Raw genomic sequence first — 71,611 nt, 5'->3', positions numbered from 1 at the left:
TCCCTCCGACACCAGGTTCCTCTGAAAGCATGATGAATATGGACAGGCGAGAGCAAGATCGGTTGAATTATGTGGGGTTAGGACAGATCAGAGGGAGTCGGAGGGACGGTCTCCTTCAGTTGTCCTTATGATGCATGAGCTTGACATTCAAAGGCCTCTGCAATTCCTCCGCCCCAGCCTGCCTTTCTGGGCTCATCTGCAAGTACGCCTGGCCCCACGGCCAGCTCTGCGGGCCAAGTGGCCCTTTCACCGCCTCCTCAGTCTGTCCAGCGTGATGTCACCTGCTCACCTTTCCTTCCCTCTCTCTCTCCTTTCAAGGCCCAGTTCTAAGTGCCCCAGATCCGAATATATCTTCTCCCATAACTCCTACTCTCCCTGTTCTTCCACCTGGGACCCCTCACGGCATTTATTATGCAGTTAACCGTATCCTTTCACGGGCCACTAATCGCCAGTTACGTGCATAACTGTGGTCGGATGCCTCACAGTTCTCCGCAAGGGCGCCGCTGGCTCCCCGAGAGCGCGGCCATGTCTTTTTACAACATCACTCATTACTGAGCACCCTCTAATTCCAGTTTGTTTATCAACATTGTTATCTCATGAACGGCTCACTGTAGAGCTCCAGGTGCAATGTTATTGCTCTCAGTGTACAGACTAGATCACGGAGGCTCAGCGAGGTTCCAAGACCTGCCCTGAGTCATCCAGCTAAGAAGTGGCAGAATCAGAATGGGAGATCAGGTGAGTTGGGCAGAAATCCTCTACTTTCCATGATGAGGCCATGGTATCGTTGCACCTTCCGGGAACCATCACCCAGATGATGCAGTACATAAAATAAAATATAGCTTAGAAATACAAAAGAGGCTCTCCGTGTCCATTTCAGTTACTGTACTTAATTTCCATGCAATTAAACAAATTATTGATTGATTTTGAGAGACACACACAGAGAGAGAAAGAGAGAGAGAGAGATGTGGATTTGTTACATTTATTTATGCATTTATTGGTTGCTTTCTTGTATGTGCCCTTGGCCAGGGATTAAACCCACAATCTTGGCAAATGAGGACAATGCTCTAACTAACTGAGCCACCTGGCTAAGGCTCTATGCAATTTTTATGGTTGCAGCAGAGGTATAGATGCCCCAAATTAAATCTAATGCCCAGACAGAATGCCTATTCATTCCTGCACGCCCCCCCCACACGTGCACACATATCCCTGGATACAAACAGGTGCACACATACATGGATGCACACACATACATGGGTGCACATACACACGGGTGCACAAACATGCACACATGCACACATACATGGGTGCACAGCCATGCACACACGCACACATGCACATACGTGCACACACATACATGCACACACACGCACACACATACATGAGTGCACATACACATGGGTGCACAAACATGCACACATCATGCATGCACACACGCACACGGGTACACACATACATGGATGCACAGACATGCACACATGCATGCACACACATATGTGCACACACATACATGGATGCACACAGATATCCGCACCATGGTAGATGCCCTCACAGGTCTGCCTGAGAGGAACGCCATCCGATGGCACAATGAATGGCCTCATTGGCAAGGACATAAAGAACTTTTAACCCCATTTAAGGCAGAAACGTGTGTCATCTTAGCAGGATGCTTCAAGGCTCCACTTCATTGCAAGGGTGCCCAGAGCTTGCTCATTAGGTTTACGGCAGCAGATAAACTTGAAGTAGAGCCCTGCTAGTTGTGAAATTAGCTTTGATTGAAAAGCGAGGTGTCGCTTCATCTGGTCGTCATGTTCCCAGAAAGCAGGACGAACGGGGGGAGCGCTCGGTGGGCGCGCCGTGTTGTTCGGGTTCTTTGTTCCCTGTCTGGGGGGAGAGACAAGGCAGCCCCGAAACCTGTTCGCTTTCAGAAGGCCGGCGGCTGGAGAGGGAGCTGCAGGGAGGAAACCTCATCCGACTGCGCCCAGGTTCCCCCGACACCTCGGCTTTGCCTCTGGGCGCGGGACATTAACCATGTGCGCAGTGGGAAGCGCAGCGTGTCCCTCTCGTGGGGCGGCCACACGAACACCCCCCGGGTGGCTCGTTAAAACAGAGTTCTGGCTCCACTCCTGGAGGCTGGGATGCACCAGGACTGCGGTGAGGCCCAGCAGTTTGCATTTTTATCAAATTCCCAGGTGATGCTGAAACTGCTGGTCCAGGGAACCCATTTCGAGAACCCCTCTCCTAACAGACATGCTATGTGTGATCACAGGACGTGGGAACTCCGGGTCCCTTCAACAAAATGAATCGTAATACGAGACATCAGCAACCCTGTCCTAGAATAAACCTTACGTAGTAGGGAATAGCTTAGCGCACCTGCCAGGCACACAGCCTCCTGCTAAGAGACTCAGTGTGCGTGGGTTGCTGTGTTTGTGCTCAGTGGCATCGTGACCCTCAACGCAATCGACGGGACTCCTGGCCCAGAAGGAGCCTGGTCGTTTACAGGCACCCCTCAGACCTAAGAAGTGACTCGGTGTGAAATCTGCCCCACAAGAGCACCCCCTGTGGGATGGTGACTTTCCAGATCGTTCACGTTTTTCTTTGTTGAAGAGTTTGACTGAGACACTTGCAGAATAATTGTGCAGAAGCAGAGGGAAGGGCTCGCCCGCTCCCCAAAGCCGTCGTGAGAAGGTCTGGGCGCCATGAGCACACCCCAGAAATTCAACGCACCCTCAGGGTGACCGTTGGGCTTCGGGAACGAGCGACTGGCGTGACCTGAGTCAAGTTTCACGCTCCGGGAAGCCCGGTTGTGTGTTATTATAACAAACTGTTGTGAGATAAACTAAGAATCTCTCTTCCTTAGGCCTCCGCGGACTTAATTTGCAAATAATAAGAAAAGTTATATTAGAGTAAGAGGTAGACAGAAAGCCCATAAATAGATGAAAGATCAGGATTATAATTCGGGATTGATCGTCATGATCGGTAGCAGCCACTGGAAAAAAAAAAAGTCCGTGTCCTGGTAGGAATTCCAGTCCCGGTGTCACCTGCTGTCGCAGACCTCTCGGGCGACTGCGTCTCTCAAAGCCACCGATGCAAAGAGAAACCTCGGCCGCAGCATCGTGTTATTACAGGGCCTCGCCTCCCACTGACCTCATGAGCCCCAAGGTGAGGGACCACTTCAAGGGCAGCAAATTCCAGTCCTCGATAGAGACGGAGACATAGAAACAGACATAGATGCATGTGTTAAGCGTCAAAGTTACCTAACTTTTGCCCTGGCTGGTGTGGCTCAGTGGGTTGAGTGTCGTCGCCTGCACTGAAACGTGTCTGGTTCATTCCTGGTCAGGGCCCACGCCCAGTGTGTGGGTTCAGTCCCCAGCTGGGGTGCGTGCAGGAGGCAATGAATCGATATTTTGCTCTCACATCAGTGTTTCTCTCCCTCTCCCTAAAAATCAATAAAAAAAATATATATTTTTAAAAAGGTACCTACTTTTTTCCATGCAGGTTACATCTCATAAAATAAAAACACATCCAAAGAACGAAAAAGCATACGCTGGACCAATCTGAGCCTTTTAAACTTGTTTCGCAGCATGGATGTCATCGCCCCGGGGAACAGAGGCTCTGAAAAGCCAAACGGCCAAACGGAAGCCGTGGAGGGGGGTCGGCAAAGCGAGGATATAAAGACGGGGCGCCCCCGAGCCGGCAGGATCTGTGGTGCCGAGGAAAGAAGGGTGGGCCGGAGGGGCCCGGAGGCAAAGACGGAGCCCGCGGCCCACCCTGGGGGGGGGAGCCTGGTCCCGGGGACGCCTTTTCTGTAGAGAGGTTTCTGGTCCAGTTCCAGCTCCGTCCTGTCCATTCCGCTGAGCACTTAGGCTCTTTCCTGATTTATTTTCATCTGTCGCCGCCCAGGGCCCTCAGAGCAGGCCTGGAACCATCTCTTTCACTAGGAAACGTGTGATTTAAATGTATCGGCGGGGAAACAGCGTCTGTCCTCTGTCCTGCTTGCTTGGCCCAGGAACCACACCACGAACCTTGCATGTGTCTTGCCCCGAATTCTGATACAGAAAGGGTGCGGGTAAAGGACAGAATAAACGACACAGCCCCTGGCTTATTCTTCCCCACGCCACAGGATACAGCGCACCCCCCCCTTGGGGTGGGAATTAGGACACATAGGTTCCTGTCCCAATTTAATTGCTGATGGTGTGGCTCTAGGCAAGTAATTAAATCCCTGAAAAACCCTCTGGGGTGAAAGTAAAAGCCCTGTCCTGCCGTGCGCGGGGCAGCTACGAGCAGGCGGGGTGGTGCTGGGGCAGGTGGCCGTCTGCGGAACCGGATTATGCAAGAACAGGGGACAGTCTGGGGGCGCCGGGGACAGAAAGAGGTCCGTTGTCCGGGGACACTGTTTCAGGAGATGTGTTTATTTTATAAATACTGTAAAGCAAAGGAGGCCTCCACATAGGACAGTGTTAGAGTCTTTCGTTAAAAAAATTAAAAAAAATATAACACAATGAATAGGTTTTTGTTTGTTTTTTTAATGTTTTTCTTCTGTGTTCTCTCCACGCGAACATGATTTTTTTCATTTTACACATTTCGAAACTTCCAGGCGCGTGTGTGTGTGTGGCCGGGGGTGGGGCGGGGGAAGAGTTTGGGGGGAAACACTTTGAATTCCATTAGGACGCGTTTCCCCGGCGCTGTTTCCTTCTTAAAACCAGCCAGGATCGTCGTGTGTAAGCGTAACCCTGAGGGCATCGCAGTCGCCCAAACATACAAACGAAACGGATGTACAATTTGCAGGATCTTTAGCTGAGTACGCTTTGAAAATCCGAATGGTTTGGGGGAAGACATACAAGCAGTAAAAAAAAAAAAAAATTAAAAAAAAATCGTAGGCAGGGACGCTCTCTAACGCAGTTTATTAAATGCCTGTTTGGGGCCGTGCTGGGCATTCTGGGCGAACAGGAGTCACTGCGGGGTTGCGGGATGGCAGAGCCCGAAGGGGTTTAAGATGCGTCGTGAGCGGCCGGTCCCCTTGCCGCTGGGGGCACCGGGGCTGAAGGGGGCTCGGGCCGCAGGGCCTCCGCCGCCAGGGAGCCAGGGCTCACCCGCGGTCCCCGAGGCCTGGCCCAGAGCCCCTTCCACACGCTCCCCGTAGGAGCTGTTTCATGTCAGCCACCGCCGGGGGCTCATGGAAAAGCCCCTAACGTGCATAGAAGCGATTAAGGAATTCTCTCTGTGCATGTGTTTCATTTATTTATTTTCAACGGCCAAGGTTCCTGTTATTTATGTATTTCTTTTTCATTTATTTTCCTATCACCATTTGTCCCCCTCTCCCCTCTTTTCCCTCCCCCTCGCCCTTCCCCCCACAGTCACCACACTGTTGCCGGCGACCGTGAATTCTTGCTCTCTCGTTTCCATTTTTGCTCAGTCCCTCCACTGCCACCACCGGCACCCACCCCGGCCCCTGTCGGCCTGCTCTCCAGCCATGAGTCCATGTCTATGTTGCTGGTAAGTTTACTCAATAAATGAGTGGATTAAAAAAAAACAGCTGTGGTACATCCACGCAATGGAATACTACTCGGCCGTAAAAAAGGAGAAGGGAATGTTACCCCTTTGCATGGCTGGGCCTGGAGAGCATGATGCTACGTGAAACGAGCGGTCAGAGGACAGAGCCGTATGATATCACCGTGCCTGGGGTCTCATGACAAAGCGAGCTATGTAATACTCTGAACAGGGTGTTGCAACAAGAATAGGCCTGGCCGTCGACTCGAGTCCCTGCCCACACATTTACACGTGGGGAGGGGACATCCAGCCCTCGCTCGAGTCACGTAATTAATAATACGCGCCGTCCAGGTCGCTCGGGCTCTAACGTGTTTGCCGTGGGGACAGGGAGCCCCTCGGACAGCGCAGAGCTTATGTGAAAAGGCTGTGTGGGCGCCTCCCTCCTCTCCTTGCTGTGCAGGTTTGCACGGGAGCCGAGGCCAGAAAATTGTTAGAAAGGAGAGTTGCCGAAAATGAGGCCAATCGCCTCATTCAGAGGAAAACAGTCAATTAGGTCCCGTGGAGTGAGCCCCGTGAGGCGGGGGCAGGATTGCTCTTCGTGGGCCGGCCCCGCGTGTTGCATTTTCTCCCGGAATCGCTTTGCAGCGACCTCAGCTGCGGCTTGCTCCCCACTGTCCCGTGCCACTGTTTCCACGTAATGGCCCATCATGAGGGTTTTGCTGAAGGCGGAAATTAACCTTTGGAAGAAATTTCATTCCATTAGGGCCTCGTTACATGAATCCAGACTGATTTTCTTTCTGATGGGAGGAATTTTAATTTATTTTTTTAACTAGGACTTAAATGCTCCGCAAAGTGTCGTGGGCTTGACTGCGAGAGCCTTCCTGGTGGGACTAGGATTGCGAGTCAGCCGTGGTCTCCATGGTGACTCGTTAAGGCCAAGTTTCAATCAAATCTTGTAAATATTGGGGTGTCCTTCGTGAATGCCATTGAACGGGTGATAATAGGATAATCAATACGGCATTACCGTTGAGCCTGGGATGTGAGGCTTTCCAAAGATGACTTCTTAACTGGCCTTCACACGGGCCTCCCCCCGTGCCCGTAAGGGGGCCCTTTCCCAGCCACGCCGTTCCAGCTGCCTGTCGGTGTTTGTCGCTCTGCCTGCTTTCTGCGTATCTGGCTCCTTTAAAGAGCCGCTCTGTTCCCCACGCTCCTGGGTCCTTCCCTCGGCACCGTCTCCTCGTAATTCCTAGAGCCTTACCCGATCCAGACACCTAGGCTCCCTTGACCAGGGCCTGCTACATTGGGAAGGACTCCGGGTTTCCGACCCTGGCCAGGAGCGAGCTCTGTGGACTGACTTGAGCTCCCTGATCTCTCCGCGTCCCGTCTGAGGACTGGCCCAAGTTGGACAAGGTCACTCCCAATATCCCTCGCCGGTGACGCGTCTCAGATTCAGAAACAAACTAAGACCGAGGGCAGACAGCACTGCTGCGCTCTGCTCTACATTTTTCATAGACTTTTCGTCCATTATCTTTTCAAACGTGTGTTCAGAGGTCACAATCACGAGACGGAGCTAAAAGCGGCTGCGAGCTAGTGAGAGGCAGAGGGGAGTCACCTCTCCGAGGAGACTCGGGTTCCGCCAAACCTCCCGAGTGTCTGCCGGGCGGGAGGCCTGGGATCCGAAGCTTCCAGGGACAAAAGAGGCGTCAGAGGATTCGTTCTGTGTGATCTCTCCCCTCTGTCTAGAAAGCTGTTACAACAGGAAAGGGCTCTAACAGCTTCTCGTTTTCTAAGAACAGCGAAGTCTTTGGGGGGGAGTATTTGTTTAGGACAATCGGCCAGAGTCTGAATCCTCAAAGGGACCGGGGGGGGGGGGCCCCACAGATAGAGCAGCCGCTGTTTCCTGTGCTTTTCACGCAGTTTCTTTCCTCCTGTGACAACCTGCTCCTGCTTTAAACTATACGTCGTAGGTCCAGAGAAAGTAACAGAGGAAGCAAACTCCCCCCAAAGCTCTTGGAATTCGCTCTAACTCATGCTCGGCTGAAATAAATACCCGTCGCGTGCCTGCTGTGTGGAGTCTCCAAGCTGGGAGGCTCCGTGTGCGAAGTGGTTACGCTGTAGGCCCCGCAGCCAGTCCGACGGCACCCAGGGCAGCGCCCGGCTCCGGGTGGGCACGCGGTCACTGCCAGCTCTGTGCCATTGTCAGCGGCCGTCGCTGCCGGGTACCGGATACAAGGCAGGGAAGCAACAAGGTTCCTGCCTTCACGGGCGACCACAGTGAAGTCTCTGTGCCTGAACCAATGCGTTTGAAGCCCTGGGCTGGGGGGAGCGTGGCTAGCAGGGTAACGTGCAGCCCGGGACTCTGGGCTGTTCTCCTGGACACAGCCTCGCCCGTCTCCCAAGCGCGTGTTATAACATCACACACGTGGGGTTTCGGTTAAAACATAAGAGGCCCAGAGCACACTCACGCCGCAGCCTGGGCGCATTGGTCCTGCCCTTTCATATAACCCCCCAGCCTGGGAAGGGTTTCTTCCTCTTGTGGGCACGACAGGGAACTCAGCTGGTTTCCTCACAGCCTCTCCAGACCCCTCCGTGCAACCCTCTCGTCCACGGAGCCCCCTCCTCGCGTCGGGCGTGACGCCTGAGATCCATTAGAGGGTCGGTCCGTGTGTGACGAGCAACTTGGCTGAGGCAATAAGGTGGGCACCGCGAGTTCCCCGGGGAGAGTGTGGTTTCACGTGTGACGTTAGCATCAATTGTTCGCTTGAATCTAAGACAGTAGATCCGCTCAGAGGCAGGGAGGTGCCCTAGCTGATGGGAGAAATTTCCTGGCTGCCACCCTCCGGGATGGCACAGAGACTAAATGCCTCCAGGGGTGATGCCGGGGCCCTGGGGGGGTCTCTCCCCTCTCCTCCCCATTCCCCTCCCCCCTCCCCCTTCCCTCCCCATTCCCCTCCCCTCCCTCCCCCTTCCCCTCCCCATTCCCCTCCCCCTTTCCCTCCCCCTCCTTCCCCTTTCCCTCCCCCTCCCTCCCCCTCCCCTCCCCCTCCCCTCCCCCTCCCTCCCCTCCCCCTCCCCTCCCCTCCCCCTCCCCTCCCCCTCCCTCCCCTCCCCCTCCCCTCCCCCTCCCTCCCCTTCCCCTCCCCCTCCCCCTCCCCCTCCCCTCCCCCTCCCCCTCCCCTCCCCCTCCCTCCCCTTCCCCTCCCCCTCCCCTCCCCCTCCCCCTCCCCTCCCCCTCCCCCTCCCCTCCCCCTCCCTCCCCTCCCTCCCCCTTCCCCTCCCCATTCCCCTCCCCCTCCCTCCCCCTCCCCTCCCCCTCCCCTCCCCCTCCCCCCCTTCCCCTCCCCCTCCCCCCCTTCCCCTCCCCCTCCCCTCCCCCTCCCCCTCCCCTCCCCCTCCCTCCCCTCCCCCTCCCTCCCCCTTCCCCTCCCCCTCCCCCTCCCCCTCCCCTCCCCCTCCCTCCCCTCCCTTCCCCTCCCGTCCCCCCTCCTGGAGATCTCAGCGCCCAGCGGGCCTCTAACAGGAACACGCGTCTGGCTCCGGGCGCAGACGGCTCTGTAAAGAGGGCGCTGATAGAAACATCAAGAGCCCGCGCGCGTGGTTGGCGGTGTCAGGCCTGACAGATAATGAGTCCTGCTCCTGTCATGTGGGATCTCGGAGAGCAGGCTGAGGGGGAGGCAGGGGGACCCGAAGGAGGGGGTTTCACGTGGGTTTTGAAGGGCGGTTCGGGTTAGAGCTGTGACACAGGAGGGCATTTCCACGTCCCCGACTTGTCCCAGCCCCGTGACTCCCGCGTCGCGCCCCCATCGTCTAGAGACACAAGCAGGAGGTTGGCCCCGCGGCCGCGGGCGGCTCGGGGAGGCTGCACGGGCCCGTTCCCTCCACAGCCTCCTGCACACGACGCCGAGGCCTCGGGGACCTCGGGGACATACCGCCAGACGCCCGACAGTAGAGCTAAGGGAAGCCGAGTGGGGTCCGATGTATGAAATTAACCGGGGGCTGAGGCCAATGCAGGCAAATGCACACCCAGTATTTATTTTTAATTTTTTTTAAACCATCACGAGAGGATGCTGTGAGAGCGACACATCGGTTGGCTCCCTCCTGCCTGCTCCCCGGCCAGGGCGGGAGATCGAGCCTGCAACCGAGGCACGTGCCCTTGGCCAGATTCGAACCCGGGACCCTTCAGTCTGCAGGCTGACGCTGTAACCACTGAGCCACACCAGCCAGGGCCCCACCAGCACTTAGCCTCCCCCTGTCCCTTTCTCTGAGAAACCGACTTTTTTGGGGTGAGGCATCGAACGGCCTTCTTTCTTTACGCTTCCCCAACACGCACACTTCAAGGTCAGAAAAAGTGTGTCGAAAAAGGGCTTCTCTGGGTAAAAAGCGGGGGCCAGCGTGTTCTAGGGTGACAGGCCAAGCACGCGCGGGGAAGCCGGGGCCGAGGGCCGAGGGCCTCCCTCCCAATCGCTCTCCACGGCGGAGAGATGTGTCCCAAGGCGTCTGTCCGTGGCCGGGACGCCTCTCCGCTCAGGCCTCAGCTGTGTGAGATCTTACAGAATTCAAGAAACGGGCGGGGGCAGAGACACAGTGTTTGAAATCTCCCCCAAATCTGTGCCTCCTACTCACGAGATCAGGGTGTCTGCAGCGCCTTTTTTCAAGAGACGGATCTATGTTTCCCGTGACTTAGGAACCAGGCGCCCCCCATCCTTACCTGTCACCTGGCAGCCGCACTTTCAGGGGTGTTTGGAAGGGTGGTGACTATGGATCACCAAGGCAGAGCGACATCGTCAATGATCCTCCGCCCCCCGACGGCAGTGTTGCGGGCGAGAGACGATGCCATCAGGAATCACGGCGGGCCAACGGGCTAAACTGGCTCTATCCCGGGCAAATCTGTGTCGAGATATTTCTACACAAGTATCTCGAAATGTGTCACATCACTCGTGACAGTGGGAAAGTTAGTAAACAAACAGGAGCAGTAAACAGACAGACAGGCGTTATGTGTCTCGTGTAAGATGATGCGTAGTAGGCAGCTGAAACAGTGATGTTTGTAAAGATTTAATGCAGTGGAGAGACTTCACCGTGTATCAGGGTGTGGGGAAAAAAAAATTAAAAATGTGTTTCCATTCGCAGTGTGGGGGAAAGACGGTAAGAAGTGGCCGCCGCTCATTAAAACTGTAGAGCTGTGTGTGTGTGTTCACTTACTGTTATTTCCCAGCTCGATTCGTTGTGACGAGTCAGCCGTCTAGGGAGCCTGTAGTTTAAAAAGTTACTTCTGTGCCTCACCCAGGTTTTTACAAAGTGGACTCAGCGTTATCTGACTGGATCCACTAGGAAATAGGCAGGTATTATAATTCTCATTTTACAGTTTCAGGATTTCCGAAAAAGTAACTTCATTGCCCAGAGTCAAACAGATTTTCTTTTTTTTAGATATGTTTTTATTGATTTCAGGGAGAGGGGGAGAGAGAGAAACATCAATGATGAGAGTCGTTGACCGGCTGCGTCCCGCACGCCCCCTGCTGGGGATCCAGGACCCTGCACCCCGGGCCTGTGCCCTGACCGGGAATCCAACCGCGAGCTCCTGGGTCCTAGGTGGGTCGATGCTCCACTGCTGAGCCGCACCGGCCGGGCTCAAACAGATATTTTGAGGTGACGTTTCTTAGACATACAACACACATCTCCCAACTCCAAGTTCAGATTTTTATTTTTTAAAGTAGCTTCTAACAGGGTCATCCGGGGTCACTAACTGTGACCCTGAATTTCACTGTGGGCAGGGCCAAGGGTCGGCTGTTTGGTTGGAAGTGGGGGGGGCGTCCCCTGGCAAATCTGCCTTGAAACACTGAATGCATAAGGAGGCTGGGTCCTGCCTGGTCACCAGAAAGTTAAAACACTGAAATGAATAAAAATCCGAATCCCGTTCCCATGATTCGGGGACGTCACTGACCTTGTAACATTTAGGGTTTTCTTTTTCTCCAAAAGAGGATTTATTCTGAGGCTGGTTTGTACAGTTTAAAGCATTAACTTAAGTTTCTCTTTTCCGCAAATTGAGACATGAGACCATAAGGCTTCCCTTCGTTTATTAATAGGTTTACGATGATTACTGTTGATGTATCTGGGGCTCTGCTCATAAAGATTCTGCAGGGGGCTGGGTGAAGGGAGCTTGGCATTAATTTAACATCTGGCCTGCCCTCTGCCTCTGCCTCAGAAAGCAGGATGGCATCTCCTCATTTCGGCTTCCCAGGCTTTCAGGGACCTCATCCCCTGCCAGGGCTCGGGCCCAGCCGGGGAATGCCCACTCAGTCGGCTGGAAGCGCAGGGATCCCCCAGGGCTGTGTCTTTGGGAATTAAATGCCAAGTTTGGGAAGTGCCATGGGAAAGACTGGCGGGGAAATACCCGCAGGCCCGTGTTTGCCTTTGCTCCCTGGAGCGGCCGCCTCATTGTACAGTTTAGTGACTGCTCCGGGGGGCCCCAGGGTGGAGGGCGGCCCCTCCCACCCGCGACATTTCCAGCCCTGAAGCCCGGTGGCCTTTCCTGTAGGCCCGGACCTTCCCCCTGCCCGCTGTGGACTCACGGGCCCGGGGGCGTGGATTCTCTCTCTGTCTCTCTCTCTCTGTCTCTCTCTCTGTCTCTCTGTCTCTCTCTCTGTCTATCTCTGTCTCTCTCTCTGTCTCTGTCTCTCTCTCTCTCTGCCTCTCTCTCTGTCTCTCTGTCTCTGTCTCTCTGTCTCTGTCTCTCTCTGTCTCTGTCTCTCTCTAACTTTCTCTCTCTCTGCCTCTCTCTGCCTCTCTCTCTGTCTCTCTGTCTCTCTGTCTCTCTCTCTGTCTCTGTCTCTGTCTCTCTCTGTCTCTCTGTCTCTCTCTAACTTTCTTTCTCTCTGTCTCTCTCTGTCTCTCTGTCTCTGTCTTTCTCTCTGTCTCTGTCTCTCTCTCTGTCTCTCTCTGTCTCTCTGTCTCTGTCTCCCTGTCTCTCTCTGTGTCTCTCTCTCTGTCTCTCTCTGTCTCTTTCTCTCTCTCTGTCTCTCTGTCTCTGTCTCTCTGTCTCTCTCTGTCTCTCTCTGTCTCTCTCTGTCTCTCTGTCTCTCTCTGTGTCTCTCTCTGTCTCTCTGTCTCTCTCTGTGTGTCTCTCTCTCTCTGTCTCTCTTCTAGCACCTCAGCCCATTCACCCCCGCTCCCCTTTGCTGGGCACGTGGTCAGGACCCCAAGTTGCAAAGGCAAACGAATGACGTGCAGTTTTCCTGTCTGGCTCTCTCCTCACTTCTCTGCACGGCGCGCGGGTCTCCCCCGGCCGCCATCGATGGGGCGTTTCCCCCCCCCGCCGGCCCCGCCCCCCCCATCTGTCTCACTCGGGGGGCGCGGCATTAATCCTGCTTCCGTTGTGTCATCTCCAGAGGTACACATGAAGTCTTTCAAAGTTTCATAGACACGTGCAGTGGACAGTATATCAAAAATATATTTTTAAAATAATTCGAAAGGAGGCCTCCTACTTTGTCTTTCTATGATGAACGGAAAACCAAAGCAGCCAAGTGAAAACAAAATTTAAAATACAGGGGGCTCTCCTGTCTGGCGTTCCTCCGAGTCTGACTGAAGACCTCCCGAGTCATCACGCGGGTGTAGACGCGGGACGCAGCGACGCCTCGTGTTTGAGGGTTTTCGGTCCCGGGGCCTCTCCTGGGTCCCTCATCCGACAGGCTACTTACAGGCACGAATCACTGTAATGAAATGAGCTGAAGTCACCTCTCTCTCGGGGAACGAGAGAAGCTTTATTTGCAAAGGGCACCAGTTAGGTCCACGGTGGGTTGACGCGGAGATAGCGTGGCCGTGACCCCCGAGGGAGCGGTCATCCATCCACCCGCACCCGGGCCTCCCTTGTGTCTCTGAGAAGCAAAGTGGAGCCGACGGGTGTCAATGCTCAGCTGTAAAACTGGGCAGTAGGAAGACAGCTCTGTCGCCACAGAGACCAAGGAGACGGCCGCCGAGGTCACAGGGCAGCCACAGCCGTTGGAGGGACCCGACGCCACCCTTCCAAGGGACTGTCCAGAAAGCCCGAGCGTGAGCATCTCTCCCCTTGAAGCACTGGGTGGACCTCTTGGGGTGCGTTGGCGAGTCCTCATTTGCAGTCATAGGATGTTACCGTGTTTCTATTACAAATTCCAAATTCAATTCTCAGATTCAATTACCCTGGGCTCGGCCAGCCAATGAGCTTAGCAGTTTCCAAAAAGACAGGCAAGCAGCATTCAAGTTTATAGACGCACGCAGATATGAAACCCTTAATCATAAGCCTCGGCAAGGCTGAAAATGCAGAGTTTCCCGCTCTGGACCCGGGCAGGGTGGGGGGAGGACTTTTGATGGTCAGACGTGAGACAGGCTTTGGATTTCTGCGTTCTCCGAAACAGCGATCCAAAACGGCCCTCGGCGAGGGACACTTTTCTTTTAATGTTTTTTTTTAAGTTTTTAAAATTTATTTATTTTATATCTTTATTGCTTTCAGAGAGAGGAAAGGAGAGGGAGAGAGAGAGATAGAAACATCAATGATGAGAGAGTCATTGATCGAGCCCACAACCCGGGCCTGTGCCCTGACCGGGAATCGAACCCCGATCGCCTGGATCCCAGGTCGATGCTCAACCGCTGAGCCACGCCCGGCCGGGTGGGACACGTTTTTAAAATGTCCAATTAAACTTGAGGGACGCTGCCTAATCCACCTGGACCCCTAGTATATCCACAAGGCTCCTGAGTACATGGGAAATGCCCCCAACCCTTCAAGTCTCTTTTTCCTTTGCTCGCTTAGCATCCCTCAGATTTGTTTGACCAGAAAAGTACTTTTCTTAAGAATCCTCGCTGACAGGTCTAGACGGCCTGTGCCTCACAGCTCACTTTGGGAAACAGTGACCCGGAGCAAACGGATTTCCACCTTTGTGACTGAAGACAAGACTCTCGTCCCAAGGTAGCCCCAGCGCGCCCTGGCGCGGGGCTGGGCTCAGAGCGCCCGTGGACAAGGGGGGGCGAGACGTCTTGACGACAGAAATGCGAGTGAATCGTGGGGGAAGCGCCTGTCCAACGTTAGAAGAGAAATCCAGCTTCGCAAGCAGTCAGCCTAATGCAGCGTCCGAGCAAGGACACTGTGCGTGTGTCACCTCAAATAATTTGGGAGACTCGGTTTTATTAAAAGATGCAGAAAGCGGTGTCTGGAACACAGAGAAGATTCCGTGTCAGGAACCCCAGTAAGGATACAAACCAGATACTTTCCGTGGAGACAAAGTATCCAACTAAGTGGCCTCAGGGACAGAGGGAAGGACAGGAAGTCATTTGCAAAGATACAAGGTAGCGCTCGCGGTGAACAGGAGACATTTCTTCTGACGTCTGGGGAGGGAGAATAAACTCTTTTGTAACATTCATTTTAAGGCCTTCACATGACTTCTGCGTTGGGAGAACCCTTAGTTCTGGAAAACCCTTAATCCTGGCGTAACGCCGAAGGAAAGACAGAGGCCAGTCGCTTTGCCGTCCTGAGCTGGGCTGGGTGGCGTCCACGGTGGAGAAGTTCAGGGGGGCCCGGTGTCCCTTGGAGATGTTGCCGCGTAGTTTGCTGGGACGGGCAGGAAATCGGCAGGCGGGCTGCAGGTCAGGGACAGGCGGAGCCTTCGGGGTGAGCGAGGTCAGCAGATTCCCCCCCAGAACCAGGGCCCATCGACGGGATCGATGGCCGGAACTGGGGAGCTCCCGTCGTCTGCGAAGCCGGCCCCCCGAAACCCCAGTGGCGTTTTCTGTCCCCGAAGGCTGGGCCCCCTTCTTGCCGCTCAGCCCCCCTTCTTTGCTCTCTCTGCACCCTCCTTTCCTTCAGCTCTTGGAATAACGAAGCCTCCTCACGGCTCCCTTCATATGAGACACCAGACATCAAATTAGGGTGATCGCGCCCTTGGAGCCCAGCAGCCGAGCCCTATGCAGGAAAAACAGGATCGTTTAAGTTTGGGTGGAGATGTTGGAAAGGGAAAGAGGGGGCCTTCCTCTCCGCAGATCCATCCCGATTCCCTGCCCTTTGGACCTCATCTGGGTGGATCTTCTAATGGGATCCAGCCTTGGGATCCCGTGATCGGCAGCGTGGGGCACACTGTCTCCAAGTCGCCTGCAGGGGAGCGAGAGCCTTGTGATAGGAGCCACGCGCGTCCCCGGAGGCCGCCCGTCGGCATAAACGCTCAGACCTGCCCCGGTGTCGCTGCTTCCACTGACCCAGGCGTGCGGACGGGGGGCAGGGCCCGTGCTTCTTAAACAGAGAGGCGGGGGCAGAAAACACTGACCTCAGCGGGAGAGAAGCGCACAGTAGGGACTGCGGGCACCTAGCGTGTTACCAAGAAAACAAAGTACGTGGTCTTTCCCTTATCTATTTAACTGAAATTGCTTATATTCCTCGGGCTGTTAGACGCCCATCGCAGTTCAGAGATGACAGATAATCTGGAAACACGCCAGACCCCTCCGCTCTGCCCTCTGGCCGCCGGCGCCGTCTGATCGTCACAGTTTCCCATCCCCCTGGATGACTCCTCGGGACCCACCATCACGCGGCATGTCCTGAAGCCAGGGTGGGTGCGCGATGATCCCCCCGTGGACCCTGCTGGCCGACTCTGCCTTAGACGGTTTCCCGGGGGAAGAAAGGAGACAGGAGTTTCCCGGTTCCGACCCTCGGCAGGCCTGAAATCGGCCGCGGGGGCCCGGCGCGTGGCGGAGAGAGAAATTCTGGTAGTTCCCACGCGGCCGGGACATCTTTGGTGTCGTTCCAAAGCAAGACTTAGATTTCATCCGGGCTTAGATGGTGAGCGGTCTATTGGAAAGAAATATGCTTATTTCAGCGACAGCATTTGTATTTACTAACCGTGGTCAGTGTATAACCTCTGTTTTGAAATGGGGAGTCCTGCCCGTTGGCCTCTGGCCTCGCGGGTGTCACGGTCAGGGCCGTCCTGGCTGTGCCCACGCGGAGCTCTCGGCTGCAGGCCGCTCAGGCTTCAGCTATGAAACCCATTTGCCTGCGTCTGATTCCACGATCACCGTGCCCGTGTCTCTGTTTTTTATGCTCCCCTTTCCCTCCAGGGAAGGGGGTGCTGGCCAGGCCAAGGTGAGTAGTCTGTTGCACAAAAGCTCCATTTCTCGCCTGTGTTCTCCATTCGTATATTGCAATTTGATTCTTTTAAAACTTAATTTTGCACAGCCCTACGAGCAATTTCCTTTTTCGCCCTGGCTAATGGTAGATCCAGGGTCTTGATAACGTCCGTCCCGAACCAGCTTTCTGCAGCAGCAGCAGCTGGGCCTTTAAGAGCAAAGACTTTGTATCAGACAAATCGCATTTTTTTTGCAACTCGCCAGCCGCGTGACGTTTGGTGACCTTTGATGACCTTTGAAACACTGGTGCTTGTGAAACAGTAACAATAGTTTGTATTAAGAGGTTAGGCTCGGAGCCTGCAGCCCTTCTTTAGAGCCCCTGTGGCATCGAATGACCGCACGGAGCACGTGCAGACACGTGAGCGGCCTCGGGTCCCTAATTATTTTATGTCCCCGAGACCTACACGTACTTTTGTGCCATAACCAACTATTGTTAGTTGCCCTGCCGTCCGCCGTTGAAGCTTCTTGATGGTGAGAAATCTGTTTTGCGTAGAATTACCTAAAGGGACATTTTCACGAGGGTGGCAATCTCGGCGGCCTCCGTGTCGTTTCTGAGCCACTCAGTGTCGGAAAGCCTGCCCGGTTTTTAGGGAGCTGGTTCCCCCCAGGGTTTCCCACGCCAGGCGGCGTAGCACAGCCGGGAGAAGTCGCAGGGGGCCTGCCAGTCACCCGAAGGCCTCCGTGGGGCCCCTAAAAGCATGACGCTGTCCCAACTACGGTGCGGAGTGAATCACACAGACCCAGCCCCCATCTGGGGGGGGTGCGCTTTGCACGTCATGAGAAGGGGGTGTGGCCGTGGAAAGAGTGTCGCTCAAGTGTCGGGAGGCCTGGCTTCCCCAGGCTGTCCTCAGCACAAGCCGCTTCATATCCCTGCGCCCTGAGAGGTGGGTTACACACCCGCCTTCCTGCCCGGGCGCTTAATGCTTCAAAACATCTGGGGGGGGGGGGTGTTGGGGGGGGAGAAAATAGTAATAACCGTGTGGTCAGAAAAGAGAGGACCCGAGCAATAACAGGATCCTAAGTGTCACCTTCTGAATTTCCACTCCAGACCATGTCCAAAGTAGAATCTCAAGCCAAGTTCGTTGGAAACACGGGTGGGAATGACTCCGTGTTGGTCTGGGAGTTGCAAGCGGAGAAATCCCGCTTCGGGGTAACGGTTTTGCGGGACGTGAGCAGGGGCCTGTGACAAGATTTCATGGGGAACCTGGGCTTCTCGTGGTGTCTGGGAGTTTGCCAGGGAGTAAGGCCTCTAACGTGGTTCTTGGAGGACTTCGTATCTTCATTTCCCAGCAGCTCTGAGGCTCCGGAGACAGGAGGGAGTGTAGGAGACGAAAGTCCTCAGGGGTTCCCATTGCTCTTTGGTCTTTGTTGCTTTGCAACTTGAGGCTCCATCTCCAGACACCCCCCTTGGTCTCCATGCCCGGTGTCAGCACCAACAGGCCTGTCATTTCCCCAGTGCCCCGGCTCCCTCCTGCCACACGGGGCTGCTGCGTGGAAGGCCCCTGCCTGACACCCTCTTTCTTTCTCTCTGCTTAGGGAGCCCATCCTCGGGGTAACCCATCCGGGCAGCTCCTCAGGGAAACGCCCCCCGAGTCTTCAGGCTAAATCAGATCCGTTACCAGCTCTCAGGAGCACCCGCTCAGTTTTTTCCTGCAAAGCCCAAGCCTTTCAGACCCTGGGAACGTCTGCCCGGCGCTTGGCCTGGCTCCCGCTAGGCTGCAGGCCCCGGGGCAGAGGCGCTTTCCCTCCGCACCTTTGGTACCAAATAAAACATCGGCGCTTGTTCAGGAATCATTGCTACATGCAGAGTCGCTAATTTGCTAAATGAATAACCGAGGAAATGAGCAAAAGGAGCCATGCATTGGAAAAAAAAATTTAAATCTATTTTAATATTTTATTAGGTACATGGATTCAATGTAGAAAATGTCTGAAATATAAAATTATAAGTAGGATTAAATTTTTATTTCTATCACACAGGATGAATAATTTACTATAATTTGGTTCATTTATTATTATACTTATTTAATAATAGATCTGGAAGGGATTATAATCACCTAAAAATGTATACATACTTTGAATAATTATAAAGGCGGTGTTTATTAAATTACATTTTATTATTTTCAAGATGTAATAGAAATCAGCTGTTAAAGTGCATATACTTTTGTGAGACATGATAGGTAGACGGACAGATAGATTATAGACATAGATATAATTTTGGATTGTTGGGCACACATGCGTACATTGGTCGTAAGCCGGATACCGTAAAAATTTTCAAGTGATTCTACTTTCTTCACCAAAATCATTTTTGGTAGATTAGTAGTACTGTGGCTTTTTGCCAAGTGTCTCCGTTTATTTAACTGATAGCTTATCTTTGGCATTTAGATTATTTTAAATATTTTATTATAAACAGTGGGGGAACAAGAAGTGGCTTTGCTGATTTTCTCACGCCTTTTTCTTAGGATACACTTCTAACTATGGGATTATTTAACCTAGTGTTTTCATGCTCACTGCCACATCGCGTTAAAAGGGAAACAATTCCCAAGCGCTCTCACGCTGGTGAGATGTAAGGATATCTAGTCATGCTAATCTCTACAATATTCCTCTTAAATTCTTCCAGGTTGATAGAATTTAAAATTTCTGTTTTAATTTATTTTGCATCTCTGATTACAAGTGGGGTTCCATTTCTACATTAAACACATACATACATGGGTATGCATACATGTATATGTGCATTTCCTATTTCTGTAAACATTTTGTTCATTTTATAACATTCGTCGAATTTATATATAGGTTTTTATACATATATTCACCATTTTCTACATATCTTATTTTGCTCATGTTTTGTACGTTTCTGGAGGGTCGTGGGTTCGATTCCCGGTCAAGGGCACGTACCTGGGTTGCAGGTTCAATCCCCGGCCCTGGTCGGGGTGCAGGTGGGAGGCAACCAATCGCTGTCTCTCTCTCACATGTTTCTGTCCCTCTCTCCCCCCCCTCTTTCCCTTTCTCTCTAAAAAAAAATCAATGGAAAAAAAACCCTCAGGTAAGGATGAACAAAAACAAAAGAACAAATGTTATATCTACGCCATGAAGAATAGGCCTCTTTAAGAGAAATTCAGTTTGGCAACATGGCAAATGAAGGGCAGTGTCCAAAATGCAAACATAAATGCAGGTGTAGCTCACTGCTAATATAATAATCTGAGTATTCACAATATAAAGCCCATGTGTTTTCCCAAACAGCCTCAAGTTACAAAGTCGTCTGAGTCCATGTACTATATGGGGCAGTTTTAGAGCAACTGTATCTTCACGATTATTTGTAAACACACAGTAAGTGAGGTCCATCTTCCAGTGAGGGACCCCCTGCCTCCAACCCACACCCCCCCCTCTGTCCCCCTCTTGATTTCCAAGCCAACAGAGAGGCCTCTCAGAGATTTTCTCTGGCATCTATTAAATAACTTGAACAGTTAGGAGTAATTTCTAACTTTCCCTCTTTCCCCCCCTGATGCCCATATTTTCAAATACGCCTTCAGAAATTGTTGGCCCCGAAGTCCCAGAAGGTCTCTTAAAAGAAACAAACCTTGCAGATAACTGTCTTTACCCTATATCTTGGATTTTCTACCTTCCTAGGGCAGCTCAACAGAATAGTAAGATCCCGGTATTAAACCACAAGTGGTATTTTAGCCAATATCCTCTGAGAAATTGGGCTGTTCAAGAGCTTAACCGCCTGGTTCTAGGGGGTGGCCAGGCGTTCGAGCTGCATTGCTCTTTTCTGTTACCTTAGTTTTAAACTCTATTTAACGGGCTATTTGAATGGGGAGATTTTGCCACCTGGGGGAACAGTTCAGAAAACTGGATTGGTCGCTGTGCGTGTGAACATCAGAGTCAGTTAGCCCGCCAAGGAGCTGCAAAAATTGTGAAGGGGGAATGACCCAGAAAATCCAGCTCCCCCCTGGAGCCCAATCCTCTGACAATGGTATTTAAAAGGCAATGTCACGTCTCCTTGGAAGGCGTAAACTCCTCTCCTAAACTGTAAAGTGAAACAGAGATATTGAGTGACTTATTTAAGAAGTATCCATCCTGTTTTTCTCATGTGTAGACAGATATATCCCACCACTCACATATAACGCAACCTTGGCACCCTCCTGGATGCTGGGTCTTGCGTTACACTTTTTTCATTAAATATACTTTGTGTCCTAATCCCTTAGGCGATCCATATTATTTTTAAATGCAACATTATATAACGTACCGTTTCAAAGGCACAACGACTATATAAACATAATTTATTTTGCTGATGAACACTGAAGCTCAATGTACTTATTAAATAATATAAATAATGCTTTCAAAACGTCTTCATAAACATCTGTTCACGCCCTTCGGGTAGCTCAGGGGGTTAGAGCGTCAGCCCGATACAGCTAAGGTTGTGGGTTCATCTTCTCAATGGCGTCATTTTGGTCAAATTTATTGAAATATGCTATATAGAAAATAAACAGCCCCCACTTAAAGGGCCCACATGCTGAGTTTTGACAGATGCATGCACCGGAATAAATAAATAAGCGTGTGCACATGGTAAGTGCTCACAGATGCATGCACCACATTAAATGCACGAAACCCACCAGGACAAATGGTTGTTTCTGTCTCCGCAGCTCGTCCCCGCGTCCCTGCCGGCTGACCCCAGGCACCCGGATCCGCCTTCTGCGCAGACAGGTGGGTGCCCGGGCTCCGTATTTTCTATCAGTGGAAACACAGAGTGTTTATACCTGATTTCCCTTGCTCATCGCAAGGACTCATCCAGCAGTTACATGTTTTATTGTTACCGCCTTGCCCTGCGGATTAGTACCCGGCCCATAATCTGCTCCGTTACACGTTTGTTCTCTGGTGGGTGGGCGTCGGGAGAGCGTCTGGGCTGGTTTTTGGGGTCTTTCTGGTCGTGAGCGAGGCCGTTAGGAACCTGCACGGACAGGCCTCTGTGTGGGCAGCTGGTCTCAGTCCCCAGGGCTGAGCATCTGGCAGCGGACGGCGGGTGCCCACGGTAGGTTCTGTTCGGCTGGGGAGCAGCCTGGTGACTTTCTCACGGTGGCACCTTGCAGCCGGGCCCCGGGCGCGCCTCCCGCGCCCGCTCTCGCAGCCTCTGCGTGGGCCCGTTGGCTTCCTCTGCCGCTCGCCTGGTGCTGTGTCCTTTCACGGCCCTGCCCGTTTAACACTGAGTCAGGATGGCACCCGAGATCTCCGAAACCCACCTCCTGCGTGTCTCAGTCGCCACCCCCCAGTCCCAGTGACCTCTGCTCTCCTGGCCCCGGCCTTGTGCTAGTTTCGCCTGTTTTGGTGTTTTACGTATACACGGGTTCCCACGGTATATATAGTTTGGGGCCGACTTTTTCCACCCAGCCTTGGGTTCGAGGGCCACCCGCGTGGCTGTGAGCACTTGCGCTTCACCGGTGCTCGATGCTGATGCTCTTCCAGTGCCGGGCGTTTAGACGGTGCTCGGTGTGCGGTTATGAAGAATGGAGCCGCTGGCAACTTACTGTTCTCTTTCTGTGACCATATGTGTGCAGTTCTGTTAGGCACGTACCTAGAAGTAGAATTTCTGGTTCTAGTTTCTTTTATTATCAAATATTTGCCATTATTTCAGTAGGTTTTTGAATAGATGAAAAAAAATGCTTTGGACCACTCGAAAGACTAACACACAAACCAGAAACCTGTGAGTTCGATACTATTTGTAAAAAGCCCCGGGACTTGTAAACACTGAATATTTCTTTTTACACCCCCTGAATACTTCAGTGTACATCCACCCTTCAACTTAAGAAAGTTAGGTACAGAAAACATCCGGTAGGCAACGTGGTTTTCTATAATCCTGATTCACCATCGCTCTGAAGATGCAGTCGAAAACAGAAATCGAAAGGAAGGAGGAAAAGCAGAGTCCCATGGCTGGCTTTTTCCTTGCTTGCTGATTTTCATTTGTATTTGTTCAGTTATGCATCTCGAATGAACCTCGTCCCTCATCCGCTAGCCGTCTCCTGGACTTAAATGATTTGCATGCGGCCTAATCACGCTTCTGGCTCCCACGGCTCCCCGCAGTCCGACTGTGCGTGCCCGGCCCTCATTTCCATACATTGTGTTGCAGAGATCCCCAAATGCGCGGCCGGCCTCCCTCATTAAAGCCACCGGTCCCTGGGGTCCCTCGGCACTGAACTCTTGTCCCCCGCATCCTTTCAGGTTTGTGGGATTTTCCCCCCCATCTCTCTCCCTGAAGCATCCTCTCCTTCCATCTCCCCTGCCCCCCGAGGAGCCTTCTTCAACATTTGTTTATATATAAAAATAATTGAAGAATAAATTAATTCTCAGTTCCAATCTATCAAGCTCCTTTTCGGTTGTTGCCACTTTTATTTCCCTTCAGACTCTGGGCTTGGGCAAGTGGCGGAGGCTTTGAAAACAGCAAGCGCAGGAATAGGTATTGATGGGTCGGCTGATTGACTGTCTCCGCCAGGCCTGCAAGTCTGTGATTTTATGATTGATTGACTTGCCCGAGTTTTCTTTTCTCGAGGGTTCCCAATACTCGATTATTAAATTACACAGAGAAGGCCATTAAGCCTGTTTGTAAAGACCAGACTCTTAATATCTATGCTCCTCTTTTAAAAAGAAGCTTCACGGCGAAGCCCCTGGACTGTGCGTCCTTCGGTGACAGGGAAACACGTTTGATATGTTTGCACCAAACGCCCAACATATGTTTAAACGCAAAACAAAAAATCAAAGGAAAAGTGTTTAACAACAGAAACACACACGCACACATGAAAGTGCAGGGGATGCTTTCGGTGGTCAGGAGAAACATGTAGCCGATTTTTCCAGGGAGGCGACTGCTACAGTGTCGCACCTGAACCCCTGCACGTCTGTAGTGAAAATAGGGAAACATCAGACTCCAGAAACGATACGGATCAGACAAGAGCAAAGTGAACCCCAATAGGTAGAACAATAAATGGCTTAACCTAAATTATTTCCTCAAGAAAATCAGTTTTAATGGAACATTTCCGGGGGGGGGGGGCGGGTTCTGGGCTCTTGTAAGAGCTTTTCAATGGTAACAGTAGCTTCACATTGTTTCTCATTTCTTTATAAAACGTGTAGTTTTCTGGACACACGTGGAGCACTCTCCTTTCTCACAGTGGCCATGCGTGAGGACCCGGGGTGGGGCGGGGGGGGGACGTTTATGTTTCGAGATAATGAGATAAAAAGTTGGGAGAGTAAAACTCAGGGAGGGATTAAGAAAACAACCGGGTACAACAAACGTAACGTAAAATGCTTTCTGGGCCAAGAATCCGCTTGGTTAGGTGTCTGAGTTCATCCATCACGGGAGCAAATAGGGCTGCTGACCCCACAGATCGCCTCTCGGGGATGCCGGGTGGACTCCCGGGCCCCCCGTTGCTCGCCTTAAACTCACGTTATGACGTTTGTCTCCGTATTAAACGGCCTGACGGGGATGGTCATGGTCTGCGCATCGCGCCCGCCCGGGGGTGGCCTCTGGGGATGTTTGTGGGATCGGAAGGCATGTCTGTGTCACCGTCGGAGAGAAGCCTGGAAGTCGTAAGGAGACTGTTTGGGTTTTCAGCTTCCAGAGACGGGTTTCTTCGGGGAAGGAAGGCAGGCGAGGAGCGGGGAATACGGGCAGGGCCTGAGGCACGGGGCCGAGGCCGGGCGAGAGGCCCGCGCACCCGGGGCCCGCCCGCACCGCGTCCTCTGCGCCCGTGTCTTTGGGGGACATCTCGCAGGAGGAGCCCGAGTCCCGCACGGAGCCCGGGGTCGCCCCCATCCTGTCCCTGGTGGAACCGGAATGAGAAAGAAACCTGTCCTGTGTTATACAAAATTGTAACCGTGGCGAGAATTATTTCCAAACGGAACACAAATGGGAGTCGAAGAGGGGCATTGCACCCCAGCAGCTGGGTTTACGCATGTTGAGAACGGGAAAGTCGAAATAAGAGAGCAGACAAATGAGTTACAATATTTAGTAATGTGAATTTAACCTTGGTGAGTTTTTTATGTCAGAGAACTATTCCCCTTGGGTTCCCGTCGGTGGTCAGCTTCTCCTGTCCATTTAGAGCGATGTATTGGAGCGTGATTTGTGCGGACGGCTGTTGGGTAGGAAAGGGGTCCCCAAAGGTGCAGCCCTGCAACCGACCCCCAAAGCAGGGGAGATGCCCATCCCCCGAGAGGAGTTCATCGTGTAGCTGATAAAATTTCTGAGGTATTGGCTTAGGAGCTCAGAATTTAAACTTGCAAAAGGGGCTTAGCCACTCATTTAAGGCCGTAAAATTTGCTTCCGTTTGGAGATGTGCTATTCGGAATGCCCATTGTGTGTATTTTTCCAATTAATTGCACTTTAATTACTTTGCAGAAAAAATCTATAAAAGAGTCATCCAGGTTTTCCAGATGAGAACAAGCTGGTACATATTGCATTTCCTTTCCACCGAGCTATCTCGCCACGGAACTTAAAAAAAGAAAAGTAAAGAGAAAAGAAAGAAAAAAAACAATAGCCGATTTAATTTTCTTCTGTCGAGGTGTATAAAAGACCCGACAGAGGCTGCTATCTCTAATTTTTAAATAGAGATGGTTCTATTTAGAAATACAAGTGCTGAGAAGAACTGGCTCAGGAATGCTGTTCTAGATCAAGGTGACTTTTTATGTTCGTGTCTTACTGTGCCTGTGTGTGTGTATAAATTTATATATACATATACATATATATACACATATACACATATACACATATACACACACACACACATATATATATATATATATAAGCATTGGCATTCAGCTCAAGCAAGGAAAAAATCCAGTAAGAATGTAGTGACATAAAGCTAATTTTCTGATTTTTCTCATTTCCATATTGACTATTTTTCTGGGGTGCTTTCTTCCCATTGGGGGAGGGATTAAAATAACTACAGGCGAACAATATTTAGTAATGTGAATTTAACCTCAATTACTGCGTATATTTGCAGTGGGTTAGAGGGTAGAGATGAGTCATGAGTGGAACAGCGGCTTGCCCTGCAGGGAATCGTTTGCCGTCACCCGTGAGAAGGGCTTGGATACTGTTGGGGTGATGCTCGGGGAAGAGGGGCCCCCGAGAAGCCAGGGGACCAGTGCCACTCTGAGGTGAGGCCCTGTCCTGCCCACCCTCTCCTACGATATCTGTGTCAAAACGGGGAGGCGCCACTTTTAAATCCCATCCCGAACATGTTCCCTGTGGCCAGTGAAGAAAATGCCTGTTGGCGTCCGGAGCAGGAGAGCGAGTCCGATGGGGGGGCTAGGAGGTGCATAAAAAGTGAAACCCGAAATTAAAAACACGCCGGAATCCATCCCTTCCCCCCGTGTGGCCCAGGCACGGTGTCGCCGGGAGGGAGCCGAGCGCCTGGAGGCCCCTCGGGTCTCTGCCAGGCCTGGCCTTCGGCTGCAGGGGCCCCTGAGCTGGGAGCTAACTGGCTGGATGCGTGACCGTGGGCCTGAGGTGTGGACCCGTCAGCCGGTCCTGTGTGCTGCTTGCACGCACCTTGTGACACCGCTGGTACTTTCCGGGAGCCTGAATTAGTGCAACGTCGCAGACAGTGAATTTCCAAGTAATTGCAATGGCTTCGCTCCGTCATGTGTCTCTCGGGGCACTCTTGGAAATTAAATGTTACCTCTCAACAGTTATTTGCCTACTTCATCCCCATTTTATTAAATAATCATAACAAAAACCCACCCCCAAACCTTTCCGATTTAAACATGCATGCTTTGTTCTCCGAAAGGTTTGGCCGGGTGGAGAGGCCGGGTGGGACCCGGGCACCTGCCTTCTTTCTCCGTGGATCTTCCCTGGGTGTTGTTTGCAACCGAGGTCTCGGGACTGTTCCCTCTGCCCCTGGGGTTCTGCTTTCTTTGCAACAATAGCAGAAATTGTTGCTCTTTAGAGGTGGCTCGAACCTTTTAGCTACATTGAGAAGACTTCCGTCTAGTTGCAGCCAAGGAACAGCTGGTTTTTCTTTTGTGCTCTCCTCCTTTGGAGAATTTCGCTCGATGAGATATTAAATGGCGTGTTCGCATTCAACAAAATACAGCCGAATTCTCAGTTGGGGTGCTCCCTCCCGAGCAGGGTGGGCTAGCAGAGGGGCCTTGAACTTTGGACGTAGACACGCTCATTAGATTCTGGGAGCCCCCCCCACCCCCACCCCACCCCCGGCCCAGCTAATAATTGCATCTGAGTGTCAGGTCCCTAAAGAGATGAATGCAATCTCTCTTACAGGGGGGGCTGTCTCTCTTACACAAAAAATGCCTCTAATCTACCCAAAACACAGTCAGTCATAATAAATACCAAATACTATTATCATTACTTCTCTCATTATCATTTTTAACAGGCTGCCTGGTTTGAGGTACGGGTCATGATTAGCCCGGAGATCCTGTTGGGACAGTTTTGTTTCATTTGCTTTACTTGAGATTTTCTTGCCCCCCCCCCATGGTGAGGCTGAGTGTCTTGGCTCATGGAAAGGACAGCGTTTCTTCTCACTGCAGTTCTCCCTGTCGCGGGGCCTTAGGCCAGCAAGGCCACCCTTCCTTCTCTTTGGAAGGGAAGAGCTGTGTCCCCGCGATCGAGGCTCTATCTTGGTAAACGACTCCCGAGGGTGACTGCGGCAGGGTCCCTGGGGTGCTCGGCTTTCCTTGGAGGCAAACAGGATGTAATTGGACTTTAACAACTCGGATGGAGATGTGTCCTAGGGCCATAAAACGTCTCTCTGCGGCATTAGATCCAGTTGTGGAGGTTACCTCTTAGGAAGTGCTGGGATTAGCGGCTGCGGTCACCAGGCCCACCCATTGCAGAGGCCAAACCGGGCGAGGTGCCGAGAAGCGCCTGACGCGCTCGTGCCTCTCGCGCGGGGACATCTCGGGCACAGAAGTTACCATGTCAGTTGTATGGCCAGGCTCGGCCGGGGGGGGGGGGGAACCTGAGCAAGGACGCCTGTCCTGAACACCACGCCCGCTTCCCTACGTCCCTGCATCCATATGAGAAACCTGCTCAGAGGGTCGTGCCTCCCCCGGTGACAATGTGCGGGCAGGGACAGTGACCTGGGACGGGAAGCTCTTGGGCCTAGTCCAGCCCCCACCGCGCAAACCCTGACCCCGAGCGTCATCTGTGCCGGGTCACACAGACGCAAAGCTGCAACACTGTATAGTTTCGAATCGCCCATTCATTTAGCAGATATTTATTGACATTTTCTAGGTGTTAGGTACTATGCTAGTGTTAGAGAAAACAGTCAAAACACACACACGCACACACAGATGCGTGCCCCCATCGGCTTACGTTCTGGTGGAGGAGTGGAGTAGAGATACTGTTTCCATCTCCAGCCTGAATTCAGGCGCGATCATCTATAATTCACAGATGAGGGAAATGAATTTCCCGTCTTTATTAGGTGATTCATTTTGTCGGACCTTCCTGGAGGCTTCCTGACGCTCTATGAGGCTCCCTCCCAATGAGCAAGTGTTTAGGTTCTTGCCGTGCGCCCAGCTCCTCCTGGGTCTGTGAGAATATCTTGAAAATCTGTAACGCAGTGCCTGCCTTAGGGACCCTGCACCCCTCATCTCGTATACCTGCTTGGATACGAAAACACAGGCACAGCCCAGCCGGCCAGTGTGGCTCAGCGGTTGAGCGCGGACCCGTGAACCAGGAGATCGCGGTTTGATTCCCGGTCAGGGCACAGGCCCGGGGTGCAGGCTCCTCGATGCCCAGCAGGGGGCGCGCAGGAGGCGGCTGGTCAATGACTCTCATCATTGATGTTTCTCTCTCTCGCTCTCCCCTTCCTCTCTCTGAAATCAGTAAAAACATATTAAATTTTTTTTTAAAGAAAAAGAAAACATAGGCACAACCGAACATCATAAACACAGACTCCCCTCGTCTGGCCTGTGGTTCCCAGAAGACAGGACCATGGGGTACAGCCCAGCGCTCATTAAGCACAGGTTAAGTAAAGGAGCAGAGGGACTGAGACGGCCCTTGGCAGGCCATTTCCCACTCACGCATTTAAAAGACCTCTTCCCGAGGCTGCTTGGCCTTGGCCGTAGCGCCCCTTTTCTTGGTTCCAAGAGCCATGAGCGGTTTTCCTAACGTCAGGGCCTGATGTCCTTCCCCGAGCCCAGAGGTCGCTTTCTAGGGACAGTCACTGATTGAACAGAGGCCAAAACTGAGGACCAAGCGTAAGGTGAATCAATGCCCCCCCCCCCCAAAAGTCAGTAATAAATAAAGTAGCGCTTTCTCAGTCCTGCCGCCTTCAGCCATCGGCCATGAGCTGCCCGGGAGGGAGGGAGCCCCCAGGCCCGCGGAGCGAGGCGGTAACAGCGGCCAAAAGGCATGTATCTGCAGAGAAACGCAAAGTGCACAGAAGGTGGAAATAAATCCACAGGCACGATAAAGGGTTTCCAAGGAGACCTTAGCGCAGACAGTGTTTGCCCTGCCGTTGTGTCCTGCTCACAATATTTGCGTATTTTCCGTGTGCCACCCCTTCGGTGTCAAAACGGACTAAGAATCTAGTTCGGTGCAGTGCAGTAGAAATACAGTGTGAGCTAAGCATGGAATTTTCAACTTCCCGGGAGCCACGTGAAAGAGAGAAATAGAAATAGATGAAATTAATTTCAATCATATATTTTTTTAATGCAGCCTGTCCAGGCATGCATTTAGTTAAAAATATTAATGCAGCATTGTCACTCTGCTTTTGTGCTGGATCTTCAAAACCCAGTGTGTTCTGTGGACTTACCCCGTGTGCATCTCATTTCGAGCGTTCGGTAGCCACAGGTTGCTAGGGGCTGCTGGACTGGACAGCGTAGATCCAACTGATTGATCGAGCGGATCTTCTGGGCTTTTCCTAAGTGGCACAGTCAGAAAAAATAAATAATATGTTAAACTGGAAATAAGATGTTTGTATGCTCTGTCATATAAAATATACTCTATGTCGTAAGGGGAACGGTACCGTTCTGGAACCAGCTTTCCTTTCTGAAAATACCCACCTCCTTCCACTAGGGGGCCCCCTGTGGCTACCTTTGCACAATGTGACTGTCGGGTTGGACGTAATTGATTAAATTCTGATCATCTGGCCCAGACTGGTCCAATCCTGTTCACTTTCTTGAGGATAACCTGCACTCTCAGTGGCTTTTCAGACCCCGATTCTGGCACCTCTTGAGGCCTGGCTTCATTTTTGCACTTGGGTTTTCTGACATAGGGCTGCAAACGTAAAGAAATCCATTATTTTTATTACGTTGCTCGCAACCCAAGGGATCTCGAAGAGTTGTGAAAAGCAGTACCCTGGGCGCCAAGACGCTATGAGCCTGGCGGAGTCCGGGCGGAGAACAGTGAATCTTGCCCATGCTGGACCAGGAAGCCAGCAGACCGTGAGAGGATGTTGACGTCCGCTGCTCTGAGACTCAGACCGATAGACCTCATTGATCAGGCCCTAGGGGACCTGGTTGCAACTTGTAAGGCTGCCATATGATTGTGTGTCATTCTGCCTCGGAAACCCCCAGAAAAGCGGAGCAGAACAAGGAAACTCACTTCTCTGGCTGGAAGGAGATAAAGAATCTGCTTCAGTATGTTGCGCTAGAGTTTATTCTCAACAGAGACGCTGGAATGATTTAAGTCGGATCCTGTCACTCCTCTAATAAAAATATTCACTGGATGAGATTAACAGGAGGTTAAACATTGAACAGGAAGACACCGCAGTTTGAAAACAGAGCAAAGGAAACTAAACCCAAGCCCAGAGGGGAGAGACACCGTGGAAAAATCGAACATGACACACAGGTGACCTGCGGGCACCACCAAACCCTAAATGTTTAATTGGAGTCTCAGAAACAGAGTTGACAAGGAAGAAAAATATTGGGGGAAACTGAAGAAAATTTTCAAATTTGTAGAAACAAATATATATATACACATATATATACATATATATATGTATATATATATGTATATATATGTGTATATATATACACACACACACACATATACACACACACACATACACATACACATACATATGTGTCTGTATGTTTATATATATATCCATTAATTCAAGATACTTGTCAAATCCCAAGGAAGGAACAGTCAAAGAATGTTGCACCAAAGGGTATCGTAATTGAAATTCTGAAAGTCACTGGTAAAGATAAAATATTGAAAGCATCCGGGGGTGATGGGGCAATTTTGTACAGGGAAATGAAAATAAAAATGAATGTGGATATCTTGTCGCAAAGCAAGGCAGGAGATAAAAGGACCAGCATTCTGAAAGTGTTAAAAAGAAGAAAAATAAAGTTTTGTGAAGATGAAATTCTAAAGATGGTGAAAATAGCCTTCAAAACTGGAGATGAAATGAAGACTTTTTCTGACAAATGAAAGCTGGGAGAATGCATCGCCAGCGATGGGGAAAAAAAGGGGTCAAAGAAGCTCTTCCCACAGAAAAGCCACGCCGCATGAAAACACGAAGATATAGAAAATAACAGGCTGACATAAAAGACTGTTGTGTTGTTTTAAAATTTTCTTTAAACAGTATCTTAGGATTTAAGGTAAAAATAATAACTCCATATTGCGAAGCTCATAATGTACATAGAAATAAAGTAACAATAGTACAAAGGCAAGGTGGGGAAAATAGGAGTATAGCTCTATAAGTTTATTTCATCAGATAGGAAGCAGTATAATATTATTGGAAGGCACCATGCTACGGCTTAAAGACGGATATTTTAAACCATAAGGCAACCACTAAAAAATTAAGTAAGAAATTAGGTATATCTAAGGAGTCAAAAGTAGAGGTAAATTGGAACATAAAAATATACTCAGTTAATCTAAATGAAGTAAAATAGGAGAAAGGGAATAAATTATAAACGGGACCATAAGAAAACAGGGCATAATAAAGTTAAATCTTGTTATATCAATAATTACATTAAATATAAACGGCTTAAATACTCCAGTTGAATTGACCTAAATGAAGTTGATTAAAAGGATAAATTAGACATATAGGGATTTTGAAAAGAGCTTATTTCCCTTCGCTCAAATCGACTAAGTCCAGCTCTCAAGGACTCACAAGAGCTGGGAACAGGGGATCAAAAAACTGAGATGCAAATAAGAAAATTTCAGAAGTCATTCAGTCACATCTCTATAGGACCTTTAAACAACACTGTAGAAGAATCTGTAGCCCACACGACAGAAGCTCACCCAAAGCAAGAGAAGGTTTTAGTTCCTAATCGAGGTGGTGGTAGAACGTGTTGGAGCATGTTGAAATGTTACGGTGGACCCAGCAGACTGATCAGAGGGAGGCTAGGCCAGGTTCTCCTTCTACAGAGAAAAAGAAAGGTACCGGAGGGAAACTGATCACCTGTGTGTAATCTATAGCATTGCTTGCTCTTGGGTCTTGCTCTCCATTTGAAGGTGGGCTGGGCCTGAGGCTCACTCTTCCTACAGCAGAAGTAGTTCTGGGGAACTTCCGAGACTGAGCCTAAAGAGTTATGCAGCTTTTATCCTCACAGCTTTTATGTAAAAAGGTATAGCTCTTCTGAAACCGCCATGCTGTGAGGAAGCCCAACTAACCCACAAAGAGAAGGAGGGGTCATAGGAAGGAGCATGACAGCTGAGCCTGGGCGTGAAGCGTTCTTGCATCTGTGAGCCAGCCCTACACTCGCAGCAGAATGCAGCTGGGTGAACAACCGACGCCAAAGCCAGAAGGAGCAATGGGGCTGCCAAGCGGCACCCAGTGAAAATTCCTGCCCCATAGAATTATGAGAAAATAAAATGGTGTTGTGTTAAGTCACAACAAGTATCTAACACTGAGATTGGTTCCATTTTTTTTTTTTTTAAATATTGATCTGAGAGAGAGAGAAACATTGATTTGTTGTTCAACTCATACATGCATTCATTGGTTGACCCTGTATGTGCCCTAAGCAGGGATTAAACCCACCTCCTTGGCGTATAGAAACAATACTCCAACCAACTGAGCCACTTGCCCAGGGCTAGTGAGATTGGTACCTGGAAATGGGGTGCTGCTATACAAATACCTAAACATTGGGACCCAGTGGAGAGGAGGTGCCTCATGGGGGACATGACATTTGTTTCCGGAGGCTAGAAAGGCAATGAAAACATAATTGTAAGTTGGGGAGAAAGCGATCACGCTAGGTGGCGGCAAACATTTGGCAACACTGTCACCTATGGTAACAGTGGGTCATACTGTTGGGGCCCCTGTGGGTAGGAGGTGGGAGCAGTTGGTGTGTGAAATGAGGAGGAATGGTTATGAACCACAGGGAGGATTGGGGGGACTCTGTTTCATTGGGGGTCCCCAGTGAATCCTAGTCCTGCTAGGCAAGAAACATCTACGGGATTCCTGTGCTGATTCCCAGAGGTAGAAGGGCTGGAGGCCAGTTACTCCAGGTGTACGGGGTTAGAGAAAAACTAGAAATATTGTAACTAAGTCGCTTTTTCATCTGCAATCTGATTTGATCTGGGACAAATTGACTATCCATCTAATAGTGTTATATAAATATAAGTTAGTGGTATTAACCCATCACAGAAGAAAAAAAAAATCGGACAGATCGGGTGCGTGATAGATCCCATCCAGCAGGGGGCACTGTGGTGAGGGGCGTTTGCAGACAGGCGCTGCTCCTTCCGAGATCTCGCCCAAGCCAGGACCCCAATTGCTCTGTATCAAATGTCCCGGCACATGTGTGTGGCTGAAGGCACTAGGACCCCTGAGCTGCAGGGCCCGGGCTTCGGAGCCTCACTCCCCTGGCCGTGACCGCACGCCTGGGTCTGGAAGTATTGTGCAAATGACGAGACCCGGGGAGTCTGAACAGTAAGTGAATGCAGATGAATGTGGCCTCGCAGGAAATCAAAATACGGGTTCATTGTTTTGTTTTTCAACCCAGAAAGGAACACACTTTGAAACAGCAGTATCTGGGAGGAATAAAATACTAGTAATAATAATGATAGCTCTGCCCGAAGTCGATTTTCTCCAAGTGGCAAAGTCTGATAGGAGCTCCCATCATACAGAAACGACAGCCTCTCTCGAGCACGGGGAGCTGGGCACAAATGTGTCACCACTCGGCCTTAACCAGCAGCGTTCATCCGGCTTTTCACCCCGGGAGGAGGAGGCGGCCACAGCGGGCGCCCCACGGGGCCCTTAGGCAGCTTCACGAAATGTGCCGCTGAGGGTGGGTGAAATACGAGGCGATGTGAACATGCTCCATTTTAAGCATTTTCAAATTGGCCAATTTCCTTGATCTTTAAAAATATTTGCAAGGCAGGGCGGTGATGGAAACGTTCTTTGCTGTCTTTAAAACGCATAGGCCGGATCCATCTTGGAGATGGCTGTGCTATTAGGATATTTTATGGATGTCACTTCTGCGGGCTACTGATACTTGGGGACCTTACCACACGGTGCCAGGGATGTTTGCTGGGCTTGCCCCGCTGTTTCGGTCGCCGCTGTGGGCTCCCTGCTGCGGGAGGTCTGGATCGTGGACGACCCTGCTGAGCGTGGCGTCCTCACGAGGTCTCTGGTCCTTGAACTCTTTCCTCAAGAGTCGCCTTTCTCAGGCAGGCCCACTGCTCTGTTAACACTAAAACCTGCGCCCTGACTCCTTGCATTCATTCATTCCCTTATTCTGCTGTTTAAAAAGACGTCAAATGAGGGCCCCGGCCAGGGAACTCGATTGGAGAGTCATCCCAGTACACCAAGGTTGCGGGTTCGACCCCCGGTCAGGGCACATGCAAGAATGTCACAACCAGCTGTGCAGAAATACGTGGAACAACAGATTGATCTTCCTCTGTCTCCACCCCCCCCTTTCCCTCTCTCCCTCTCTAAAATCAATACAAGTAAGTAAACAAATAAAAATAAAGACACCAGTGAATTATTTCTGTTACCTGCAGGTGGAATGCAAGCTCCGTGAGGGCAGAGGCCTTGGTCCTCCCCACCCCTCAGCCCCAGTGATGTTTGCAGGCATCTCTGTCACAGGGCCTGCAGCTCATACACGCATGTGGGGCGAATACATAAGTGAATGCACCTTTGCTAAGGCACATTGTTTCTCTGAAATACGAGCCTCATGTCCTCAATGAGGGTGATGATTCTCGCCTCCAAGACCCTCAGCCTCTATTATCAGAAACCGTGCAAATCTGGTCCTTGTTGGCCGAGACCCAAGGACGTTTACTTTTCGATAGAATCCCAATGACTAGGGATATCAGCAGATTTCGGTTTTTGATTTCCAGCATAGACATTTTCTCCAAGGATGTCCAAACTGGTAGCTTACCCAGCATGTCCCCAGGTAATAGGAGTGAACTAGTGGGACTCACTCACAGGTCGGTTAGTTACACATTTATGAAGAGCCTACTGTGTGCCAGATACTGGGTTCAGCCCGTGGAGGCAGAAGTGAATCAGTCGTCAGCCTGTGTCCTCCACAGGCTCTCAGAATCTGCTGGGGGACACAGACACGCCGCGGATATAGCGCTGACAGAACGTAACTGTGTCGCGAGGGAGGCGGGGCCTGGATGCTCATGAAGGCCCCCCGGAGTTTGGGTGGGACGAGCGCTGGATGGCACACCGGTTAGCTTGGTTACACTCAGCTCTTGGGAAAGGCCTCCTGGACTCAAACGTGATACAAATGACAGTTAGTTGGAATACGTGTCACACAGGTGTCACCAGGGCTCCTGCATTAGACCTGGGTGGCTGGAAGAGTAAACCACCCTCTCATATTTCCAAGTGCACCCCGGGAGTTTGCATGGGCTGTTCCCTCTACCAGGAACGCCCTTCCACCCAATAGCCACACGGACCGCTCCTGCATCTATGAGTCTGTTTCTGTTTTGTTTTGTTTGTTTATTTTGTTTTTCAGATTCTGTATGTAAGTGAAATCCTCTGGCCTTTTCCTTTCTCTGGCTTATTTCCCTTAGCACAATACCCTCTAAGTCCGTCGGTATTGTCGCAGAGGGCGGGTTTTCGTTCTTTTCAGGGCCAAGTAATAGTCCATCGTGTGCATGCACCGCTGCTTTGTCGGCTGTTGTAAATAACGCGCAGTGACCCCGGGGGTGCAGATATCCTTCTGAATAGGTGCTTTGGATTTCCTCCGATAAATACCCAGAAGCGGAATGGCCGGGTCGTAGACAGTTCTAGTCCTCACGGCCTGAGGACCCTCCCTGCTGTTTTCCGTTGCGGCCGCACCAGTTTGCAATCCCAGCGACAGTGCACGGGGGCTCCCTCCTCGCCACGTCCTCGCCAGACCTTGTGGTGGGTTTATTGGCACAGCCGCCCCGACCGGGGTGAGTGGCACTTCACGGTGGCTTGAATTTTCCTTCCCCTGATGACCGGGGATGTGGAGCGTCTCTTCCTAGGTGCCTTGTCCATCTATCATTTTCCTTTGGAAAAACGTCTGTGTGTCCGTTCAGGTCCTCTGCCCATTTTTTAAAGTTGGATTGTTTGGGGGGTTTTCCTTGGCGTTACGTTGTGTTATTAGTTCCTTATGTCGTTTGGATAGTAACCCTTCACTGGACGTGTCTTTGGGAAATATCTCCTCCAGTGGGATGTCTTTTGATTTTGTTAATGGTTTTCTTTGTAGGGCAAAACCTTTTTAGTTTGATGTAGTCCCATTTGTTTGTTGGAAGGAAGGAAGGAAGGAGGGAGGGAGGGAGGTTGGTTGCTGTAAGTTATGCCAAAGAGTGAGTTTTCCTATGTTTTCATCTAGGAGTTTTATGGTTTCAGGTCTTACATTTAAGTATTTAATTCATTTTGACTTTGTTTTTGTACATGGTGTAAGAAGGTGATGTAGTTTCATTTTTTTATTTTTATTTTTGCATATATCCGTCCAGTGTTCCCAGCCCCGTTTGCTGGGGAGACGTCTTTAACCCCTTGCAGGCTCCTGCCTCCGTTTCGTAGATGAAGGGGCCACACGGGCCTGGGTTCAGTTCTGGGCTCCCCGTTGCGTTCCCGCATTTCCTCTAACCCAGCTCACTTACTGGGTTTTACATTTTCTGACTCCGTGGGATACACCATTTAAAGCGTCCCGGGCTTGACAAAGTTAGGAAAGGACTGGTACAGACACAGGCTCGCGGGACGGGATTCGGGGAGCTGGGTCCCCCCGTCTCACGCGGTCAGGCTGCTTGTGCGCCTGTATAAACCCCGCGCTTCTGCTCTGCGCCTGCAGACGCCGTGCACAAGATCACGGCCTCCCCGCGCTGCCCAGGTGGAATTTTTTCTGCGGTTCTGGACAGGGAGACGGGCTCCCTGATGCTGCTGAACAAACAAGCGGCCGCTCGTGAAAACGGCCGTGACTATGAGACAGAAACAGAAGCGACAGCCGAGGGAGACGCGCTGAGAAATCGCAGGAGCGGTGCTCCCGTGGGGACCCGGTGCCCAGGTGCAGGGAGTGGGGGGCAGGGAGTGATGGTTTGGACCAGGGTCCGAGGCAGGACTCCAAAGGGAAGGGTTTGGGCCTGGCTCCCCGCGGTGCCGTCTGGGGAGGGCTGGAGTCATGTTCTGTCGCCGCGGTCACGGTCCCAGACTCGCCCGCACACCGCTCCTCCCGCCCTCGCCAGAGTCCAGAAAACACGGGCCACTTTCCCCTGTGTGTTTAATATCAAAGCGACAGCAACGTCTCTTCAGAAAGCAGAGTTTCAACGGCAATTGGATGCCTGCTGACACCCCCTGGCCCCCTCGCCCAGGGTTCCCTGGAGCAGCTGCGGGGACCCTCTGTTCCGGGTCCCCAGCCGGTCCTGATGGACAGGAGCCTGCTGGTACCCGAAGGCCCGAAGAGAAATCAATGGACAGAGGGACTTCCAACCGGGTGGGCCCTCCCCGTGCGCCCTGTGAGGCGCGGAGACACCCCTGCGTCGGCCTCTGCCCGGCTTCCGCCCTCCTCCCCCTCGATGATTCGGTTATTTCGAAGGACAGATACGCCGGGGTTGTGGGTTCGATTCCCGGTCAGGGCACGTGCCAGGATCTGCCAACGGTACACAAATAAGTGGCGCAGCAAATCGATGTCTCTCTCTCTCTAAAATCAATCAATTAAAAATAAAAAATATATTTTTAGTGAGCTCACAGAATAATAATAATATATTATTATATTAATATATTAATATATTATAATATTAATATATTAATAAATCATAATATATTAATATATTAATAATAATATATTAATTGGGTGGGAATTTGAAATGAAAATCTTTATCTTTACCTCTCAGGACTCCGGGACGTCTCTCCATCTATTCAAACCTTTCTCTCAAGAATTAGAAAACAGTCTTCACAGGTACCCGTGAGACATGAACAACGATTGACTGTTTTCAAATGTTGAATTAGTCTTGCACTCCCAGGGTAAACCTTACTCTATTCGGTCTTTTTGGGTCTTATTCACCGGTATTTGGTTGAGGACTTTGACACCTGTTTTCATGAGGACGGCTCTGTAATTTTTTTTTTTCTCGCCATGTCTTTGGTCTTGGCCTCGCGGCCACACTGCCATAGTAACCCGAAGGGTCTGTATATTATTACCTACTTAAATGGTGTTATTTCTCACTGAAATGTTCGGCAGAGTTTGCCTAGAACGGGAACGTTTGCTGAAAATTTTAAATTTCAGATTCAATGTATTTAATTCACCGGGCTATTCAGGCTATCGCTTCTTCCTGTGCGAGCGAGGCGGTTTATGTATTTTAAGGAATTGGTTCATTGCACCTAAATCGTCAAATCGATGGGTGTCTGAGTCGGTTCTGGCTCCTGGCACCGCAGCCTGGGTTGCTCAGACACAAGGGACATTTATTTCCCGCGGCTGCGAGGCTGGGGGTCTGCGGGGAGGGTGTCAGCCCGGGGCCGGGTCTTGCGGGTCACACGCGGCGGGGGCTCGAGGGACCTTAAGGACTCCGCGTCCCCATGACTCAAGCACCTCCCAAGGGCCGCTCTGACTGACACAACCGGCCGTGGGGGGGAAGATTTCAACGTGTGAATTTGGAGGGGGGACCGAGACGCCCAGCCCATAGCGGGGGGCACACGTGAAGCTATATTATTACCTTATTGCACACGTAACGCCTACAGCATTATGTCATTCTTGACATTTTAAATCTGCGCTTCGGCTTTCGCCAGTCCGGCTGGAGGTATCGTGGAATGCATTGATTCTTGGAAGGCATCAGCCTCTGGCTTTGCCTGTTTTCTTTCCGGTCGCGCCGTTTTCTCTGCATCGCGTTGTTTCTTCCGTTGCGTTGATGGAACCGAGGGGAGGCACCGTCCGGCGGTCCCGCAGTCTCCCCAGGGGCGAGCCTCCTTTCCAACGGGCATGAAGCTGCTGGGGAAAATAAACGAATGAAGGCATTTACGAAGTGAATTCTAACATAGGCGCCGAGAGATTCACGGGGGCACACGACTGAATCGGCACTGACTGGCATAAACTTGGCTGGAGAGAGAGAAAAGAGATGCGATCGGTGCCCTCAGGCCCCCGGCAGCCGGTGCGGGAGTCAGCCAGGCGGCAGGGTAATTTCTTGTTCACTCGAGTGTCGGTAGGATTCAAATGTGTACCCGGTTTCCACCCCCCCCCCTTAAATCAACTCTTCCTCCCCAGATGGACGGATTTTAGTGGAGATTTGTGGTCTGCACTCTGCCTGTTTATTTCAGACCTGGGGGCCCTGCTCCGGCCAGAGGATGCTCGGCCTCTCTCTGTCCATCCAGCCCCAACTGTGCACCTAGTGATGCCCAGGGGTCGGATGTAGGAATGACAGACATCTGTGCTGGTCACCGCTTTTGCCAATAGTTCTCACGGTCACATTTCCCAGCGAGCCTGGGAGGGATGTGGAAGGAGTTAGCCGTTGTCCTGCTTAAAGATCCCCCCCTGACTCCTGCTTACGGCGCAGAGCGGGTCAGCCTCCCCCTGAGGACAACCAGAAAAGCTGACAAATGTGTATTTTTTTTTTTAGAAAAAAAAAAAAAATGATGTGAAGGCCTGACATATCTGGCGAGGCAGCCGGGATGCGAGATGCCCGAGGCCGGGCCAGCAGCCTGGGGGTGAGTTGTGAGCCTGCCGGCGGCTCTGCCTTCTCACCCGGCACCGTATCGGTCCCTTCGTGAGCTCCGAGCCGTGCGGGGAACCGAGTTACAGCAGCTGCTTCGCGGGGAAAGCAGAAGACACTGGAGCTCATGGATCTTATTCCTTGAGGGCCCCAGATCCCAGATGGGAGGAGAGGGGTGAGAACACCTTTTCCCCGGGCACCGGGTCTGATGTGCAGCTCCCGTGGCCGAGAGGAGAAGCCTCGTGGTCAGCTGGGGCCTAGGGGCTGCGGGGCCGAGGGGCTGCGGGGCTGAGGGGCGACAGGGCCGAGGGGCTGAGCAGAGCTCTGAGCAGCTCTATGGCAGGAGAGAGATAAATGGGACAGTTCAGGGCACTTCCAGGGGACAGGGCCCCGGGGAATCCCCCGAGATTTCAAATAGGGACCCCAGAAAGGCTAGAAGAGTTCACTGGCATTAGCTTATGTCTTATAAAGTCTAAACGTCAATGGGCTCGGCCCCAGGTGGGTGGCCTGCTGTTGCTACCACCCGAAACCTGGAGGAAATAGCGTCCGAAATAAGAGCCTAGTATCCAGAGACCCCACTGACAAAGTGCCGGGGTCTTTGGTCGCCAGACGCGGGCGTCAGTGGGCCTTCGCTGTGTCTGAAAGTAGGTGGCGAGGGGGGGATTTCACGGGCGTCGGTTATGGGAACCTAACCGAAAACCTCCGCCCTCCCAGTGACAGAGCTCGGGGAGGAGTTCTTTCCTGTGTATCTTTTTCTTTTATTATCTTAAAAAAAAAAAAAAAAATGAGTTTCACACCCACCGCTTTCCCGAGATGTGCGAGCCGCGGGCCCCGGCCGCGGAGCCCGGAGACCGAGGAGTTGGCCGGGACCTGCGGGGCTTGGGGGCTGGAAGGGCAGACGGGTGGGGCTGAGGAGGGGACCAGGGTCAAGCAGGTGACCGAAGACTGCAGGGTCGGGGAGAGGAGGGATGTGGCCGTGTGCGGACAGGCCCGGGCTCCTAGGTGCGTGCGGGCGGGAGGGCGGCTCTGCGAATGAAATGGGAGCGTCGTGGCCGGAATGCCCGGGAGGCGAGGCTGCGGAGGAGTGGGAAGGGACGCGGGTGGGGGACAGGCGCCTGGGGAGGCCTGAAGGGTGCTGATGGGTGTGGCTCCCAAGCCGTAGGGCGCGGGGACCCTGAAGGGCACAGGGAGGGAGGCGGCGGGCCTGGGGGTGTTTTATAAAGATGTGAGTGGCTCGGGGTCACAGAAGCCGGGAGGCGAGGCTGGCGGCCTTCGTTCTGTTTATATCTACAGACTGCGGTGAAACAAATGTGCTCCGTGTCTCGGCAAAGTGCCGATGTTTTTAATCCCGACGATTTAAACATCACCAGGTAATTTGCGAAAAGCCAGCGCCGGGTGCGGGGAGAGGTCGGGAGCCGGTGGGATTGTTCCTGGCCTCGGCTTTTTATTTGTTCCAACGCGACGCCGATCGGTGAAGGAGGACTTTTATATATATTATAGCATTTCAAGTTATAAAGGCCATGGTGTAGTAAATAGTCTATAAGCGTTACAAACGATGTAAACCAAACCCAAAAACTTACAAAGAAAAAACAGAGAGCAAATAACAGATACGAGAAGAAGCGTTAGGGACGAACGGCGTAACGTAAACAACAGAATTCAGAACAGAAATATCCGTGGCAGCCACAAATGTCAGTGGGATAAACTACCCCATGAAAAGAAAAAGACTCAGATTGTATAAAAAAAAATAAAACGTAACTGCACGCCTATATAGATGAGACCTATCGGAACCTGACTCGGAAAGATTGGAAGGGAAAAGACAGAACGCAGGAAAACACACGTAAAATATAAATCAGAGATCGGGACATTAATATCCAAGTTCAACCCAGGATAAAAAAAACTAATGGCACAAGAGCTTTATAAAAACAGAGGGCACAGCACTTAAAAGATCAGGGGCTCATGACTCTTCCTGCTCGAAAGTGCAAAATAAAACCTGGATCGCAGACGGTGAAAGGAGAGGAAAATGTAGACAAACATTAGGTAGCGGAGCCAGCTTCCCTGCGGTCCCCTGTCGGCGACAGCAGACACATGAAGAACATTATAGGGGCCCTGGCTGGCGCTCGCGGTGGCCGGGGCATCGCCCGTGAACCAGAGGGCTGCGGGTTCGGCTCCCAGTCACCCAGGGTTCATGCTGGACCCCCAGGCCCAGACTGAAGGTCTCGGGGGGTTTCTGCCCCGAGTCACAGCGAGTCCGTGACGTTAGGAGACGCCCCTGAGGGTTCTTCGTGGCCCTCGGCCTGCGGGGAGCATCTGTCACCGGTCCTGCAGCTCCGCTGCCGAGACCCCCGGAGCCCCGAAGTGCCGAGGGAGAGGGGCCGGTTGGTTCCACCTCATTCCCCGTGAGGTCGCCAGCTCTCAGGAGTCCGGCTCCCCTGGGTCATTTCGTTGTCACTCAGACTCTCTCACTGTGCTCGGATCCGCTCCAGTCGGACTCGGCGGCCCAGCTCCTGGCCCTTCTGGGCTATTTTCTGGCAGCTCGAGCCTGAGATTGAATGACATGTGCTCCGGCTTCTCGGTCACACGAGACGTCGTCGCCAGCATCTTGCCTTAGTGAAGACCTGGCTGTCCTGTGAGGCCCTCGGTCCCTCTGTCACCGCCTGGCTCCTGGGGATCAGCGGAGACTCACACAGCACCCTCACCGCCTGCCTCCTGTTTCTTGTTTATAGATTTTGCCCATTTTTTTTTTTCTTTCGTATTGCATTTTACCTATTTTTCTAGTAAGTTTGTAAGTTCCTTTGGGAAATGGCACAAAATAAGAGGTCCAAATATATTTTCTGGTCCAAACATAATATATTCTGTTTGATAATATTCCACTACTATCATTCATTAAATAATCCGTTATTTCCCACTGATTTGACGAATAAATATCAGTGTATTAAATTCACATATATACAGGGATCTATTTCTGGATTCTTTATTTACTTTTACCAATAAAAATCCAGTAAATTAGGAATATATGTATTTAAATCTTTAATCCAATAAATGCACAAGACATCAACTGCGGCCTGGACACGCACAGTAAAGTTGATAATCACATGCAGGAAAAAAAGCCATTTATAAGAGGAACAAAAAGATAAACTAGGAAAAACCTGGAGAAGTATCCTGCCTGCTGGGGGAAAAGGGGACAACTCTACGTGGGAGATACAAAGATTCAGTGCTGCAGAGTCACTTCTTCCTAAACGTCTCTAGAAGTTCACTGTGGGCTTCGGGTGTCTCAGGGACAGCGGACCACGGTCTTGGACTTTAGGACAGGGGAGGGGACACCTGGCAGGGAGTTAAGATCATTTGCTTCCATATTTTCCCAGTATATGTAAGAAGTAACAAAATGCCTTTCTTATTCGTTGTTTTCCATTTATACTTTCTGAGGAGTTGGTCAGGCTAATTCCTCAATAGTTCATAACGGGTTTGGGTTCTGAGCCAGCCCTGGAGAAGGCCGGTGGATCCAGGAGGCCGTGGGCAGGGTGAACAGAGAGTCAACGTGAAAATGTCTAATCAGCTTATAAATTGCACCCTCTGCTCACTTTGGTGATGTTCCCGCACCCGGGCGTGGCCCTTCCTCGTTAGATGTCTGTCTAGACCCTTAGGGGACCGGGATGGCCTCCAACCCACCCAGCCACGCTGGCCAGGGCCTGGAGTTTTCATTCTTTTTATGGCTGGGCAGCTTGCAGGTCCTGAGGTTTCCTCAAAGCCCCAGGTCTAAGGAAAGACTAGAATTCTCTAATCATCTCTGGTAAATAAAACAAAAACAAAAACAAACAAACAAATAATCTAAACCTGCAAAAGATACACTACGGGCATTGCACTAAGAAAGCACTCAGCCCGTTTAGCCTCGCGCCCCAGGCTCCTGTTCCCCGGGAGATCTGATGACATGGGGACCGATACTACTAAAAACTAAAGTCACCCCCTGCAGTGGGTTAAAATTGGAAAAACTCAGAGCTGGGCTCCCCGGCGCTGCTGGAGTCTGTCATTCAGGAGGCCAAGGGGGCCTGAGAGCAAGAAGGGGTCCCCCTGGGAGGGAGGCCCTGGCTTGGGGAAACCTGTCCCTCGGGCCCAGCCACCCTCCCTGGGCCATAAGCAAGAGGACATTCTCCCTGATTCCTCAAGCAGCCAAGATGTCCTCAGAAGTCACAAAAGTAACATCTTTTTTATGTTTTTTTTCATGGGACAGTGACCTCTAAATGACTGTCTTAGTCAACTTGGGCTGATGGGATAAAATACTGGCTTTACGAGCAGAAATGTGCTTCCCATAGTTCTGGAGGCTGGATATCCAAGATTAAGGTGTCAGCCAGGTGGGGTCCTTCCGAGGCCTCTCCTGTTTGCGTGCAGGCGGCCACCACCCCACTGTGTCCTCACGTGGCCTCGGTGCATGTGCGTGGAGTGTGCCCACCCTCCCTCCCTCCCTCCCTCTCGTCTCCTCTAAGGACAGTAACCTCATCCTGAGACCTCACCTTCCTGACGCATCTGACTCTAATCCCCGAAGGCTCCAGCTCCAAATGCGGGCACTCGGGAGGTTAGGGCTTCGGCAGAGAAATTGTGGCGCGACCCAGACATTCCTTTCAGGACACGGACCCTTGATTTAATTAGGCAATAATGGCTCCTTTTCTTTTAAAATGAGAGGGGGACAGAAAAAGCCAGACCTGGGAGACAAAATCCAACACGGGCAAGGAAATGAAAATCTGCTCTGAGGCCCTGCTCGGTGGGAAGACCCCGGGATGGGCCACCCCGACTGTGGGCCCCCATCAGCACCGTGTGGAAGCGGCATTCAGAGCCCCTTCTGTCACGCACCCCAGACATCTTCCTCCCTCCTGTCACAACAGGAAGCCAGAAGCCAGTGGCCACGCGTCAGGCCCAGGGACAGGCTGAAAAAAGGCCCCTTCCCCAGGCTGCCAGGCAGGCGGGCGCTTTGCCACGGGAACTGGAAGCTGTGAAGTACAGACGCCCTGCCTGCAGCCAGAGCTGCCCCCACGGACCTCTCTGGGGCTGCTTTCTGATTATCTCGGGTTCCTGTAAAACAGCGCTGAGTTCAGGACCCTGCTGTGAAGGAAGCCAAACAAGCCCGGACTAAACCCTGCGCGCAGGAGGCGCCGAAGCAGCGCCTTCCCCGAAGCGCTCGCACCCCAAGGCGTTTCTGGGGCACAGCCAGTCCCCAGGCCCCTGGGTAATGAGAGCACGTAGCTGGTGTTTCCTCGTGTGCACGAGCGTCGTGATAGTCCGTGTGCATGACCCGGCTTGACTGATGGGTAATGAGCTCGAGGTAGAGTGACCTCCCCTGCTTTATAAATAAGGCTCTTTGGGCTGTGTCATGTCTTTCTACACAATTTAGCGGGTTTTTGATTGTGGACCTCAGGCTCCACTAACATGAGGAAGTGCTGTTAAAGGTCTGGTTTGAAAAAGGAATGGTGGCCCTGTCTAACACATGCACACGCAGATGCATACACACATGCACAGACATGCATATCCACATACACATGTATACACACACACACTGACATGCACACACATGCATCTGTACATGCACACACACATGCACACACATGCATATCCATATACACATGCATACACACATGCACCCACATACACCCACATGCACTGACACGCACACACATGCATCGGTACATGCACACACACACATCTGTACATGCACATGCCCATACACACATACACTGACATGCACCCACCCACACCTACATGCACACACATGCATCTGTACATGTACATGCCCATACACACATGCACACTGATTTCATATACATGCATACACCCATGCATACACCCATACCACATGCATCCACACATGCACACACATGCATACACGTACATATAATGCATACACACATGCACACACTCACACATACACACACATGCATACACATAGATATACATGCATACAGACATGCATGCACATGCTCCCATATGCACACACACAGGCACACACATATACATATGCATGTACCCACATATACAAATGCGCATACATAGATGTGCACACATGCATACAGACACATGCATGCATACCCATGCATATATACATGCACACACATGCTTTTACATGCACACACATGCATACACACACATTGCAACCAGAGTAATCTTGTCAAAGTGGAAATTGGAGCAAGCCACTTAGATGAGCAAAGACATAACAGTGGCTCACATGTAGAAAAAATACAATTTGGTCTCTGCCGTAACTATGTGATGTTGGGCCAGTCACGTGCTTCTCTGGGTCTCCTTCTGAGATGAAGCACTTAGCTCTCTGTGCTGCCAGACTACTGAGCATTTTCTGTATTCCAGGCCCTGAGCTAGCAGCACTTTAACTGTATTATCTCCTTTAATCTCACAGAGAAGCTGAGCGATTAGGGGTATTGCTGTCCGTCTTTTCCACAGATAAGGAATTCTCAGGATATAAATAAATGTCTGTAGGACTCCAGCTATTCATACAGCATCCATTCACTTAGACAATTACATTGCCTGCTTACTCTGTCCAGACACTGCTCCAGGCATAAGATATAAAACCTGCTTGGACTCCGACCTTTTATAGAATTTATCATCTAAACGTGGAGAGAGCTATTAATCAAATAAGTAAAATTGTATACTTGTAAAATGAAAACTCTTCTAAGTGTTATGAAACATAAGCTGCGGGTTGGTGATAAGAGAAAATATTACATGAGTCCACCTCCTCTGGAGTCATGCAAAGATCCTGCTAAGAAGTGACGGTGGAGATAAAGTCAGATGAATGGCCAGGCGTTAGCCGAGGGAAAGGGAGGGGATGAGCATTGCAGTTGGGAGGAACAGTATGTGCAAAGGCCCTGGGCTTGAAGAGAACATGCAAGTCAATGAAGCCAAAATATATTGTCTTTCAGATCTTGCTAATAAATAGGGGATAACAGTAACGATGAGGAGGGTTTGAGGTAAGGTGGTGCCAATGAACAGATTTAAAAAAAATTTTTTAGTATGTTTTTTATTGATTTCAGAGAGAGGAAGGGAGAGAGAGAAACATCAACAATGAGAGAGTCATGGATCCGCTGCCTCCTGTGCACCCCCTGCTGGGGATCGAGGAGCCCGCAACCCGGGCCTGTGCCCTGACCGGGAATCGAACCGCGACCTCCTGGTTCATGGGTCTTCGCTCAACGGCTGAGCCCCGCCGGCCGGGTGCAACTTCCCAGCTTTGATAGACACGAACCTGCAGAAGAGCAGTCGAATTGCACCCGCTCCTAGTTAGTAAGACTGTTTCGGTGGGTTGGACTACGTCTTTGCCTCGCTAGTTAAGGTGTCCAGGAGGCTGTTGTTCTTATAGAGTGTTTTCATTCCCGCTCTTTGTTTGTAACCTCCTGGCTCTTCTCGAAGGAAAACAGACTCTGAAGGAGCCCCCGCCTTTGCTTAGTTGTTACAGCGGAGACCAGAAAACAAAGTCGGTTCCAGGCTTTGGAGTCCGAGTGTGGATTTTGAAAGGGAAGGCTTTGGGAGTTGGAAAACATAAGCTTTTATCTTCAGAATCCTAAGCCACAAAGAATTGGGGGGCATAACCCTCAGGCTATCAGCAAAGGATTGTGAAGAAATAAAATTACAAGCAAACTGGCTCCCATATGAGGTGGTAAGTCCATGGGCTCTGTAGAGAAGAGAGAGTCAGGAGAGCAGAGGGGACACAGCTGCTCATGAGTCCTGCGTCGGGCACCCCGTGTCCCGTCCTGCCTGTAGACTGAGCCTGAGCACCCATGGGCCAGAGAGGGCAAGCCGGGGTTTTGCCTCTGGGTCGCCTCAGATTTCCAAGAGCATCTGAAGGGCAGGAAGGGGGAGCTCTTAGTGTCCCGGGTGCACGGGGGCGGGACGGGGGAGCAGGGTGCTCTCTGGGATTCCACGAGGGGGTGGTGACCAGGACGGGGCCTTCCTGCCAGTTTCCAGAGTAAGGAGCAGCAGTCCGCAGACACTCGAGGACGGGGGGCCCATTTCCCCTCCATCCCCTGCACAGCTTGGAGACTCAGGACGGGTCCCCCCACCATGAGGGAGACGCACCCAGGCAATAAGACATTCCTGAAATCTGTTAGACAGAGAGCGAATCTTACTTTGCAAAGCCTAATAGATGTACGGCAAATGTAAGATCCTTCCTCTATTATTTATTATGCAATTAGAGTTGAGATTTTTATGGTTTTCTGAGGAAGGACCATCATCAGAGGGAGTGACCACCGTGTCTCAGCTCAGGCTGCTGGAGCAAAAATCACACAGACTGGGTAGCTTAGAAATTGCAAAAAACTTACGGGTCGTGGTTCCTGAGGCTGGAAGTCTAAGATCAGGGCGCCGGCGTGGTGGGCAAGGGCCCCTTTCTGGGCCGTAGCCTCCCCATCGCACCCTCACCCGGTGGCAGGGCGAGCGGTCCTGTGGGAGCCGCTTTACTGAGCCACTAATTGCATTGCGAGGGCCCCATCCCCGGACCCGGTCGCCTCCCACAGGCCCCACCTCCTGGCGCCAGCGCTTTCGGGGGCTGTCGTGTGGACACATGAATTCTGGGGGGACACAAAGGTGCAGATGGCCGCACCCTGCACAGGCCCTCAGGCCGAACACCGAGGCCTGACCGTGAGAAAAGAGCTCGTGGCGTAAGCGCCCAGTCGTGCCGGTGGGCGCTGCCCTGGCGACTGAGGGCACAGAACCATGCCCGTGGGACCAGGCGTGGACTCGAAGCCCGTTAGGATCAGGGAGGAGAGACTGAGCGGGGGACACAGGGTCAAGCCCCCTTCTCTGGGGCCTCAGCCGCAGGCTCGATCCCCGGCCCGGGTCAGGGTGCGCGTCTCTCTCACATCGATGTTTCTCTTTCTCTCTCTGAAAAGCAATGGGGAAAATATTCTCAAGTGAGGATTGAAAATTAATAAAAAAGTAAAAAAAACCCCACCAGACGTGGCAATGTGCTTCTGCTGATTGCACGCCGGGCTCCTGCGCCGAGGGGCCTGCCCGCAGCGGGGACCCGCCCGCCCGGAGCGTCCACGCCTCCGAGCGCCCCGGTGCTCGCTCCCTCCCGGCCCGTCCGGGACTCGCCCCATTTCCCACGGCCCCCCTGGCCCGCTCCTCGCACTGACCACCCCGGGTGGGTGGGGTTCCTGTCCCTGAGCCCCGATCTCCCGTTCGGCTGGCCCGGGGGGCCGTGGAATACAAACTAGGTTCTTTTCCAACCGTCGGAGCCAGCGACGGGGTTTCACGTCGGGCCGCTCTGTGGCTGGGACGGCGCCTGGGAGCCGCTAAATAATAGAAAGAACGGGCAATATTTTAAAGTAAGCCCGGAGCACGCATCAGCAGCGTATCAGTAACGGCAGAATAAACGAAAAGACAAATCCACGGCAAGAACTTACTCACCGTCCACTGCTCCTGCCATAAATATTTGGTGCCCGTGGGCGGCGATGGGCAGAGCTCGCTCCTGTCGCCGAGCAGACACTTCCCCTGATGATCCTCGGTCTTAATTACCACGCGGGCGCCTTCCTAGCGTCCCATGTAAATGGATGTGCCTTGGCCCGGCCGGGCGTGGCTCAGAGGTTGAGCACCGACCTGGCATCCAGGCGATCAGGGTTCGATTCCCGGTCAGGGCACATGCCCGGGTTGTGGGCTTGATCAATGACTCTCTCATCATTGATGTTTCTCTCTCTCTCTCCCTTTCCTTTCCTCTCTCTGAAATCAATAAAGATATATTTTCAAAAAATAAATAAAATAAAGAAAAATAAATGGATGTACCTTGTCTTCAATGGCTTGTCGGACATTCAGGCCGCTTTAAAAGGCCCCGCTGTTTTGAGTAACGCCCAGACGAACACCCTTATGACGATGGCGTTTCCCGTCTTTGGGGACAGTTTCCGTACTTAACGGGCAAGTCAGAGAAGCGGAGCGTCGCTGTCGTTTGGAAGCGAATCGGGCCTTGAAAGACGTGGCCGGAGCCCTGCGAGTGTCGCTTCCGTGCCAGCCTCGTCTGAAAGGGGTGTCGCCACCCCCTTTCATTTTTATTTATTTATTGATTGATTGATTGATTTAAATATATCTTTATTGATTTCAGAGAGAGGAAAGGAGAGGGAGAGAGAGAGATAGAAACATCAATGATGAGAGAGTCACTGATCGAGCCCGCAACCCGGGCATGTGCCCTGACCGGGAATCGAACCCGGATCGCCTGGATCCTAGGTCGACCCTCAACCGCTGAGCCACGCCCGGCCGGGCCCCCTTTCATTTTTAATGTTTGAGAAGCAAAAGGAAAACGCGAGCTTCTCTTTCGCAAGGTTGCTCGACCCAGAGGCTGCGTTTTCGGCTTGTCGTTTGAATTCATGCTCGTGGTCGCGGGCTGGGGCGGGAAAGCGGGCGCTCGGCACCGTCTGCTGGCTTACGGCCCGGTTCACACCCTCCCCTTTCGCATCTCTGCGGCCGCCTGCGGGCCTCTCACCGGCCAGTCACCTGAGGATTTAGGTGGCCGAGGAGCTGTCCGGGCGCAAGTCTGGGCCGAGGAGCGCCATTGACCCTCGAACTCTCTCCACTCGTGACCTGATTGACTGGTGAGGTCAGCAAACTGATTTCTAGGCCTCGGGGCCTTGACGCCGAAGTTGACACTGAGCCAGCAGCCAAGACGGCTCTGTGGACAGTCAGATAGTGTCCCGGCCCAGAGCCCGGAGTCCCCGACGCAGTGAGCCTTGGACCTGGGAACCCGGGTGCCTGGAAATCTGCATTTAAAAAAATCTAAAAACATCTCTATATATAGATATAAAGTCATATATGTATAAGTATATGTGTGTGTGTGTATATATATACGCACATATATATGTATATATATATATATATGTTTTTATTGATCTCAGCGGGAGGAAGGGAGAGAGAAACATCGGTGATGAGAGTCATCGATCGGCTGCCTCCTGCACCCCCTTTCTGGGGATCGAGCCGCACCCCGGGCCTGTGCCCTGCCCAGAAGCTGAACTCTGACCTCCTGGTGCAGGAGGCGATGCTCACCAACTGAGCCCCAGGTGCCAGGCTGGAAATCTGCGTTTTAACTAACAGCCCCTGTGATCAAGGGATCCGGCGAGACGAGCATTTGGCAGAACACGGTTCCCGCTCCCAGCTCCCAGCATCGCCCGAAGAGCTGGGCCAAACCTCCTGACCTTGGGGCCACCCTGCAGACCTACTGGGCAGCAGCTCCCCAAGTGGGGCTCGGGACCTGTCCCCCCAGGCCCCCCAGGGTGTTCTTTCCAAGCAGCCGCGCAGGGCTCCTCAGGGGCATTTGTGAAGTGGGGCACAGGGGCGTCACTGCCTTGCCCCTGGGACCTGTGTCAGGGTCCCCTGCGTTAGGGGAGGCCTCTGACAGGGGCCTTTATAATGAAATAGAAGCTCTGGGACGCGGGGCCAGAGGATCTGACCCACCCGGTAACGAGCCAGCTCGCCCCTGGAGACTCTGTAAGGACGTTGAAATTCTTTAAAAACCTATAACGTGTCATGTTTCTTAGACACCGCTCCTGGGCCTTTCTTTGCTCCTATTATACATATTAAAGCTCTTTATTGCCAAAACGCACAGCGTCTGCTCTCAGACGGGGCGTGTCTCTGAAACATGCCCCCCCGCTCGGCCCCCGAGTAATTGTTACCTTCCCACGGAGGATGGAGAGCCTGAGACAAAGATGAATTTGGATTTAATAGGATAATTACAGGGCGGCAAATGAACGCCAGAAACTGCGAGGAGCTGCTTTGGAGGGGAGTTCTCGGTTCGTGCCCAGGTACGCGGCCTGAGTCCCCAACTTGGGCAGCATTTCCCGGGCTTCGGATGGGACTCGCATTGAACCACGGGCCATGCTTCCCCCGAGAGCCAAGGCCCAGCTCCTCAGTGACCCTTTCCGTCCACCCTCAGGCTCTGCCGAGGTGGCCGAGTTGCCGCCTGACCTTGTGCGCGACCCCGAGTGAAGGCAGCTCCCTGGAAATGAGGCGGCAGAGCCTGGACCCTGCGGGCGGCGGGGACGGGCCTGCCCGCGGCGCTGACCCCTGCGTCCCCGGGCGCCCGCAGGCTCGGCTGCGGTGGCCCCTGGTCATGTCTCTCCTGTCAGCTGCGTGCGTTTTCCCAGCGGGGACAGGGCGTCACCTGCGGCTCAGGTCTCTGCACCCTTACGGTGCCACAGACACTGTGTCCTGGCGCTTCCAATGAGGACTCTGCAGAAACCATTGCCTTTGGCACAGAGGCCACGTCCCTATGGCCGTGGGGCTGCGTGCGCGCATGGGTGTGGGTGCGAGTGCGAGTTCTCCCACATTCTCTCTCTCTAGGATTTCATATTTTTCCCCGGGGCAAATCTATGAAATCTGAAATGGCCCAACACGTGACGCGCAGGGCACCTGCGCCCGGAGCCCCGCAGCCTCGGGCAGGGCGGCGATGGGCTGGGGCCGGCTGTTGGCGAGGAAGAGGAGTCTCGGGGAAGCGGATGAGAAACGTGTCTTTTCTGGCCTCCTGTCTGAATCGGGGCGGGGGGGGGGTCCTGTAGACAACAGGAAAAGAAGGCTGGAGACAGTGTTGTAATATTGCAACATTGTTGCAACCTTGTAATATTGTTATAATGTTTCTGCTTCTGGTGCGAATCTTTGTCAATGTTTTTCTTCTTTCTAAAAAAAAAGAGAGCCCACCCACTGTGTCATCGGGAGGCTAAAAAACGCTCCTATAATCTGACCGTCCGCACGGTCGCGCGAGGCGCGGCGTTTCGGTGGGTGGCCGCCCGCGTGCCTGCCGGTGGTGCCCTGAGATGCCAGTGGGGCCCGGCAGCTCCCGGTGGCTGCGGTGGTCGCCGCCCCGACGTGACAGTGTAGCCGGCGCGCGACTCGTGTGTTTCTGGAGATGCCGGAGCCAACAAACAGCTGCCTGCCAGGCCTGCGAAGGCGCGTCACGCGCAATTACTTGGTACCTGCTAATTGATCATTAAAATAAATGCCTGTTGCTGATTTATGCACTTACTATACTCGACTTTTATACTTATTTTAGGGTGTATCCTTTCTACGTGTTTATAAAGAAGTTTGCTGTAAAGCGCCTGCTGTTTCGCTGGCCGCACACGCCTTGCGCCTCGAGCTGACCCTGTCCCTCGGCTCCGTCGGTCCCTCGTGCGTTTGGTTTAATCTCCTGTCGTTTGGCACAGGAACGTGCCGGGCTCGCGGGTTGTGCCCGCATCGCATGGTGTGCGGCGGGCTGGTCCGTGTGGGTTGTGGGCATGCGCTCTAGGACCCGCCCACGAAACCGCCCGACGGTGCGTTTCTCAGAACGCGTCCCCGGCGTTCCCTGACGCATGGCCGTGTCCCTTACAGAGCTGGGGCCGCAGGAAGGGGGTTTCGGAGGCTGGTAAGAAACTGAAATTTATGTGTAAATTAAATTTGTTCATTTAAGCATCTCGGTATCTATTCGACCCACCTGCAGCAACAGTTGTTCAAATTCTACTGCTCCGAATGTGGTCCAGGGGCTCCCCTGTCCCCTGAGAGCAAATTCCCCAAATATCTGCTCCGAGTCTAATTCCTCCTTGGGCAGTGGGTTAGAGCGTGATCCCGATACACCAGGGCTGCAGGTTCAATCCCCGGTCAGGGTGCATCCGAGAAGCAACCAATGATGTATAAATAAATAAAACAAAAGATTGGTGTTTCTTTCTCTCTCTAAAATCAGTTTTTAAAAAGTAGCAAGAAATAGCTAAGCAAGAAATAGCTAAGACACAGCCAGAAATAGCTAAGACATGGTTTGGAATTGAAATACATACAAAAACGTATCCGTGCCCTGCCGACTACCGACGCCTGCTGCAGTGAGGTCGTTTCTTCTGTCCCGTTCACTCACATTTTCATGACGAGGGCAAGTCCCCACGGTCACGGCTGTTTCGAGGCCCTGAGTTGGGCTGGCCCTGCAGCTCAGACCCAGGCCCCTTCGAGCAAGAACGCGAGGGAATCTTTGTGAGACGGGAAGACTCTGTTGTTTATTCTCGGGTTATTCTGTTTCTTGTACACAAAATAAAGTATCGATCCGATTCCAGATCTTTTCCCAGGCCCGTTCGCGCTCAGGCACCTGTTAAGAGAAGGCCGCAGCTCCTCTTCTAAAGTCAAAGGCTGTGGTTAGTTCCCTGGTTGCACAGAGATCGAGAGGATCTTACAATGTATTATTCAGTTCATTTACCCAGGGGACTGTGTTATTGAAACAAAGGGCTTAACACATTTCTAAAAGAAACATAGTTGCTTATGGGCAGGGCCAGTGTCACAGTGACAGTCACAGGATACACTGTGTCGAACCATCTCTTGTACTTTGGAACATGGATCCGGCCCCACCGGCCGCTGGGCCAGCCTCCCGCCTGGGCCCCTTGCAGGCAGGTGGGACTGGACAGGGGCCAGTGTCCTGCTTGATAGTCCCTCACCCACCACACACCCCCTCCGTCATCGGCTCGGCCTCTAGGCCACTCACGGCCACGCTCCCCAGCAGACCCGCAGTGCCCACGTGTCAACAGCTCTGCTCACACCCAGCTCCGCCCCAAACAAACGGGAAGCGCTGGTGCCAATTACAAGTGACACCTTATGCGGATGCAAACACCGATCGACACCAGTAGACTGTTCGTTCTCCTTCCAGTGCTCGTTCTTGCCGATTTCACAAATACCGAGACGGGCAGGCACTCCCTAGGCTGTTTGCGGCCGGTGTGAGCACGCGGGGGGACCGGCGCAAAGTGTGAAATGCTGCGGGAAGTCCGCAGCTGCCTGCGGAGCGCACACGGTCATTTTAAATCTCCGGTTTTCACTTACTGTTCTAAGATGTGGAGCACGTAGGAAAAAGTTCAGTTAGAAGAGACCTGTCGTTTTGATATTCTGAAATGGCCGTTTTTAATATTTTGGTTCTTGACCTTTTAAATCTTTCCTGTGACAAATTTAAATTTATATGTAAATGTGTAGATATGTACAGATAGGAATCTATGTGTATTTTATATCAAGAGAGCATATGAGGGAACGTATCATAGAGCCATATATTCACATAGCAAGAATATTAGAGTATTTTTAAAATATATCTTTATTGATTTCGGAGAGATGAAGGGAGAGAGAGGGAGAGAAACATCAATGATGAGAGTCATTGATCGGCTGCCTCCTGCTTGCCCCCTGCTGGGGATTGAGGAGCCCGCACCCCAGCACGTGCCCTGACCGGGAATCGAACCCCGATCTCCTGGGTCCTACGTGGATGCTCAGCCGCTGAGCCACGCTGGCCGGGCTATTATGGCACTTTTACGTCTGTGATATTCTCCCTCCAAACTTATAACCCTAGTCTAAAAACATCAGACAAACCCCCAAACGGGTATTTTACAAAATATCTGACCCTCAATCCTCAAAATTGAGATACTATCACCATCAAGATGGGCCTGAAGCCACATGGAAGAGCTTCTCGTGGTATCCTGGACACACAAAAATAGGGCACTAGGTAAAAACTAATGTAAATAAACATGGACTTTGGTTAACTGCTTTCAGCCATGGTGTTATATCTCCTATCCACTTTTATTTATTTCCATCATCAGCTGTGATTAACCTCAGGCCGCACCTCTCCTGTCGTCTGCAAGTACTAAAAATGAGAAAATGCTGAGTTTTAGGTGTCCTTCCCGATTATTAGTTGCCATACTGGAAACCCAAGGCCTCTCGACCTGCCGGCGAGTGTTTCAGCATCACCAGGCTTGACGCCCCCGTGGAGACTGAGCTCTCTCCGCCTTGGGAGCGAGGCCGGGACTGGCTCCCGCAGTTGTCTTGGTGAAAACCATCATCCTGAGGTATCCGGGATTTGAACTGGGCTTGACCCTGGCTGGAAGCTGGTGCATCTGCTCCAGAAGTCAGCATTTCTACTATAGAACTTTTCACCGATGAATTTATACTGGTTTCTTGCCCCGTGTCCGAAGCCTCGCCTCTTTCCTGTGCAGGTTAATTTAAGCCAGAGCATCTAATCTCTCTTCCGAGCAGATTTAAAAGCCGGCAATTCATTCCGTGATTGCCCCGATGCTTATAATATTAATAAACACCACACACACTTAAGTTGTATTACCTTTAGAAATTAATATCGAGCCATTCACTCAACAACTATTTATTGAGCACATACTAGGCTCGGAGCACCTGGTTCGCCCTGGAATCCTCCGAAGTCCGAGCTCCTTGCCTTTTCCAGCTCGCTCTCCCAAATTAATGTTCAGCTGCGGAGCGATGGTTGTGTTACGGAAGAGGCATCCATGCATGCTCTTTCTCCAGGCGCCACACACGCAGTCAGTGATGACGACACACGGTGACAGATCTCCCTGGGCACACCCACCGCCACCGAAGGAGCTCATTTCCCTGAGCCGACGGCCAGCACGGGTTCCTCAGGCCACTGGTTAGTAAGCAGGGAGCCCAGGACATACTCCCCCGTCCCGCACTGGATCCGGACTCCCTGCCGCACAGCTCTGCGTCCGAGCGGGTGTCAGGCCCCGGACGACAGGGCGTCTCGTGATTTCTGCACTGCGGACACTGAAAGGGAAGGCAGTGAGCCAGCAGCCAGCAGCCAGCAGCGCTCGGCTTTTCCATGCTGGTGCTGCAACTGCTGATGTTGCAGGTGGCACCCCGCCTCCCCCCCCCCCCCACGGGGGACTCGGGGTACAGGAGGGGCGAGATGTTCCCAGGGCCTGGCTGCGTGGACACAGAAGCCTGTGGGAAGCCCGGACATGCTGCTTTGACGTTTTATGGTTTAACTTTCCCGTTTATGCTGCGTTTCTAGGATCAGTGTGGGTTTTTGTTGTCTGTTGAGTTTAGTGTGATGTCAACGTGATGTGTTCTGTCCCGTGACTGGAGTAAAATCGATGCTCCTGGAGTCGTGCGGGGCACCCCGATGGCTTTCAGTCCTCGCCACAGGTCCCCGTGCCCCCTGAGGGTGCCCACACTCCTGTGTGGTTAGTATGAGGAGGTGCTTTTTTGTTTTTTGGTGTGTGTTTTGTTTTAAGAAGAAGGCAGTGTGGAAAAGAGCAGCTCTCGCATGTACTAAGTTTTTCCCGAGGGCACCTGGGAATTCGGAAGCCAGCTGGACCTGTAAACACTGACCCTCCCGCGTGGCCCGCTCCCCCCGTCCTGGCAGAGACGTGCCCGCCAGAGCCCTTGGAGGTCGGGTGGCCAGTCTCAAAACAGACGAAGCCGAGCTGTTTGGAAGGAGGGAGCCGAACCCTCCCTGACTCCGCTAACATTTCCCTCCATCCAGATATGAAAAAATGGGCCCATTTCTTATTTATCATGTTTCTCATTGATATTTCACCTGCTGCCAGCAGCTGAGCCCGGCCGAGCGTCCCCATGGTGGCCGGCCGGAGGCAGACGGTTCCAGAAAAGCAGGACCCTTGGCCCGGGGAGCCAGATGGCTGACCTTTCTCTCTCCTGCTCTCCAGACCCACGAGCAGACACCCGGGCTCTCTGCGCGGCCCGGGGAGTTGGCTCCATAAATTAAAATTCCAGCCGATGGTTTTATTTCTCAGAAACGTCCCTCGCAGGTCCCTCAGATGCCGTCTCTCCTGGATTATACCAGGGAAGCCGGTTCTTCTGTTACCTGAAACCCCTGCCATGGGGCCTCCCCTGAAAACAACACACGACGCAAACCCTCTCATTCCTCCCGTGCAGCCATGTGTTCGAAATATGCCGAAGAGGTCACATGTCCCATTTTAAAGTATCGGGAGGAGAGGCCAATGCTACAATGTTTCAAGCGCCCTCAATATGAAACATGTGTCCAGAGGGGTGGGGAGAGGGAGCGGGAGAAAGAAACACGCTTCGTGGAGTCTTTTCCCAGCCGGGGGTGGGGAGCGGGACCCGCAAGACGTGCAGATCTGCGGGCCCCGCCCCCGAAATGCCACCTGTTCCCATCCAAGTAGCCGTCCCCGACATCGCGGCCTCTCTTCTTCTGCGGTCATGTATTGGATCCGAGGGCCAAAACGCATCCAAGGGTGAGCGCCCGAGCGGTCTGGCCGCCTTGCAGCCCGTGGCAGTTTAAACACTGCAAAGGGAAGCCGGGGAATGTGACGTGCGTTGCGTTTTCATCTGTACCTCTCTTTAAAATACAGGCACTGTCGCTCTAGAGACAGCGGGAGGGATGGTCGTTGACGTCGCTCATCCGGTCGTTCATTTTATGCTCCCATTGGCGCCGCGGCAGGAGATGGGATGGAGAGGGTGGCCGGGCGGCTCCCCAGGAGCCCCGCCAATGCCTCAGCAGCGCCCGTCTGACGTCCGCCCAGGGGGACGGCCGGGACAGTACCTTGATTGACGCACGGCGCGGGGGCGACTGCAGAGACGCAGACAAGCTGCTTGGAGTCCAGCGCGCAGACTGGGCGCATTTAGTGCATTTACTCCCCGGGCCGGGGCCCGACGAGCGGAGAGCAGGGGACGGGGCCGAGAGCGGGCAGGGTGGACTTTCGAGAGAAACGCTGTCCTGTGCGAGTGTTTGGCTGCTGTGCCGCGGGCAGGTGTCCTCTGTCCCTCTTTCCTCGCTTCCCAGCTGTCCCTCGGGGCCCCCGGAGCGTCTTCTCCAGCCTCGCGCGCGGTTAGGGTGAGTCAGGGCTTCCCTGGGGGGCTGAGGGTCGGGATGGGGCCTTTTCTGGAACAAGACGCGTGCTAAAGAGATCGCACAGGAGAAATCGATGGGGGGCAAAGTCAGGCTTCCAGAATTTTCTTTTTTTTTTAAAATCATGGGATGGCTGGGCTTTGAACTTCCACAGAACACATACACACAGGGGGTTTCCAGCCAACGTGGTGAGATATTTTCAGGTATAAGGAGGCACCTGGTTGAACATTTTCAGGTGAGTCAGCAAAGATTTAACTGTGGAAACCATCATGAGGAAGGAGAGATGAAGTCCTGGGTCTTTTTTCCGTAGGATTCATAGTCCCTCGGTCGCTCTAACTTGCTGAGCTAAATCTTTATACGTGTTGCCAGTGACCATTCCTCAACCAGCTGAATCTGACCTCACTGTAAACTACCATCGGAGGGGCGGCTCTTAAATAAAAACAGGCACGGGGGGCCCTGACGTAGCTCCGCTCGGGTCCAGCATTACTGACAACTCCAAGGAGCGTCTTGCTGGTCAGTGTTGTCCAGCTCGGGGGGCCTGGTGTCCGAGTCCGTCTTTACCATGACGAGACCCAAAGACTCCTCCTAACTAGTGGGTTGGTTTTACCTTAAAATAATAAATAAAACAAAAACACACATGCACACATCAGTCTTTCATCGTGGCTTCGGCCTTCACCGACTCAGCGCCTTTGTTCCTGACCTGGACGCGGACACTCCTGGCCGGATCAGCCGACCTGTGCGTGACACGGAGCTAAAGAGGGATCCGGAAAACACGTTCCAGAAAGATGGAACCGTGGCCCGAACATAGCATGACATTTAACAGGCACAACTTTAAATTTAAAAATAATAACAACAATAAAAAAACAAACCCAGAAAACAACCACCAACAATTTCGCACACGAATAATTGGGGGGAACTTTATCAAGAACACATGACTCTACGCTCAGTAGGAGCCAGCTGCGGGATGCGCTTGCCAAGACGCTAACGCGATTTCAGGCAACAGGAATGGAAATAGAATCGATGGTTTTTTTAAAACAAGAGGGAATCGTCCCACTTGATTCGGGGCCCAGGAGACCTCACCAGGCGCGCTGGGTCGGGCGGGGTTCTGGGGAGCGCGCCCGCCAGGGAGCGACCTGGCTCTGTGTCCACCAGGAGGGATGGAAGGATTTCGGGGCTGGGGTGGGAAAAAAATCCACGGTGAGAATTTTAAAATATCCAAAGGGCTGCCACGCACGGGAGAAATAAAGTTCTCCTGCGGGACGGGGCGGGGGGGGGCCTGGGTCGCCAGAAGGGGGGTATTTTTACCACGTAGAACATTCTGAAAAGGAGCTGGCTGCTTTGGGCAAAATCGGTCGTCAAATCGACAAATGAAGCAGCTGCTGGAGGGTCACCGATGGGGCTTTTTCGAGGCGATCTGACGGATGCCGTCGGTGACCTAGAGTCAGACAGGACCAAGGGCACCCCAGGCCGTGCAGCCGGAGCTTTGGACAATATTGGATCGCTGGTTACGCTTCTCTGTGATTCCCTCTTGACTTTCCCGATCGACAGGGAAGCCGTCGGACGCCAGGGATGGTGTCTTCTCCCACCTGCCTCCCTGTCCCGCCTCGTGTGACGCCGAGATGAGCCCACAGGGGTGCACAGCGGACCTTGCTGTGTGGCTGTTTCCCCCACTGACACACGGTCCAGTGCTGTGTCCCTCAGGAGAATGTTCTGTCGTTTCCACAGACCCCTGCTTGTTCATCTCACTGGGAAGCACCAACGCTCTGTCCCCAACGATCCCCGGTTCTGAGTGACACGGACGTGCCCGGGAACCACCCTGGGTCTCCGCCTTCTCCCTGCGAAACAGAGACCTGGGCTTTCCAGGGTCCCTTTCGATTCCGCCCCCCTGAGTCCTGTCGCGAGCCGGCCTCAGGCGCTCTGACTATGGTCACCTCCTCATAAACCACCCCCCCCCCCGCCTTCTCTGTCTTTCCAGTGGCTCCCATCTCATGGGCGCCCGCCGAGGATGTTAGCGTCGCTTTCCGAGCGCAGCGTCTCAGGACCTCTTACAGATGGAACATGTAGAGAATTATACATATTGGGGTTCCCCCGGGGCTGGCGTTTGCACTGTCTTGCAGCACGTCTTTGTGATCTAGCATTTTTTCTTTGCTGTTTGGCTGCCGCCTTCCCCCCCTCCCTCCCTCTGAGCATCGGGACCGTGGAACGGGCTCCCCGGCTCCCTGCTCTCCTTGAGGCTGAAGAGAAGGTGCCGCCGCAAACGGCAGCGTTGAGGTTTGCTTTTGCTGAGCCTGAACTGTCTTTTTTAATTTATTCTTTTCATGCATCTTTATGGATTTCAGAGTGAGGAAGGGAGAGGGGGAGAGAGAGAGAAACATCAATGAGAGTCACTGATCGGCTGCCTCCTGCTCGCCCCCTGCTGGGGATCGAGGAGCCTGCACCCCGGGCCTGTGCCCTGACCGGGAATCGAACCACGATCTCCTGGATCCTAGGTCGACGCTCAACCGCTGAGCCGCACCGGCCAGGCTCAGCCTGAACTGTCTTAACAGTTAACTGTCCAAAGGCCCAAGCCCTGGTGCGCGACCACAGGCCCTAAGCCGCGTGCCCCTGACCTGCGTCCCTCCCGGGCTTCACCCCGCAGGGCCCGGGGCCCCGCACTGTGTGTCAGGTGAGAGCACGCAGAAGGGGACAAGGGGAGGTGTCTCTCCCCCTTCCGCTCCTTTTTGGCTGCAGTCGCTTCGCCCAGGAACGGTTTCCTTTCACCACTGCCCCGGTTTTGGGGTCACTGAGAGTTTCTGCCTTGTAATCCCCTTAATTCTCCCGGTTTGCTGGTGCGTGGGACACAGGGGGATGACTAGCTGGCTTCGGGAAGCAACGCGTGTTTCAGAGACGTGTCCCCTTCGTGAAGCTGGGCCACCGCGGGCCCGCTCGCCCACCTCCCTCCCGTTGGCTCCGTGGGCGGTGGCGGCGATGGGGTCTGGCTGCGCGCCCACCTCGCCAGGCTGCTGGGCACAATCAGGCTGAGTTTGGAGCCGCGCTCTGAGGTGGTTTTGAGAGTTTGCTGATCCGAGAATTGAAACTGTGCAAATCGAAGATTTGTTTCCTTCGGAAAGCCGTGGGTTGGCTTGCGTTTCCTCCTGTCCCCTTCCTACTTCGAATTCCCCGGGGGCCCTGGCAGTTAGCTCAGGTGGTCAGAGCGTCGTCTCCACACAGCAAGGTTGGGGGTTCGAGCCCCGGTCAGGGCACATCCAAGAATCAACCAGTGATGTATTAATAAGTGGAACAGCAAATCCATGTTTCCCTCTCTCTCCCTCTCTGTCTAAAATCAGTCAATCCATACAGATAACTAGAAGAGATAATAAAATGATTATCGGCAGTATTATAACTTAATGGCTCCTTGTAGGCACCTGCATTTAAAGCTTTCGTGCTAGGCCGGGGGGCGCAGCCCGCAGATTCGAGCGGACACCGCGCGTTGAAATCACGGCGAGCACGTCGCGGAGCAGCCCTCGAGCTTGCTGCTCTGTGCGCCACGGTGACTGTCCCCTGACATCCCTGTGCCGGGCCGACCGACGACAGACACTCAGGGCAGCGGAATCAACCCGCCTCACAAGGTTGCCCGGGAATGAACCACGGGAGTGAGTGTGGAAAAAGCCCTGAAAAAATAATAATTGCTTTGTGCGTGAATATGTGTTCGCTCTCAGTTATTTGTCAGCCTCTGTCCTAATTTCTCGCCCGTCGATGACTAACAGAAACCCCGGGATATTAAGAAACACGAACAGCAAAGTGAGAAGCGGAGACCCGCAGCAGTCGGATCAACAACATCAGAAAAGCTGGAACTAATCAGGGGGTAAATACGCTTTTTACAAACAAAACAATTACTTGATTGTAAACGAGTGGCGTAAAACTTGGCATAATTACACCATCTTTTTAAAAAATTTTTTCTCGCCAGTAAAATTCTAGATAATTTCAACTCTGTATAAAATGCCTCTGATTAGCACACGGGGCCGGAAGTTGGCTCGCCGGGCCTTTGCGTGAGCTCTCGGGGGCCCTGCCCCCTTGGGTGGACTGTTCCCCGCGTGGGTCCGAGTTTTCTGGAGAGGAGGGTGCTGCGGTGTCATTCCTTAAATGCTCCCAGTCTTGTGACTTCTGGGGTGTAAGATGCGAGGAAAAGCCACCCCCCTTTGTCTGGGACGTGGGCCACCTGTTTGAGGTGGACCCCGGGAAATCTGGGCATCGGCACGGAGCCTGTTATCCCCACGCCTTTGCACGTGGAATTAACACGCATTACCCGCTGCTCAGGAGCTGCTGGCGGCGGGCGCCGGGCCCCGTGCTGGTCCCAGCAGCGACGTCTGTCACTCAGCAGAGCAACCAGGCTGTTCCAGCTCTTTCCTCCATGCTCTGGGGCCCAGTGGTCAGCGAGGAGCCCTGTCCCTTGATCTCCTTTGTCACCTGCGTTTCCGGGGAGATCTCAGATGCCCCAGGTTACATCAAGCACAGTCTCCTGTCCCAGGAGGAGGGCTCGCCGCAGAGCCTGCAGGCCTGATGGTCCTAGAGAAAGGACCCACCCACGGGGAAAGATGCGGCCTTCAGAGTCCAAGACAGTGAGATCAGCAGAGGTGCCCTCGCATTGGCATCACATCTCCTGGGTGACCATGGTCGTGGCTGTTTCAGGGCTCCCTCGGAGACATGGTTGCACGCAGCGTAGGAGTCCAGAGACCGGTGTTTTCAGGATGGACCCGTGCGATGCCACATGTCTGAGATCTCTTATCTGAAGGAGATGTTTCCGTAGAAACAAGGGACTGCTGGTGGCATCAGTGCACTAGGTCTCCAGAATAAAAAAAATAAAAAAATAGGGAGGGGGCAAGGGGCTGATTGGCAGCAGTTTCCAATTTCCGTGGTGTAAATGCTCCTAGCAGCGCAGCCTCAGCTGGCTTGCAGAGTTCCCCGCAATTTTGCAGGTGGCTCCTCTAAATGTCTGTGAACCAGGACCGCCGCACCCTGGCAGCGTGTACACACCCACCTGCGCTTTTCTGTCTGGCTGATCCCTGGAGTTCATCAGACATTTGATGAGCGTATGATCAGAAATGGGTTAAGATCTGTGAGCTAGATGGCAGCTCTGGGAGATGCTACGCTGAGTGGCTGACCCTCTGTGATGTCTGGCCTGCGTCCATCTGTCCGCCCCTCATGCCTTTACGTATTTACTCATATACTATGCCCGACACTGTCCCATCTGCAGAAGTGGAGAACACAAGCTCCACCTTCATGAGTTAACAGTGTGGAGGGTGTGAAGAAACACCAGCGAATAAATAGGCCTTTGTGGCAAACGCTATAGACGTGGAAATGACGTCTTGTCAGATAATCGCAGTCTTGCTTTTGGATGAAATCTCCCAACGCGGGGGTGGAGTGAGGGCAGGGTTGTGATCTCTAATTGTTCCTTCAGCCGAAACAATGAGACGAGGCGGATCTCCTCTCGGTGACTCAGCCACCGCCCTGCCATCGAGACCCAGGAGACCCCGTGGCTGTGAGGCCGAGAGGCGGGTAAACCTGGGTGGTCACAGCAGGAATTCTGAGCCCTGGCCCGCTCAGGAGAGGACCTTTTTGTCCATCACCAGAGCCTCACACAAGGCGAAAGCCAAGCGAGCGACAGCCAGGGCCGGGGGCCTGGAGTCGCCAGGAGCAGCGGTGGAGCCTGAACTTGGGAACAGCCAAGGCAGGAAAACTAGGTGAGAGTCTGTCCAAAGAAAGCTGAGATGATGAGCTCCAGGGGACCAGAGGGACAGGGTAATGGCGACCAGGTGCACGTGCTCTGTAATTATTTCCTGTTCCCTGCATCACTGTGCGACTTATTTCCAATTCGAGAACCGGTATCGCCGAGTGTGGGCCACCGAAGGGCCGGGCAGGCGATTATGTTTACGGTTATGTCCGCATTATTTTTAGCCTGCACGTGGAGCCAAAAATATAAAATAGCTCCATTTTTAGACACAGCAGGATCAAATTCCTCTACCACAAAAGGGCCTTGGAAGGCTCCCTCGTCTTTGTTTTCCAGAGACGGATGGGGGAAGCTCCCCGTTGGACCCCAGCGCGGGCCTCCCTCCCAGGTCTCCCTGGAGCGTCCTGGACGGTCGATGACTCGTCCAAGTGGACAGAGGATCTGAAAACCAGGACACGATTTTGAAGGACGTGTCGGGGTATCGGACACAGCACCGTTTCCACGGTCAGGTGTCCCAGGGTTCAAATCCAAGCTCAGCTGTTTTATAATTTTCACTCGAAGATATTTTTTCCATTGGTTTTCAGAGAGTGGAAGGGGGGGAGAGAGAGAGGAACATTGATGTGAGAGAGACACATCGATTGGCTGCCTCCCACGTGCACCCCAACCAGGGCCGGGGATCGAGCCTGCAACCCAGGTGCATGCTCTTGGCCAGAATTGAACCCGGGACCCTTCAGTCCTCAGACTGATGCTCTAACCACTGAGCCAAACCGGCCAGGGCTCAGTTAATTTTTATGTGAACTTTGTGGCCGATTCCTGAAGCAGCCAGGATCTAGCTGGGATTCAAAGGCCATCTGCATATTTAAGGGGACAAAAGTCAGTGCAGGATTCGCACAGGTCGTGAGAGCGCTGGGAAGTCTGACAGGACCCAGGCGACCCAGGTGGCAGTCACGGCAGGGGCCCGCCTCTCCTGGGCGCCTTGTGGAAGCTGGTGTAACGGTCGGTCTCTGCCAGGAGCTGAAACCAAAGGAGAGACGCGGCCACTGCCGGAGACCTGGAGCGGAAACGGGGGGCTACAGGTATCCAGCCCCCCTCCCACCACCACGCCCCAGTTCCTGTCAGTGCCTGCAAATGGCCCAGCCCTGCCGGGGCCTTCGCATCGGGGCCAGATTCTTGTGACACGTGATATAAAATGTACGAACTTACCGGAGCTGATTTATAAACGGATACAGGGTAATACAGCCCTACAGAGCTGTTTGCAAAATAACCAGAGGGCGAAACTGGAGTTTTATTAAAAGGACCTCAGTCATTTTCTCTCCTACCCGGGCTGGATACACGGCGGCTTGCGTGGGGCCCACGAGAGCCCCCACCCGCCTTTCTCACGGGGGGAGACAGCAGAGCTGGAAGTCGGTCACCCCGGGAAACGAGGCTCGAAGCCGAGGGAGCGCAGTCAGGTTTTATGGCGCGTGTGCTGTGGGCCAGGCCTGGGGCCTGCCCGCTCCAGGGGCCCTCGGTGCAAGGAAGGAGGCAGGTGGACCGAGGGGCCAAGGGACGGGGGACTGAGGGCACCCGGAGGGCCGGGCCGGGGCGCTTTCCTGGGAAACCACGTCACTGTGCGTGCTCCCCGAACAAGTCGACTTTCTGACCTCAGCGTCCACTCACTTGTTCATCCGCCCACCCGGGAAATACCGACTTTCAGCTGCGCCCCAAGCCCAGCGCTTTGCGTGATTTTTCCCCGTGTCCGACTGACACGTTACGTGTTTACTTTGCTTTTTCCGCTCGCTAATCCAAGTTCCTGGAGGACGTTCACTCCCTCGGTTTTCCCAGCAATAAAACACTTATTTCACGTTTTTCCGGACACGGTCCCGAGGTGCCCAGCGCTCTCCCCCTGCAGGGCGGACGCGTCCTGCGCGGCCTGTGTGCCCCTGCGAGGGACATTTGGGGTCTACCTTTGGCAATGGGGCAGGGCCAGGTAGACTCCGGGGCTTTATTGGAAGTTTAAGACTGAGACTAGCGATAGCCACACGCACGTAGTTTAAATTTCCAGTTCACGGAGATCCCCGATGCTGCGAGTCTGCTTGTCCCAGCTACTCTTTGCAAATCTTGGCACCTGTCACGGTCAGAATCGGGATGGCGGGAGAGACGGATCTTCGTTAGAAATCCTTACTCACCGGCCCTCGTGCTAGTGGTTTCCACGCATCCCCCCAATTCCACCACAACTACCCTCTGACATGGGATTTCTTGTTTCCACATTCGCAGGACATTGGAATCAAGAAAGTCCAATAAAATTGCGCATAGTCTGTGGTCGAAAAGTGAGGGCTCGTAGCCAAACATGTAGGACATCCGGCCGAGTCCGCTGCGTTAGGAGGGCCGGGCACCTGGGCCCCGGGGCCTGCGCAGCCCCTTCCCTTCCTGGGCCGCGGAGTGACAGAGAGGAGGCGCCAGGCACGGCACAGTGACTAACCCGAGCTTCCCGCATCGTGGTGCTTGTGTCCCCCGGCGGGGCCGCCTGTCTGTGTGGGACCCCGGGTGCCAGCGCTCTGCTCTCCCTGCCGTGGGAACTCGGGAACCGCGCTCGCCTGTTCCCTGCATCTTGGGCGCCTGAGCTTCCAAATGCAGCCTCAGAGAATCAGAAACTCTTTTTTTTTCTTCTTTTTTTTTAAATTTTTGGTTGGCAGCAAAAAGGCCCCTCAACCCCAGGAAAGGGAGGCTTCGATGTGTCTGAACTCCGTAAATCGGGCCTCAGTGTACGTGAGTCCCTGAAACCCGATGCAGATGGATTTTCTGAACCTACTAACGGCCGCTGCACCGGCTCCTCAGCCATCGGGGGAGACAGCCCCCCAAGTAGGCCTGAGCTCGCAGGAGACAAGGGGAGCTCCCGTGGGAGGCCGGGGGCTGAGTAGGGTAGGAGGGAGCTGCTGGCACCCGCAGGCCTGGGTTGGCATCCTGCTTCTGCGCCTGTTTCGCTTTGTGAGATTTGGGGTAAGCTGTCCCATTTTTGTGAGAGAATCCACTTTCTCATCGGAATGTGGTGACACTAATTCCTCGCGACTAGACTTGTTGAGCAAGGATTTAGTGGCCTGGCAGACGGGAACGTCTCTCGCCTGACCCTGGCGTCCTGCCCTCCTGTCTCCTCCTCTTGAAACTCGCAGGGCGGTGGTGCCCCGCCGTCCCGGGCTGGAGACCCCTGCAAACTGTCCCTGGGTCCATCTCCAGACTTCGGGCTTCCTTTCCTCCGGTTTCTTAAAGCCCGCATGTCGGACTCGGAGAACCCAGCTTCCAATTTTTCAGATAAGTCCGCAGAAGTAGAATCGCTATGCCCTGTGGTAGTTGTTTTGTTTTTGTTTTTTTGGAGGAAACTCCATATGGTTTTTGTCGTGGCTGAATCAGTTTACATCCCCGCCAGCAGGCCACCAGGGCTCTCTTCTCTCCACATCTTTGCCCACACTCATTATTTCCTGTATTTTGGGGGATAGTCGTTCTGACAGGTGGAGGTGACAGCTCATTGTGGTTTTGAGTTTCATTTCCCTGGTGCTGATGCTGCAAGAATCTTCTCATGTACCTGCTCCCATCTGCATACGTCTTCTTTAGAGATATGACTATTCTGATCCTTTGCTCTTTTAATTAGATTGGTTTCTTTTATTTTTTTAAAATTTATCTTTATTGTTGAAAGTATTACAGAGGCCCCCTCTTCCCCGCTCTCGCCGCCTCCCAGGCTTTCACTGTGTCATTGTCTGTGTCCATGGGTTTTGCAATATGCATATAAATTCTTCAGTTAATCTCTCCCCACCCTGTTCCCTGTGAAATATGTCAGTCTGTTGCATGCTTCGATGTCTCTGGGTCTATTTTGTTCGTCACATGTCCTTTGTGACATGTTTCTTTGCCTCCGCATTTTGGCTGCTTCCAGGCGTTTGTCTCTATGTATTAGGTAGAGCTGCTATGTCGCCTGGAATTTGTAGAGTGGCTTTGTGTAGTAGGTGTCCTGTAGGACCCAGCGGCTCAGCCTCCCTAGTCCCCTGAGCTGGGCCTTCTGGGTGCTCTCCTGTGTGGGCTGTGTGCACTGTCCTGTTGTAGTTGAGCCTTGGTTGCTGTTGGAGTCACTGGGAGGAACTGACCCCCAGGCCAACCAGCTGCAGCTACAGCCAGGGAGCTGCTGTGCTGGAGACACCCCCATGGAGCAGGATTTACTTCAGTGGGGCTTTGGTGCTCACCAAGTGCGCCCCTTGAGTGTCACTCGTGGATGTGGTAGGGTTGTAATCCAGCGTGGCCGAGTCTGACACCAGGTGCACTGTCTCTGGGCCTCCCGGGAGGTACAAAGTCAGCCTGTGCCAGGGCCTTGCCCAGGGCCACCCAGCATGAGCCACACAGCAAACCGCAGTTGGCTGCTCCTTGTGCTGGGCTTGGAGGTTCCCAGGAGAGGCCCAGCTATGAGCCATTGTGGCTGCCGCTAGTGCCAGGCCTGGGGCCACTTATCAGGCTGTATGGGGCCCGCTGCTGCTTGTTTGAGAGATTTTAGGAAAGTCCTAAGCATGAGGCTCCAGAGGCCACGTGCACAGAAAAGCCCCTGGAAATGGCCTGAAAGAGCTGCAGGTGGGGGGGCGGGGCCTCCGGGAATCACGGGGCGGGGCCAACGGTGTGCGTCAGGCGCTGGCGATTCAAACATGGCGCCTGTGGCTGTGCAGGGAGGACTCGCCACAGGAGCCACGGCCTCCGCCAGCCCTTCTGCCCGGGAGGAAGCCGCCCTCCGCCTCTCGCCCGGATCTCAGGCAGGTCAGTCCCTCCCCAAGTGTCCCGGGTCCCCTCAGGCTGCTCCCGGCGCCGGGCTCAGAGGGAGCGTCCGGGTGAGTCCGCGCCGGGCCCTTTAGAGGAGCTGCTGGGGCTCCCGCGGCCTCCGCGACCCTCAGGGACAGTCCCCGCTGGTTCCACAGCCCAGAGTTGTGGGGACGTCGCTTCCTGGCTTGGAGCCCTGGGCTGGGGCCTGCTGGGGGGCTGGGACCCCTCGCTCCTCTGGGAAACCCCTGCCGCCAAGACATCCGCCCTGATTTTAAATGGCCCCAGGTGGGTACCGGGCGGCCGCGTCTGCGGTTCCCGAGTCTGCCCCCCCCCCCCATGGGTGTTTCTGTTGAGCCCCAGGAGTTCTTCACGTATGTTGGATGTTGACCCCTCGTGGGACATACAATGGGCCCGTCGTCTCTTCCGCCCTTAGGGCCTCCTCTTGCTGGCGGTTCCTCCCGCTGTCCAGGAGCCTCTCGGTCTGAGGCGTTTCGCCGTGTTTCATTCCGCCTTTGTCACCCTCGCTTCCGATGATGTCACACCCAACGACCACCGAGGCCGCGGCGGGCACGAGGCGCTTTCCTCCCGGGGTTCCTCCGAGGGGATTTTCCCGGTTTCGGGTCTCGGGCCCCCGCCTGCATGTCGTGCTCACGTGAACTCTCGCGAAGCTTGGGAGGCGCCGTGGGGACTCTCCCGCGCGGTTCGGGGTTTCTGAGAATTCCTGTGTCCTCCGAGGGGACGTCCTTCGAGGGGCCTTCTGTCCCTGTTGCTGTAATTATCCTGCGCCGTAGTTATAATGGGATAAATGAGTTTTATGTTATCTCTGTCCAGGTCAGTGTCTCATGTCATATTAACAAGAGTGTGCTTAATTAGTTTCCAACGTGTCCCGTAATTCTCTTCGTTAACTGGGTCACCGCGCGGGGCCGGGGAGCCGTTGACACGCAGCTTGTGTTGGCTTCAGGTGCAGTGATTACATCAGGGGCTCTATTCCCGGTGCTGTACGTCACATCCCCACGACGGCCTTGCCTTGTGCTGGAAGTTCCCACCTCTTCCCCCTTCACCGCATCCACCCCCCCGCCCGCATCCACCCTCTCTCCCCCGTATCTGAGGCTGTTTCTGTCTCACGTGTTCACTTGTTCCATAATTACGTGACACGTGTCAGGGAAATCACGCGGCACAAGGCCTACCGTGTCTTACCGCGCTTTGCTTTATCGTGTTTTACAGATGCTGTGGTGTCTTATTTTTTTTTACAAATCGAAGGCAAGACCCTCCACCAGCAAAAAGGAGACGACTCACTTTATTGGGACGCTCGTCTTATCCCGGCCCCGGCCCGCAGGATCCCCGAGGTGGGTCTGCGTTCGTCTTTCTCTGTCTGATTTGTTTCACTTAGCGTAACACGCTCTAGGCCCCCCCCCCCTCCCCCCCCCCGTGTTGCCACAGGTGGTAAGATTTCGTCCTTTTTTTACGGCCGAGTAATATTCCATGGTGTGTACGTACATCTTTACCCAGTTGTCTATTGCTGGACACCTAGGTGGTTTTTGTATTTTGTGCAAAAGCTTTTTAGTTTGATGCAGTTCTGTTTGTGGTCTTTTCTGCCTCCGTTGCTCTTGCCGAGGGAGACATAGCAAAAAAAAATATTGCTACGGCCCATAGCACAGAGTTTCCTGCCCGTGTTCGTTTCTAGGAGTTTTATGGTTTCAGGTCTTCCATTTAAGCCCAGAATGTCCCCGTGATGAGTTCATACAGGTCCAGGCTTGTCCAGGACTGTTCCTGGCCAGAGCGCACTTGTTCGCGTTCTCAGTGGGCCTGGAACACAACCTTGTGTTCCCCTTACGAGCCAGCTTCTGGCTCCACGTACATCAGACTCTGCTTCTCGCTCTCCGCCCCGTATTTTAGTGTTGAGCCCCTCTGATCACATTACAACAGGATCCTCTCCTTTCCACCCGCAGCTCTGATCTGTGCCTCGGCCCTGGGCGGGTCAGCATGGGAATCGGGAGGGGGATTCCTCGACGCCGTTTCTGTGCTGAGCTGGTTAGTAATCACCTCACTGTAGACACGGCCGCAGATGGCATGAAACCGCGTCTCACGAAAGCGACCTAATGGCAGCTGGACCCCAGGGCGGCCCAGCAGGAAGGCGGATACCGGCGAGGGGGCGTCAACGTGAACAAGGTGTCGGTCTCAGCGCAGCGGGTTAGGGCAGCCGACTTCTGAAAATTGCAAAAACAGATACAACCGAGTTACAGCGCTGCAGGTCCTGGGTGGGCAGCTGGGCGGGAGCGCCGTCCTGTGCACCAGAAGGCGCTGGTTCGGCTCCTGGTCAGGGCACGTTCCTAGGTTGCGGGTTTGGCCCCCAATAGGGGCATGTAGGGGAGGCAGCCGATTAATGTTTCCCTCTCACGTTCATGTCCCCCCCCCCCCTCTAAAAATCTATCCTCGGTTCAGGATGCAAAATAAAAACAACATTGCAGGGCCCGGTGCCAATTGGTGTGATCTGGGGGTTCTCAGGAACAGGGGGGCCCCTTGTTCGTACATCTCAGGCCGTTCTGACACATCTGAAATCAGAAACGTCCTTTGGCCTCTGACTACTGTGAGAGCTCGGGACAGACCTGGAGCAGTGACAGTGAATGTCAAGGCCTGTGATGCCTGGTGGCCTCCAGCGAGTGCCAGGCCTTCTTGAACGTCTGCGCGCTGGTCTCGGGATCCGGCGCCACCACGGGGGGCACTGCGCTCCCACGGCGGCCCTCGCGGTCGTTTTCCTCTCTTTCCATCTCAAAAGGTTAGGTTTTCGTGTCTAAATATTCCTGATAGTCCCTCCGTTTCCTTTTAGCCCTGCGCTGTGCTCTTAGGGGCCGAGTCACTTCCACCCGAGGCCCCGAAAATGAATGAGGGACCTCGGGTAACTCAAGATCAGTGTGAATAAGAGGGGATTTGAAGG

The sequence above is a fragment of the Miniopterus schreibersii genome, assembly GCF_964146895.1.
Source record: "Miniopterus schreibersii genome assembly, chromosome: 22".
Lineage (NCBI taxonomy): Eukaryota > Metazoa > Chordata > Mammalia > Chiroptera > Miniopteridae > Miniopterus > Miniopterus schreibersii.
The sequence above is the reverse complement of the archived record's forward strand: the minus strand, read 5'-3'. Positions refer to the sequence as shown.